Source organism: Mya arenaria, chromosome 3 (genome assembly GCF_026914265.1).
Source record: "Mya arenaria isolate MELC-2E11 chromosome 3, ASM2691426v1".
NCBI classification, from domain to species: Eukaryota; Metazoa; Mollusca; class Bivalvia; order Myida; family Myidae; genus Mya; species Mya arenaria.
Genome location: NC_069124.1, coordinates 21,665,846 through 21,737,934, shown reverse-complemented (window position 1 = coordinate 21,737,934; position 72,089 = coordinate 21,665,846). Strand labels below are relative to the sequence as shown.

At 33.5% G+C, this 72,089-nt stretch overlaps 2 protein-coding genes across 2 annotated transcripts in view; both read left to right on the top strand.

The window, feature by feature from the left end:
• LOC128225824 (multiple epidermal growth factor-like domains protein 11) overlaps positions 1 to 9,340 on the top strand; it is a 10,198-nt gene extending 858 nt beyond the window's left edge. Inside the window, exons 2-6 of the mRNA XM_052935720.1 lie at positions 1,693 to 1,968; positions 3,191 to 3,331; positions 4,141 to 4,276; positions 8,648 to 8,739; positions 9,111 to 9,340. Coding sequence (XP_052791680.1) covers positions 1,693 to 1,968; positions 3,191 to 3,331; positions 4,141 to 4,276; positions 8,648 to 8,739; positions 9,111 to 9,163 — 698 coding nt within the window. The 3' untranslated portion in view covers positions 9,164 to 9,340. The remainder of the gene's footprint in view (positions 1 to 1,692; positions 1,969 to 3,190; positions 3,332 to 4,140; positions 4,277 to 8,647; positions 8,740 to 9,110) is intronic.
• Positions 9,341 to 15,604: 6,264 nt separating this feature from the next.
• Positions 15,605 to 71,573, top strand: LOC128225822 (uncharacterized). Its single transcript, XM_052935719.1, has 36 exons — positions 15,605 to 15,639; positions 19,751 to 19,814; positions 20,064 to 20,294; positions 32,927 to 33,166; positions 45,269 to 45,496; positions 46,241 to 46,444; positions 48,477 to 48,602; positions 48,891 to 49,031; positions 50,388 to 50,522; positions 50,681 to 50,827; positions 51,307 to 51,444; positions 53,219 to 53,356; positions 54,361 to 54,585; positions 55,718 to 55,951; positions 56,409 to 56,543; positions 57,491 to 57,631; positions 57,908 to 58,048; positions 59,500 to 59,634; positions 60,092 to 60,197; positions 61,010 to 61,137; positions 61,406 to 61,533; positions 62,417 to 62,504; positions 63,370 to 63,443; positions 63,646 to 63,682; positions 63,816 to 63,913; positions 64,199 to 64,321; positions 64,891 to 65,042; positions 65,282 to 65,417; positions 65,642 to 65,791; positions 66,083 to 66,164; positions 66,324 to 66,397; positions 66,742 to 66,879; positions 67,219 to 67,344; positions 69,371 to 69,531; positions 69,932 to 70,070; positions 70,407 to 71,573. The coding sequence occupies exons 1-36, from the start codon at positions 15,625 to 15,627 to the stop codon at positions 70,476 to 70,478; spliced, it is 4,830 nt and encodes a 1,609-aa protein (XP_052791679.1). The 5' UTR covers positions 15,605 to 15,624; the 3' UTR covers positions 70,479 to 71,573.
• The last annotated feature ends 516 nt before the right edge of the window (positions 71,574 to 72,089 follow it).

Genomic DNA, 72,089 nt, shown 5'->3' with positions numbered 1-72,089 from the left:
AGAATAAATGCTGAAAGCTTTTAAATTTTGTCATCAAGTGTACATACTGTGCCTCATTAAGACACTGTGTGTATATAGCCTAATCAAAGAAATCAGTAAAATTGTTTTTATATATTAATGGTTTTCATAAGAAAATGGCGTTTGATCTATTTGCATGTAAAGTCGTCAACATAAGAATAAATGCTAAAGGCTTTTAAACCTAAGATTTATGTTCACAATAAAATGTAATACGCTAAGCTGCATGTAGTGATATTGCTCAAAATGTTTAAGGGTTTAACATTTAAGAGAGAATATCAAGGTGCGTATATAACAACGAACGAGTCTTAGATTACGTCTGATAATCAGGGGGCTCAAACGATGTTAATTAAACAGATATGTACGTGAATGTCCGACGGTATCACCAAATCGAATATTCATTTGCTATATGCTTATGAGGTAGATACATGGGCGCTAATTCTAAAAAAAGATTCGGTTTTGTTGACTGTTTGGTTTTGCGATTAAAGCATTTCTATTATGATAGTGTGCGTTAAAACGTTAAAAGAGTGAAGATCCTTTTTGCGTGCTCCATTTAGAATACACTTTCGGTTTCGTTGTTTGTTTTATCGTACTAAGGGTTATGAATGCCAAACATGTTAAGAGAAGTCATATGGATATATACACACGTCGAAGAGCTTATAGTACCTAAACATACTCAGCCTTTAAAAGCCATGAACTAATTCATACAATTTTGAGTCCCAACCGATGTAAAAAAAATGATTTCTTGTTCTCGGGTGTCAAAATCAAATGGTAACTCTAGATTGTCAAAAATGTGTACAGGAATATTTTACTGTAAATATATAAACATAATTATGTTTGTATGTACCTAAATTTAGCAAGGCTGTGTTAAATATAAATCAATGATGATTAGCTTAATTGAACATGATGTATATTTTATGTCAAATTCGTTTATCATTCCAAATACTTAAAGGTAATTCAAAAGTGCTTGTTTATAGTTTCTGCTGTATTGTTCATAATAAAACTACATAATAATCAACATTCGCTTGAATAATAAAAAAATCAAAACTGTTATGCATGTTTTAAAAAATTGTGTGGTTGATCCGTGGTAAGAAACATCAATTTACTACCAATTTAGAAACATTTATGTCCTAAACGGAATTCCGCGGTGTCAGTCGTCAGAGTTATTTCTAATGCTGCTAACGTTTTCCCGAAGAAAAGAGTTTTGGGGAAGCATGTCTTAAGCCAATGATCAGCGGGTTCTCCGGTTAGCGCAGTGGTCAGTGCACTCGCTTCTAACCTAGGCTAACCGGTTCGATTCCCGGCCTGAGCGCATGTGCGTTTGGCTTGTGGACATCACGTCGAACAAGTTGGTTTCCTCTTGGAACCCCGGTTTCCCCCACAACACAAGACCGCATTCTAGTGCATCATATCAAAGGGACATGTCCCAAATGTTCGACTGGTTGTCAGGACATATCATGCGACATGGATATATGCCGTTTTCAAAAAACAAAACATGACCGTTTCATTTCGCTCTTTTTTCTGTATGCTTTTATATTAAAAGCACGTATATAACGCATTCTAAATACATCGTCGATTTCAAATACAAACCTGCGGGTGTAACTATGTGGTAGGAATACTATATTAAAAGGTTTTTGTTTGTTTCCAACATTGTTTTCACATGATTCGTTTTTGCAGTATGTGATCCTGGCTTCCATGGACAGAACTGCAGCCGAAATTGTCATTGTTATAATGATGACGACTGTAACCCTGTGAATGGTATATGCAAAAATAAGCTATGCTCTTCTGGATGGCAAGGAGTCACGTGCGGTTCACAATGTGGAATTAGAAACTTCGGTCAAGACTGTAGTTATACATGTAACTGTGTGAATGGAACTTCATGTGATCCAATGAATGGACTGTGTTCCATTCCGGACTGTGAAAAAGGATGGCAAGGAAGGAATTGCAGTATCGGTCTGTCAAATGTTTTTACCCTTCTTACAATCAAACCTTTCCTGCAAATCCTCCAAGGTATCTGGCAAGCCCTTAGTCGAAAAGAGTAAAGTTTATTCAAGCTTTGGCATCGAAATATTCCTAATGTTATGCAGATGGTAGTGGTACTTTATTTCTTAGTTAAATGTCTTTATATGCAAACGGTGTAACGTCGTTTAAAGAGCTTAAACAAATTGCATATAATATCCCAAAATCAGTACATTTTTTTCCAAATCTTTCGCATCTGGGCTGCTTTTCCAATTTTATTTACTTAAATACCTACGCTTTCTCCGTCATTCTAGTATTTTGTTGTTTATTTATTATATGTTTCATAATACTATTATAAAAACAATAACTTTTGGTCATACAATGTTTGTTTCTCATTTTAAACATGGTTTCGCTCCAATTGGAAACATTTTACTGTGTTTCATGCAAAATCTTATTATTTTTTTAAAAATGTTCAAATAGAGAAGTTTCTTTTCTGAACACAAACTTAAAATAAAATTCGATCTTGCACTGAAAGTTATGTGTAGTTCATGCCTTTTCCGTGTTTATTATTTAGACGCTCTTGCTTGACGACAAACTAGAAACACATAGTAAAGTTGCGTGAAGTCAATTAGTAAAAGCATCAAATCGGACAAAACATAGGAATGTGTCTTGTATAATACAATCCACATACACAACGGACTTATACCCTAAGTTGGCAGTTCAGATATTTTATAATATTCTTACGAGTGATTAAAATATATCTAGTAGAGAAATAGGAATGTTAAAATTCACTCTTTCAAAAGTACAAAAAACATTTGATATGTTAAACTGCTTTGACATTTTAGCCCGCTATAATTTCAATCGTCAGTGCAATCTTGGCATGGACATAATTTCGACGACATTATTTACGAAATGATATGACGTTCGCATACAGTTTGGGAGCGTTCCTGAATTTTTTTAATTTACATGTCACTTTATTTACTTCTTCGGTATAGAGAAGACAGAAAATTGTAGACATCAGTATAAGACCGTAATGAATTTCTCCTCTTGCGGTCCAGACATGAATATTATACTCGTGTAATAAATCAAAATGTATGAAGTATCTTTGTAAGAGAGCCACTCATTTACGAAGCATATTTGTTTACTATGGTACGTTTAAATACATCTGAAAAGGTTAAATAATTAAAGAAAGAACAAATTTTATGCAATTTTGTAGGTTGTGATAAACAGACCTTCGGTTATAATTGCAAGCATGTATGCCATTGCTATGAATGTGACGATAAAGACGGGTCGTGTGGAATTTATTCTTGCAACAGCGACTGGGAAGGTGAATCATGCTCACAACGGATCCACACAAGTATGTTGATATAATAATATATATTTTGCTGAGCACATGATTTAGTACCTGCGATTTTATATTCTTATATAAGGCTTTGCTGTTAAAACGTGTTGAATTTTCATACACAATCTCATTTGATTATCCATGACGAACCTTTGCCAAAACATTTGATTAACTTCATTTTTTTTTATTTTGGAATCAGACATTAAACAATCTGGTTCAGTTTTTGTGATCGTACCGAAATAGGTTATTATAAAATTAGTTTGAAACATAACAAATAGGTAATAGATATGACAAATTTATTAAATGCCACTGGCTTTATTATTTATTTCACGTTTTTGCCGTTTTGAAAGTTTCTATTTTCAAACAATTATCTTCTGATGTTACCCGTAAAATCCTCATGAAAAAAATACCAATACATGCGACCCTCATATATCCTTGTGCGAAACATCCACGATGGAAATAACGGCCGAGGTCTGACTCGTAACATACATGTTAACACAATCACGCTGTTTAGGACATTCCTTAATTACATGGAATGTGAATATGCATACTAATAAATGCAGTTATTGTTAATCATGTTATTTGAGACAATGACTTTTCCTAAATTGTCATATTCGACATTCATGTAACATAATCGCTTAGGTGTTGCCAATTGTATTCAATGTTGCTATTCTAAATGAACTTCATCACATTAAGATATTTATATTTGATTTGTTAATGTCATTTCCTTTTCCAAACCACAGTGTCCTAGATACTGTTAAACTGTTTCTCCTCAGCATGGCTTATTGTTTTGCCTTTTCGTTATTTATTTTGTTATATCGAAGATGAAAAGCAAGTTGAAAGTCCAAACACTGGCGAAGGAAATACAGCGGTGTCGGTGTTGTCGACTCTGCTTGTTGTATCAGTTATTGGACACATAGTTGTGGTGACAATATACTGCAGAAGAAAAGCAAGGAAAAGGTTTTTACTTTTATTGGCTTTAAACAAAATGCACGACTTCAAGTGTCTTTTGCTAAATTTGTTAAAATGTTAATTAAGCATGTTTATAAATTCAATTAAAAAATATCAGTGTGTTATAATGCTTGTGATAGTTGCACGCTTACTTTAGTAACATTAAGGATAAATCTCCATCTAATGTACAGTACACGGTATCATTCTTTAAAGAATACTGGTGCATTTCACTAGATCGATAGCAATTGAAGTATAAAATAAAGTCCACACTTTTCAACACTGAAATCTATATTTAAAATAATACCGTTGATATTGCTTCGTTTGTACGTTTCCTATCCACAATGCAATTAAGCATATCGAGGGCTCAACGCAAAAGTTTTGTAACTCCATTTTTTCACAAAATGATGTTTTTTTTGCATTTTTCACATGCTTAAACAGTTTTCAATCTGTCATAAAAATATTTTTGAAAAATATTGAATTTTAAGTACTTAAAATGAAAAGTTGTCCAAAAGTCGTATCTTAACTTGACTATTTTCATTTATGCAACACTGTCGTAATTTGAGTTACATACAGTGTTGCATTGAAAACTATGCTAAGTTTGATTTAAAAAAATATGCAACACTGTAGTAACTCATTGAATTTCAACAAAATGATGCCATATTAATGATGTTATAGTGCTGTGATTTCACTTTTCTCAGAAAAGAATACAGCAACAGTAAACATATACATGTACATGTTAAAAAGTATGCAATCCAAAGAAATATGAAGATTTATTGACGCCACATCTGAAGATAACAGTTTTATAGTGTTTTTTTAAATATGAATTATTCCTTATCCTAGTTATGTATTGTAACTTGTGCTTAATGAAGTTAAATGATTACCTTAATATTTGATATTCTGAGGCGATTAAAGTTATTGCAGTAGCATTTCAAGTGAATCAGATTCTTATCCTAGGCTAAGAAAAATGACTTTTCCATAACTTACTTATCAAACATATAGGATATTTATGGTAGCATTTTGATAAATAAATGTGTCTGACTAATACTTCTATATCATAGTAGTTAAAATAGCTTGCATTTTTAATATGGAATTGGAAATGTAATATTTGTAGAAAAAAATTACCTAAGGGAAAATATTGTGATTTGGATAAGAATTTTTGCTCCCTGAACTTGATAAGTAAAATTGGTTGAGAATCAAATAATGCTAATTCAAATAAGTTCTTGTCATGTTTTTTTTATAAAGGAATGCAGTATGTGATGGGTCAGCTGTTCTGACAGGCCATGAAGATATTGAGAGCATGACATTGTATTGACCAGTTAGCCGAGTCTCTTGAGCCTGGGACAAGAAGAAATATACCGTTTGAAGTACTCAAAGTCAAAATAATATGAATACTGAAGAAAATACTGATTCAGATTGGTAGGGTTTAGTGAGATGAGGGAGGGAGAAATAACTTGCAAACCATATTTAGCTAATAAGCATGTTTGCTAAGGCATGGCTCAGGAAGTGTCAGATGTATGTCCTGAAATCAGCAGTAAAGAATGAGATTTTATAGATAATGAGGACACAGACAGCTACATTTTAGATGACTTGTTTCTAAATGAGGCAATGACAGACTTAAATAACACTTAAGAATTCTTCCAAACATTTGATTTGATTAGAGATGCTTGTGAAAATAATGTTATGATGGCGATGTTGATTGGGGCGATGTTGAGAATTGTGCTGTTGAAGGAAGTGGTATGGATAGTAATGTTATTGATGGGAATAATGTTGATTGGGGTTGATGGCAATGACGTTCATAGGGGAGGTTGTACTGGTTATGCTGCTTATGTGGTTCATGTACATACTGTTGATGGGGTTGATGTTAATGGTTATGATGATGATGTGGTTGATGGCAATTATGTTAATGGGGGTGATGTTAATGGTTATGATGCTGATGTGGTTCATGGCAATGATGTTGACGAGGAAGGTGTTTATTGTTATGATGCTGATGTGGTTGATGGAAATGATGTTGATGGGGGAGGTGGTAATGGTTATGATGCTGATGTGGTTGATAGAAATGATATTGATGGGGGTGGTGTTAATGGTTATGATGTTGATGTGGTTGATGGGGGAGGTGTTAATGGTTATGATGCTGATGTGGTTGTTTGAAATGATGTTGATGGGGGAGGTGGAAATGGTTATGATGCTGATGTGGTTGATGGCAATGATGCTGATGGAGGAGATGTTCATGGTAATGATGCTGGTGTGGTTGGTGGGAAGGATGTTGATGGTGTTGATCACAACGATGATGATGATGGGGGACGTGTTAATCGTTATGATGTTGATGTGGTTAATGGAAATGTTGTTTATGGGATAGATGTGATGGTTATGAAGCTGATGTGGTTGATGGCAATGCTGATGATGGGGTTGATGGCAACGATGATGATGATGGGGGAGGTGTTAATGGTTATGACGCTGATGTTGTTGATGCAATGATGTTGATGGGGTTGGTGTTAATGGTTATAATGTGGTTGATGGGGGAGATGCTAATGGTTATGATGCTGATGTGATTGAAGGCAATGATGTTAATGGTTATGACGCTGATGTCGTTGATGGCAATGATGTTGATGGGGTTGGTGTTAATGGTTATGATGTGGTTGATTGTGGAGATGTTAATGGTTATGATGCTGATGTGGTTGGAGGCAATGCTATTGATGGTGGAGATATGAATGGTTATGACGCTGATGTGGTTGGTGGCAATGCTGTTGATGTGGGTAATGTTAAAAATTATGATGCTGATTGAGGTGATGGCAATGATGCTGATATTAATGATTATGATGGTGTGTTTTTTAGGAAGATGATGATATACCGTTGATTTATCGTGTTGACAAAGGTGAAATTCCATTAGTTAATGAAAGTCAAATCCCAATTTAAAAACCAACAAATGTAATAATTAGATTTGTTAAGCTTGCGCATCAAGTAAATCATTCCAGATATCCACCACCCCTTTTTCCTCCGACTCCCGCATGACAGTGTCAAAGTCCAGGGTAGTCATCGCAAATAAGAAAACGTGATTGTTTTGTATTGATGCTTGAAACACATGCATTTCACATATCTATAGTCTGATAATAGTTTTTCAAAGTCATCCGGAAACATATAGTTAATTTGTTTTTCTTGTTTTACTTGGTGTAATGCTGCTTTGGCTAAAACATATTTTCTGATAATGATCTGAAGTGTTTTGAACCAGTTGAGTAGAGCTATTAGGACAAGTGAACTTGTGTATATTAATAAGAACTTCCGTTTATGGTAACAAACCAAATATTTGAAAACAATGGTCAATATTGCCATTATTAGATTCCTTTGAAGGTCATTTTTTCTGATATTTTCAAAAACAGTTTTGCTGATATTTTGTAAATGAATTTAAATTGGGCAGTCAGATGGAATTATCAAGAAATTTGCCAATTTTTGTTAGTTATATGGGAATGATTGTTATAAAGTTAAAAATATAAAATAAATGTACACTATTTTAAAATTGAATGTTAATATTGAAAGTGTGCCTTCAAGCTTTGCGAAAATGATGTTAATTATAGCTGTTTTGAATTTATGTTTAAATCATGAGTCTCTGCTTTGTTAAAGCTTTAACCGTCTCCGTGTCCTAGTGGTGAAGTCGTCCACCTATGTAGCAGGAGGTTGTGGGTTTGATCCCTGGCCACATCATATCGAAAGACGTTAAAAGTTAGTACAAGTAGCTCCCTTGCCTGGCGCTTTGCATTTAAAGGGCAATGCTTGGAAAAGTGGTGTACTAAGAACTGGTTTAACCCAGGGAAGTTGTACCCCGTGTATCGGTGCTTTACATCGAGCACGTAAAAGAACCAATGGGTCTCTTCAAAAAACAGCTGGAGTATCGTACCCGGACTTAATTGTTTCCCACCATTGTCCCTTCCGCATGCTGTCCCTTCAGCAAAAACAAAGGACCCCGTGGAAAACTGTCGTAAGTCAAGTTACGACAGTGTTGCATAAATATATACTTTTATGAAATCTGACTTTTGAGGTGGAAACCTGTAGTAAGTCAAATTTTCATCAAATTCATCTATTGTGTTCAATGTTTGAAGATAATATTTTTTTTTATTTAAAACTAACATACAGTACAGCAATTTTATGTTCAAATACTTAAAATATATCCAACACAAATCAATTAAGAAAGTTTTTTTCCTTCTCCTGGTCAATTTTGAAAAATGGAGTTACGACAGTATTGCGTTGAGCCCTCGATATATGTAATATCAGCGAAGGCATAACAAACTCACAATGCCACAATATAATAATATTTTTTCACAAGATGTGGACCTCTGTTATTCTTATTTTTAAGTAGTCAGCTTTATATACACACTATCATGATTTTAGCCATGCCAAAGAGAAAAAGACGGAGCAAAATTATTACACTGTACCAGCACCATCCATGTCTTCTGATTATGCCACACTTGACGTTACAGAAAGTAAGTCTTCAAAATAAAGTTTCAATAGAAATTGCCGTTTGAATCCGGCTAGGAATTGTTTTGTTGTTTGTACTCGGTTTCTGAAACCTATACAGACAACTGAAAGCTATATCGTTAAAATATAATATTTTATCTTAGTAGTTTTTTTTCTAGTTTATATTTTTTAGTTTACTTTTTAATCTTAATTCAGTCAGTGGTAATCATGATATACATAATACAATAATTCTAAAAAGTTTTTTTATATCACTTGGATTTACTCTTGATTAACGAAGTTAAAACTTATTCATATTAGCTCAATGATTTCTATGACACATACACTTTTGTAATACAAGTTATTCGTAGTTTTATGCATATTCTTTGTTTCATTGCAGTGAGTAATGTTCCCAGTGAAAGACGATACATAAATGTGAATGATGATTTATAAAGAAGTGACAACTTCCCCTTATAAAATGGCAGTTTAAATCATTAGCTTACTTAATGAATGTTCATCCACGACAATCTGTAACTATTCAACGTATTAATTGATAAAGAAAGTTGAGCACTCCATTTAAGCGTGGTTTAAACGTTGTACACAACAATCCCCTTCATAATATACGTTACAGTTAAGGACCATTCCGACAGCATGGTATTGGAAATATATAATGTACATACAAGTAAAACATGAATTCAGTGATTATGTGTGTTTGGAATGTTTAATATGTAAACTTAATTTTTCAAATAATATAATATGTTTTGTAAGTTGTTTTTGCTGTGTGTGTGTGTGTGTGTGTCTGTGTGTGTGTGTGTGTGTGTGCGTGTGTGTTTTTCAGCCTAAATCCAACATAACCGTGGTCAATATTAAGGCTACTAGGTTTTTTTATCGCTTCCATTGCTGTTTATTTATAATATGTATTAACAATTTTACATTCGATCAATAACGTCAACATTATCTCATGAAGTAAATTCATTAAATGGGTTGATTGTTATGGTTTTCGGTCCTGTCTATGCCTTTCAAACTTGTCTGGTTTTCCGAAAACTTCGATTATATGTATACATACAAAAGGAGTATAGAACATATGATTAAGATGTTGAACTTTAATTTTCGAAACGAAATATGTACATCCGTTCAATCAGCACGAATACCCTCAAGTGTGTTTGTATAAGCATTGTTGTGCACCTGAAATTATAACAGGGAATCTCCAAAGTTACATTCTTCTTCCGAGATAAAGTTGAAGAGCTTGTGTTTAATCTCACACAATATTACCGCAGCATCAACACATTTCCACACATTACTTTATCCCCAACCCCAAATATTTGGCCATGCTGGAAACCCTTATATTGCCCAAGGCCAAAGATAAAAGAATACCCGTATGGAACTACTTTTTTATAGTCATCACGAAATTTCTTTGTTTTTATCATGGACTCCGCACAATAATAAACAGTTATGGCCGCCATAACCTTTTTGAAACTTTGAAAAGAAAAGTACGTTTACATCGATGTCGATGAGAACAAAACAATAAGAAACATAAATCGTTTTGTGGCAATAGCTTAAAAAAAATATTTCTCGCTTCAAATGCCACCAAAAAGATTTAATTATGAAATAATGTTGTAGTCTCTTCAGAACAATTTCAAGTTCAATTTGACTATATTTACATATATTTACATATATTGAAATACCACACGCATATCTATGACAACCAAAAATCATCACATATCTTTACGCGATTTTTTCACTATGCATAAAACAGTTACAGCGAAAAAAATACATTTTTACTATATTTTGTTTAGCTGTGTTGGGATAAAACTTCATCTAATATGGCCGTTCGTTTCAGATAAGTACATCCCAACCCTCGCAAAGAAATTTCTGCGGAGACTTGGTAAACCTCGTTTTCCCTAAACACCTCCTTCCTACATTTATCCGTCATTCCCCTGCAATGGAATACGACGATCTGATTTGGTTGAACTAAAATGCAATACCACGTCGAGAAGCTTTAGTAGGCGATACCAGTGGTTGTTTTGGTTTTCAGTGTTTTGAACAAATATTCCTTGGTATTTTGTATTCATTAGGCCTGTACATGCCAATATTCAGTGCGTGAGGAGGTGGTGAAACATCCATAAAAAGTACAAAAGTACTGCTACCACTTATTACAATATTCACATTGAATACTAAATCTCTATCCCTATGGCTGCTTTCATACGCAGGATTCTGTACCATCTGTTCCGCATACATTGATTAGAAATGGGTCAATATCCGGCTTTTCTTTCGACTGCTTCATCCAGTCTGGGATCCATCTGGCTTTACATGACATCATCCTGTCTTTTTGCAAAGAACTCTGCATCCTTCAACTTAAATGTGTACTGGTAGCCTGTCATCTTTCTTTTTTATACTGGCAGGTGCGAAATATATCACAAAGAATCGATGGTATTTTGCACGGCTTTGATATATATCAAAATATTTTGAACAAGAACAGGCGTGTTTACAACTGTGTTTATGTCCTTGTTTGCCGTTGTTATCACATTGTGACTTACATTCCTCCCCAAGTACTTTACTTTCTTCTGAAACATCACACATTTCTTCGTCTTAGGCTTTATGCCATGCTATCTAAGCTGCTCCAATGTTTCAGCAAGGTTTCCAAATCATCTTCGAAACGTTTCCCTAAAACAATGATGTCATCCAGCATGGGAATGTGGCAGACGTATTCGTCAGACATAACTCCTCATTTGTTCAAAGAGGCCATACTTGGAGGAAAAAGGTGTTTTGATACAGAATAGACCCCCTTCGGTACTTTGTAAGGCTGGAATAAGACCACTTATGTATTTTGTGCATGCCATAGGTCAGTTCTATATATATTAAAGTAAGGAAAACAAGAAGCAAATGCATATAAAGTTAAAGGTTTAGTACACAATGACGATATAAATACTGTCTGTTACAGTGCAGAGGTGTGTTAGGTGGGTCTAAACGCTGCAAATAGCAGTTGGTTGTTCTGTTCTTGAATATGAACATGTCGGTGCAATAAATTAGTACGATTTAGCTAGTTTTTTTTCTATTTTTGAATATATCATTGATACTGGAGATGCAAGACCCTTAAAAGCAAAGGATGTGTAAAACTTCTTGATGTGATGATCCTGAAAAGAGATGGTTCAATCCTTTGGAACGTCGAAAATCGGACTTGAACGATGTGACATTAAAATAAACTAGAGCAGTGGATTTAATATGGGTAACCTTTTTTCGATATCATATAAAAATGAACAATATCACTATTTACACGAAACCAAGAACACTAATTATTTTCACGGATTTTATTAAATCTTTAACACTTAAAATGACTTGATAATCATCCTCATTTACAAGTATGTCTTCTGAACATTCGGTAATTCTCTCTGTACCCATATTTGAAAATAACTTATGTATATTTTATACTAAATAAGGATATACCACGATAGCTTGTTGGGTTATTTTTAGCACCAGACGTATGTATTGGTGTAATTTAGCTAGTACTCCAGCTGCCTGGAAATTCACCCGATGTAAGAATTTCTTTTAATATTATTATCAACATTTAAATGCTGCTTTTGTTATCAAACAGTTCATATGTACGAATCTTGAGATCTGATATCATGCACCTGACATGCGCATTGCCGATCTGTGATGTTCGATCATTCAAACATGATTCAGTATCGAATTCAGACACTTATATTTTTGCAAAAAACACGTATAGGATATTTAACATGAAGACAATAAAAACACTAAATATTGTCGTTTTATGCAGATTATTGATTACATTTTGATGTTTCATAAATGTAGGATTCGAAATATATCTTATCAGGAATAAACCAAATTAATATCCCCCAAAGTGATAAGATTGATTTAGAGGATCCTTGTGTTTATCAATGACATTACAAGCACTTAAAAGTACTCACATCGAGAGCTCATAAATTTATAAACAATTTAAAAGAATTGCTTCTTCTGTCGTATTTTCGTCGGTCTTTATTAAACTTTGAAGGTATAAAACAAGGAAGATCGTTCGCTCTTAAACTTATGCATTTTGACGCTTGTGTTTAATATCAAATATTGATGTTTTACTGATTATAGTATTTGGATCATGAATGCAAATTATGAATTATGGTATAGAACTTTTAATTTATCCTCTTTCAATAACTTTCAGAATGACCTATGATTTGTCTTAAAATTCAATTGCCTTATATCCATTATCCTATTGACTTATCAATAAAGTTTTGTTGTTGTATGGCCTTTAAAATAGTTTAAGTTTAGTTTCAAATTATCTCAATATGGGAGTGGTGAGCATTTCAGTTTCTAAGTGAGTCTTTTTGCATCTTGTATAAATCAACAAGTTACTTACTATTACTTCTAAATTGTTTCACTATACTGTAAACATGTAAATGAAATTTTAGATATGCTGGTAAGAAGTGGTATGTTTCTCGAATTCTCACAACAACATAATGTCGTATTACCGTACATTATAGACTGTTAGGGACATTTTAGTGTAAGTATCTTGTGTAAGTATTTTAAGCAATAGTTGTTAGAAATTTACATGAGCTTAGTACAGTGCTCAGACATGTCGTCGACAAATGTTATGTTGTGAAATGCGTTTCATTGGTCAATTAGAAAACACGGGCAGACCAAATTAACGTATCACTAAATCGAATAATCATTTAGAGTCACCAACTATAAGCAAGCGTAGGATTTCGTCGGAAAACGCCGTTGGACAGGATGCAGCACCACAACATTTTGCAAATGAGAAGAAGACCATCAGTGCGCTAGATTATAAATATATTCCATGTCCGAGAGTGTAAGATAGGTTCATCCTGAACCGAGCGAGGTTTACCGAGTTTCCACAAAACACCCTGCGCGAGGATTGGGATGAACCTATCTTACACGAGAGGCTATGGTAGATGTTTTTTCTCCCACGTCAGTTAAACAAAATGAAGTAAGACTGTATATTTTTTGCTGGAACTCATTTGTGCGTAGTGAAAACAAATGCGTATGGATATGGGATGATTCGTGGTTGTCATGGATATGCGCGCAGTGTTTCAGATAATGTTAATAGTGAAATCGGTCTTTAAAAAGTTCTGAGGAGAGTGAAGCATTATTTCTTGAAAGGTGCGTGAAAGCCTTTTTATGGAAACATTTGAAGCGAGAAATAATAAGCATTCTAAATATTACAACAAGGCGAGGTTTCTATGATGCTACAGACAACAGTCTTTAACAAGGGAGGTAATTACAATGTGATGACCATTAAAAAGGAGTTCCATACGGGCGTTTTATCTTCGCCTGTTGGCAAGATAAGAATTTCTAGCATGGTTAAATTAGTGGATCTACTTATTTGAGGTGGGAGAATTATTTATCTCCCAATCTCAATTAATAATACATTCAAAAGTGAACGCAGTCGGGAGTCTCGTTATCGTATAATGCCAAACTTATGATGGCTCCATACTGCGTACTACACTTGTTTAACCCGAGAATACAGAAATGCTCCTGCATGATTTTTGCCTAAAATACCTAAGGAAAACAAACAATGAACTGGATTAAAGCTGTACACGAGATCTTGTTGTATCTTACAGTTTTCACACATTTCGTGATTGTGCGATTTAATGTTTTCATGTGCTTAATCAGATTTTGGGTGCAACACTTATCTTCTACATGGACACACGAATAACAATCATTTTAAACATATTTTCGTGGGTTATGTTTAAACTCAAAAATTATATAAGGGTTTTAAAAATATGATAAAATAGAACAACCTTGTTAATGTTTTAGAAATCCTTTTATCATTAAAATGTTCTAAATATTTGGCATTTTTCATATACTATATCATAACATCAGTAAATGTTAAATGCTAAACCTTTTATAAGTAAAATGACCGTGTTATTCTTTTCCTTAGTTGTTATCTTATCGCGCTTATTTTCTTTATTTGGAAACAAAACACTCACTGATCTATTAGTATTAAAGTGATCTGTTTGTTGATGGTACATACGGGCAAAGAAGCAATGGTGTCCGTCATGTTTGTCAAGGAAAAAACGTAACTTTACCAAATTCACTTAATATAATGAAAGGTGCGATACTTAGAGATATGTTTGATACTGCTTTAATTATATTGCCTCACGATTCAAATCATAGTGAGGATTGTTTTATAAAATGTTCTCTATTTTATTATCATTTTTCATCGTCTGTCATGTCAAAATAAAATTATCATGGTAAGCTGAAATGATAAATATCTCTGATTACTAGATAAGTCTTTAAATGCTTATTGTAATATTTAGTAAGATAAGCATGGCATGAATACAATAGGTGTTCTTTTTGCTCTAAATAACTACACGTGACTGTTAGGAATGATGACACTACATTGTATCCAAGTTTAAATTGCTTAACAATGAAACTTAATAGTAAAGCACTGGATTGTGTTGCCATTTGTTTAACCTTGAGATTAAATACAATCAAAACTCTTTCAATTGCAACTGAGAACTGTTTTTGCAATTAAAATGTATTTTTTAACATAAGTGTATGATATATTTTGTAAGAAATATTCATTATTATATTTATTTGACGGCGCTTTAGCTTGCCACTGATTTGCATTGAATTTATTTTCTCGCAATTATTTTCTTGCAAAATCCGTAAAAAGAATGATTTACTTGCCTTAGCCTTATTTACAAATTCTGTAAGTTAAAATGACAACGGAAAAATGTGATGTTTTATCATATAGGGGCACTCTGTATTTATCATTGAACAACCAGGTAGATTTGACCTAGTCAAACTCAAGTGTTATCAACTATTTATCCTTGTTTTGAGATATCACTTAAGTATGGTCTACTGATAAAAACACAAGTGTACTTCCTTGTTAAGCCTGTGTCTCATGGAAAAGAATACAAACATTTTGAAAGTGATTGGATATGGCAAAACGTCTGGTAAGAACTACTAAATGTAACTTACACTGAATATTTTTACTCTTTATTTCCATTCCATTTTGGGTAATGTCTAATTTAATACTTTCATTCCGCTTTGAAAAATCCGTCAAGGGCTGTATATTTCAATTCGGATCTCGCATATAATGACAATATTAGAATTTAATGAAATTTAACGTCGAATATCTACTTTAATTGCGTTTTGATGCATTTGTTGATATTATTACATAACATCATATGTGAGTAAACGGATTATAATAGATACTTATTATTTTCAAGTTAAAGGTATATAACACCCTTAAATTAAAGCGTAACATATGAGAAATGTGCATGCTCTGAAATATTGACGATACTCAAATACAGTGTGTGTATACCAAGTGCTAAATCATGTTATAAATGCTACGTTGTAATGCAACCTTTGCTTGAAATACTACTTAAAAGTGACTTAAGGATAAGTTTCCTTTTACAACACCATAAATGAAACTAAGGACAGTCTATGCTTTTTTAGGATTTTTTTTATAAATTACATTTGTTAGTGACATATAAGGATAATTGAAGTTTGCTAGTGATGTTCTTCACTGGTCTGATTTTCTACACGGCTAGGAGCATTCGTCGTTCGAAAACTAATCGCTATCCGATCAAGTGAAACATTGGTACAACCTGTTCAAACCAGCAAATGAAAAGCCACCTCACCATTAGGTTAGGAAAACATTTTAACAATTTATTTGTTTTCGGAATATAAACTTAATCAGTCAAATTGTGTTTGAAATAAACGTGTGCTGTTTATTCCAGTACTGGAACAGTAATTATTTACATCCAACATCAAAATAATATATGTTACGTTATAATTTTGATTTACTTGTGAACAAATACTCTGCAAGCACTGCCGTCAAACATACAATGTACGTTAATATGTTTCATGCAACCACATACTAGGAGATGAATACATGTGTACTTCATCTGTTTTTGCTTTCATTTCCTGAGAGTTATAATGTGTTCTTATAACTCCTTCAATTGGCTTAATAGTAATGACTTTATATCAGGATTGTTCGGCGTTATATAAGTTGCCCAATGCTGTAATTTGAAATGTTAGATTTTGTAAATACAAATGTTTATTTCAAGTAGGTATGGCTTGGCGTTTAATTCCCTCTACGGTTTATGTATATACAAGACATAATCAAATGCCCTTGCAGTACGGTACGAAAGCTGTACATGTGTGTGGCGGGGGTCTCATTTCCATCAGCCATAAACAATCAATACGGAGATGCCAGGCCCCAATTTCTCGAAAATTCTTAAGTACGTTAAATGTGCTGAGCGCGTTAGTAACGTGCTCAGCTTGATCACGTTAATTATTTGCATTTCACGAAAAAATAACTTGCTCAATAACTTAATTAATTTGGATGTTGAGCACGTTATTTGAGTCAACTAGGTAGTTGATTTAAGTCAGTTATTTCTCTCTCAAATATGGCCGCCATACAGCGTCGTCTGCAGATACTACGCCAGAGAACTCGTGATCTTCTGTTTCCGAGGGTCTTTCAAGGCCGTTCAAACCCTCTGGAGACTCTATCTTCTCCTGAAATATTCCAGAGGTATCGTTTCCGTCCTCATTCTATTCTTCTTCTCGTCAACATCCTTTTTCCTTACTTGGAACGAGCCACTGGACGCTCCTGTCCACTACCCCCTCTTCTTTCCGTACTTGTTTCTCTCCATTTTCTGGCAACTGGAGCCCACTATATCGTTGTTGGTGACGTCCATGGCATTTCCGCTTCGTCTGTCTGCCGCGCCATCAAAACCACTGTCGCTATACTTTCTTGAGTTGCAAGAAAGAAGATCCAGTTCCGTCGGGATTTAGATGCTGTAAAGGCAGAGTTCTTCTCCATTGCCGGTAAGTAACGCCCTATCCATACACAATTGAGATATTCCCCAATGTTCCGGTGACAAAATAATGTTCATTAACATGCACATGTTAATGTTTCTTTGAAACTGTTTACTGTTCTGATGAATAACATTCAAAACAAACACCTTTAACCTTCGACCCCTGTCGCTTTTGACGTAGCCAATCGCGACTGCATGAGATCGATGATTGAACGCCGATAAAATTTAACATGCCTGGTAAACGCAAGTTATTGCACTTATATGTAAAGCAATGTCCAAATACTGACATATATAACGTAGTTATCAAACAAATAATCGTTTTCTAGTGCCACTTCACTCAACGTATGGTATCATTCTAACGTAGTTTGACGCTGTATCATACTGAGATAAGTATTGGCATTTGTATATCCTATTCATAAAAAAACTGTAATTAATACTGCCATGGATCCGCATGCATGAAAATAAAATCATACGCATGCGCATAACTGAATGTTATGACAATGTAAACTGAAATAAGGAAGTAAACTAATTGTTTTTAATTATTGATGGATAGTGAAATACAAATGTTTGATATTGAAAGCAATGGAAACACTCATTAATATCGTGTTACACGGGAATTTATATATGTATCATAACCCATACAACGTGAAATAAGGAACAAGCAAACGGTAGGTAAACAATGTCGGTTTTAATACATGTACTGTGATCGGAGTAGCTGATGAATTTGAATACAATGAAGTTGTCATTTCTGAATATGGTTTAAGTACAATATCTTTCAACAAAGTTTACATAAACGTTTGATTAGAATCAAAATGTGAAGGAAATATTTTAGTCAAAATATCATATTTATATACTGTACGTAGATGTGCATTGATTACATTTGTAGATATTAATTATATTGTGGATGAAATTGTCGATATAATCGCATATACCCCGCCACCATTCCCACCCAACTCTTAGTTATTTACTCATTCCACTCCATAGCTGTAAATGGATTAATTTAAATAATAAATTTATTTGTTCATTTCTTACAAAAAGTACGTTCTTAAGCATATACGTCCTAAAAGGTTCTGTCTTTGATCAAAATCTATATGTCTGTGACCCGTTGTGATTTGACCGATTGGGATTTGGACGTGTTTTTTTTTATTATAGTGAATCGTTTTCGCGTTTGTGCAGTGAAAATCACAACGTCAACGAAGGTCTTATGGAAAACATCTTAAACTTAATAGTATAAATTGAATAACTAATATATACTAAGACAACTGTTTTTACAGGTTTGTGTAACAATTATTGCTATTCTTCTTTTCTGTGTCGGGAGAGGTCATGGGTAAATGTAACCGTTGTGGGTTTTTTTATTCACAATCGTACGATATAGCGGACACGCTTTCCTATAAACGTCCAAATCCCGAACGCCCAAATCCAACGGGGCTTATTTCACTCATCTATAATAAAGTAAGAAGCAAACCCGCTTTTATCATAAACAAGCAGTATAACTACTGCAAAGGAATTTACACTATGATGTTCAAACAATCTATTTATGAAATAAGATTTATCAAAATAGGAGTCATAATAAAATGACACTTGATTTATTCGCCTTTGCAATGCACATAATAATTGTTTCGTTCAGAACATGCTGCAACATACTAAACATATAAACTCCTTGGTGTGTCTTTCGACACACCCCTTGGCTTTAAAATCAGGTTCATACTTGGAAAACATTGAACATTTTAACATGGACCGATACATATTTGTTTCTAACCAAATGTATACAATCAAACCTTTTGATTTGAACATATTTTATTTAACATGTAAATACAGTTTAAACATGTACGTATAATATATTGAACTAGATTGAAACGAAAGCATGGTTTATAAAGTGTCTCTCTCTTTTCTTTATAAGGGAAGACAAAGGGCTTACTGTGAATTATTTCAGATTTCAAATTGCCGAAAATGCATGTGTACATAAATTATTACTGCTGTCAAATGGGTTATACATGCATATAATTCCATAAAAGTGAAGTAGCAGATTGGCGTGATATTTAATATCAATTTCGCCACTCATCATATCACAACTCCAGTTTTGTCGAAATGAAGTCGTTAACATAAACCTACAAGTGAGGCACTTATGTGCTTAAAAGATAAAACAAAGCACATAAAGTGATTTCAATGCATATCATATACATATATAAGCAAATATATTTTTGGACAAACTTTATAAATTGCAGATATATCGTTTCAGTGGGTTTCCGTTCCTTTACTATGCGTGTTGCTGTTGCTATCACCAGCTGATTCCTTTGATAAGGGTAAGGGCATCCTCTAAAAGATGATAATACGTATGTGCGATTGTCATCTTTCATTTTTATGCAATTTCTTCTTATAGCGGATATATCAATTTACAGTCTTTATATGATATATGAATACATTATCAAGAGTCCAAAATATGATTGAAAAGGCAATAACATTAAGCATAAGGAACAAACAAAATAAATTTAGATATCCTGATACCATTATAATATAATATACTAACATCTGATAGGAAACATTATTTTCAGAAATCAATGTCGCTTTGCACAAACCAGTCAAGCAGTACACTAAGGATCCTGGCGAAGGCGGAATTTGGCCCGCGAGTAATGCAGTCAACGGTGACAAAACATGTAATCTTGTGGACAGCGCTCATTTCACCGTATCCGGGTATGGCAACCCTCCTTGGTGGCAGGTTGATCTTGGAGCTGTTTACAACATAACTAGGATTATAGTTTACGGACGAAAGGACAATGTGACAAGTAATATAAACAATACTTTCATAGTATAGACTATTTTATCTTTTAGACATATAAAGGAAAATAGGATTCCCGTCTTAAACTGTTATTCATACCCAGTGACTTTATAATGTAAGAATTGCAGTTACCTAACTTAAATAATAAATGAGCAAATAGTTTGATGTATTTAGATTAGTAGCCGAGTGAGTTAAATTATACTATGGAGACTAAAGAGAAAAACCAAGACCCAACGAAATAACAAACAACCTATTTACAGACACTAAGCCAACGCCTTTTCACTTATCGAAATACACATAATGTTAAAAATAATGTATACTTGGTCTCATAATGATTGTTTCATAGTACAAACTAGGTGGTCAAACATAATTGAAACAAGGTCAATAAAAAGTAATAAGAATAAAGTAAGAATAAAAAAAGACTGAATGCACAAGTCAAAAGTTAACCGTTTAACGGAATATGTTAATATATCTATCACAATTTTTTCTTTGTTATTAGAAAACAAGTTAGTTGAAAACACATTTGATACAGACTTAGAATAAAAAATGATATATTGGTGTCAAGTTATTGTACCAAGCAAGCTTATGAAGGCAGACAGATATATTTCAAGATAATAAGTATAAGTCAATAACATTGAAAATACATAAAGTGCAAAAGAGTTTTATCCTACAATTAATATTAATTAAAGTATCTCCCCTTTCCCATAAAATTGTCATCATGTGTGCTTACACACACCCACTTGAGTGCACATGATCTTTTATCCTAGCTTTTTAATACGCCTAAATTCATAGATGTACATACTTCGGAGCTTGACTGAAAAATTCTTTGAAGTATATACTACAAATTTCATATCCATATATATACATTTTTTTCGTCCGGAAAAAACTCTTCCAGGTTATGACTTAAAAACCCGAACACAGATAGAACTGATTAAGGAGAGAAGTGTGTATACACATGTGTTTACCTATATTTTAGAATGTAAACAAAATTGCCCTTTCTCTATTAGTATTGTTATATTTTGTCAGGAGCGTTTCCTTATGCCTTCGATTGGTTTTGTATAAAACACTTCTTTTGTACTTCCTCCGGCAGGACATATGGCTGTATGTAACTGATATATTATGATTTAAATATTGAAATAAGACATTTAGGGATAAACTTAACATGTTACACAAAGTATCAAGTTAAATGCGTTAAACCACTCGAATTAAATATACGACGACCTTACACATGTTAATAAAAAGACACCAAAAGCCTTTTTTTGGCGTATGATCACTGTCAATGTAACATGAGCGAATCGTTAAGTTATCTTTAAAACCGAGGAAGCACATGTTTTAAATTGCACTGTTAGTGTTTTCATGCCTTATATTTACAATACGACAATAAAACGTCGTTTTACCCGTCGTGATTCATCTTAACGATATGTACGATACTTGTTTGCAAGTTGTATTATATGGATGAATTTCCAATCACCTTCGCTTTTTTGTCCACAAAAATACGGAAGGAAAAATAATGTTCCACTGATAAATATAACTAGTGCGATGACCATGGTATTATACACCTGTGACAGTTTAAATAATGATTACAGTATAAGAATATATGCAATTTTTCATAAGCAAAAAACAATCAATGGACACCTATGGTTTAATCTGTAAATACAATTTTAAACACAAGGAAAGTTTAAATGAGCACAAGCCATTTACTTTGTTTGCCTTTAAATAATTAATTGTACTCAAAAAGTGTAAACGTCACTACGTGGTATTTGTTCTAAATTTGTTAAATATGGTCTGTGGAAAGAGGGCCTTTAGAGATATTATCTACTATCTATATGTTTGTGTTTAACAAACAATAACATGCATTATAGAGCATACTTTGTCTCATGATGATAAAACAAGCTTGTTATGAAAGGCCTTTTCATAGGTAGCAATATCAACGTGACGTAGTATATTACACTTCCCTATTCTGCACAATGCTAATACAACTCCTCACTCCAATGGATATAACTCCTGCAAACATTTATACTAACTGCCGAAAATGGTACCAAAATAATCATGAATTAATTATCTATCAACTGTAGTACGGGTTTTATCTAATAATCTTTAACAAAATAAAACGAGCAAAAATGTTTCACAAGCATTTTTGTAATATGTCGTTTTTCTGCCGGTTTTGGGACGTTTTGACTGACATTTTATACTTCCGATTTCGGATATTTGAATAATTGTTTTGATTGTCAATGACTTTACAAGGATACATTGACGTCTCCTGCATCGGTGAGTATAACTTTTATGAATTATTATGTAGTTTTTCTGTTTTTATTTTGACAAAAACTAAAACAGGGGATAAACCATGCTGAATTACAGGTCCAAATTGAAAGAGAACATCAATGCATCATCGAATTTCTGAAAATTAATTCATTTATCTACACAGTGATACTATCCATTTGATTCAATAATCTGTCGCATTTTTCCGCAAGGGCTATTTATAAACACATCGTTTCTGGGAGTGGCCAAAAACAAAAACAATTTGATGACTCATTAAGCATGCGACCTTAAAAGACGAGAGTATCCGAATTAACCAGGAAGTATTTTTTTGTTTACTTAAAATGCTAACCTCTGTAAATAGTGATTTATTTGAGTAAAAATTGAGGTAGGTTTATGCAGATTATTGTTTTATTGTATTAAGGGTGCCAATTCTTTTGAAAATTGGTCAAATGTTTAATAATTAAAATAAATAAGACTTTTGCAATTGTTTTTATTTTGGATATTGTGATCGGATTTAATGAAATCAACAGACCGGGTTCTTTAGGGATCTGGTCACTTTCGGTTTTAAAACAAGTAAATAAACCAATGGAGAATTGGCGGTTATTTTTTATTAAAGTGGGCAAAGTTAATTATTATTATTATTAATTATAACCTGTCAAGCTGAAGCTTGTTATCGTTTATGCTAACTAGTGTCTTAGCTAAAGCGGAATGGAAGGGCGGCCCGCCCTGCCCTTTTTTGACCCCGCCACGTTGCCCCTTTTTACACGCCCTGTCATATTTTTTCCCGACCCCTTGCGCCCTTCTGGCCATTCAGATCGTTAATTATCACATTGTTACGCCCTTAAAGAATGTCATTGTTCAATGTCGCCGATTCCTAATCTGTCACAGATCAGTGCGTGCTAAGACACACGACCGTCAGCACCGCGGGTCGGATGTCCGACCGGTTAGCTCAATCGGTAGAGCGTTGGACTGTAATTCGGACAACCCTGGTTCGATTCCCGGGCGGACCAGGTTACTTCTGTTGTGATTAGTTATGAAATCCTTTCTAGAACTATTCGCACTGTACCACTGCCCCTGGCATGTGAAGCAGACGATCATTGAAAAACAAACGGTGGCGCTAAGAAAATCAAATACTCAAAACTTCATGACCAATATTTGATAGTTTTTGTGTTGAATGTTCTAGATGAAAATTTGTTTTGTAATCTTAAAACTTTTTAATTTGCTTTATATAGCGTTTACTTAGGCCAGAGTTTTTTTTATTTTTCGTTTTACGGGATTTTTTTCAAAAATAAGCACCAGGAGGAGGGAATGAAAATAAGAAAAAGATGTCGAAAAATGAACGTCGAGAAAAAAGAATAAAAATAAGATGGATTTTCCATATTCTTTTCTTTTTTTGATTTTTTTTATACAATGCATCTTTTGAAGTTGTGCACACTTGTTTTGTACTCCATACTGCCTGTTGTATAATAGTGTTGCGCAACAGCTGTAAGAGGGCATCATTTTAAAAATTACAACTTCTTCAAATATATTTGTAGCGTCCACACTTTCAGAAAGTCCAAAATTTCTCAATTTAAATACTATCTAAGTTATGTATTTCTTCACAAGAATAAATGCCAAAATGTTCCAAGTTCGCAGAAAATAAAATGACAGCCGCAGCATAAATGTTATTCATTTTAAATCTTTGTAAAATTATCAAATATTTCGCCAAAAATCCAAAGTTATTAAAATAATTATAGAAAACTAAAAATGCGGCTTTTCTCAATGAAAACCAAAACAAGAATGCCATTTCCCAGCAATTTCCATGGATTTAGCCATAAACTGGCTGAAAATTGGCCGGGTCGTTTTCTGGCTGACACCAGTGTCTAAACAGAGGGTGAGAGCGGCCCATATTTGGCCAAGAAACGGCCAGAAAACAGCCAACTTTCGACCTGACATTTGACCGGTGGCCGAGAAATGGCCAACCCCGCTGTAGCAAAAACAGCGGCAGCCATATTGGATAAATATGGAAAAAAAACGTTTAGTGAAAAATATCCAGACTTCCTAACGCAGATTTAACATATAAACAATTCTCACTCAGGACCTAAGTATTTGCAAAAAAACTGGTAATCGATTAAATGATGCAACAATAGTCTGTATTATAAAGGCAAAACAAGTTGTCATTTTCACATGATGATAATTAAATCAATTCTGTATATATATGTGCATGATTTTAATATGTGTTTCGACACTTTTGTAGTGTTTTTAATAGTCACTGAAACTTGCACTGGCAAAACCAAAGACATCTGGCTCATTGTTTGTGTCTCAAATATTGATTAAAACCATTTTGGGTTTTTATAATGAGATAAACAACACATCTGAGGAAATTTAATGTCTGATATACAAGAAACAAACAAGGTATGTAACTCAAACTTACCAGATTCCACGATCGAGTCCAGTTTTTTTTAAGTTTCTTAATCAACATACAAACAATCCATTTTAAAATAGGTGACATGAAAAGAGGAGTCAATGCCCTTTAAAATGGTATGCAATATGTTGGTATAACTTGATTGTCTTTTAGACCAACAAGCCAAATCCAAAGTCATTTTCTTGTCTTTTTCTGTAGTCAGAAACTGTACAGCAAATTCCAATTTTCAGAGTGTTCCCGTGTTAACAGGTCTACACACAGAAATATTTAAGTGCTTCGATGTAAAGAAAATAAAGATCCGTTCCGATGTCACAAAAAACGCCACGATCTTATTAACAACAGTACCAGTCTCCAAACTAGTTCCACTTTAAAATTTCGTAAATGGCAGCCATATTCCTTACAAGCGCTTAGATGATGATATTAAGCAAGTTTCAAGTTTTATTTTCATCATGGCATATAATATGCATGTGATATCACAAAACAATGAAACATATTTCAGTTAACTTTATAAGCAATAATCGCCGGCTTCCGCCATCTTGGAAACTGTGCGCGATATTTTTTTTGTTGTTGTGAAATTAGCGTTAGGTTAAATAACACTAAATTTTATTTTCTATCGGAGATCGAAGAAACGGGCGGCGTAAAAAATAAAAATAAAGTTAGGATTTTGAATCTTTTTCTTTTTTGGGTTTTGCAATATTTAGGTACGGCGCTCCCGTAAAACGAAAAATAAAAAACTCTGGCCTTACAGTACTTTCCTCATTGGTACGATGTTTAAAAGTAGAAGATTCGGCGAGTCACCGCCATTTTGTTATAACATTTTTTGGAGTTTATTTCTTGATTTTCTAGTTCTATTATTAAGTGAGTTTTTAATGAAGAATAGATATTTTAAATGTCATTTTGTTTTACAATGTCAGCGTATTGAAATTTATTTAACCAAAGACAAGCGAACAACAGCAACGCTGAATGTGACATTCGTACCCTATCCTGATCGTACCAAAACAAGATTCGCATGTTTCTGCCAATGGCATTGCCCGTCAAATTCATATTTAATAACTTTAAAAGGAGCTCGACAACCGCAAATCAATTAATAAAATTACACTGCCAACATTCCATTAAGTGTTTTGTTGGTTAATAAGAAAAATGCAGACATTTCACAATTGAAACTAAGAAAGTAAGCACTTTTTAATCTTCTAAACAGTTAATTGGATGCATACCAATTTTAATTGTTTATAAATCATACAATATCACTAAGTTATACTTAAATAATAAAGGGAAAGTTTCAAATTTCAACATATCAATGTTTTAAGGTGTAAATTTCAGGAAACATTTTTATGTTTTGTATAGTTACTTGGATTATAAAATCACTCTCTGTAAAAATTATTCAACTTTTCAAACATTATTAGTCTTCAAATCTATTGGAATTCCTGTAATGATAGAATTTCAATTGCTGCCATTAATTTTCAACTCAATGTTGTGATTTTTCATTCGAAATGATTTTAAACTTCACATTCCATAAATGGAATTGACTAAATATTGTGAGTATTTTTACACATTAGTAAGTCTGCCAATTCATGGATGGACAGGTTTGTCATTAATTGGTCTTTTTCCCTTTTTTATTTGATCTTTTCATCCTTTCAGTGTGATATAAAGCCATAGACTACATTCATGCCACTCAAATTTATCCACTCAGAATGATGGGAAGGATTGCAGAACTGAGGTAACTTAGAAATATGATGCATATTTACCAGAGAATATCTCATGAACATGCCATTTGCTTAATTTTCTTTGGAATTATACCTTATTGTAAGTTATTGAGAACTCTTTATATACTGTGACCTTTTGTATGATGACACATTATATTATTTGAAAAATAAATGTTTTTGACATTTTCTGAGCTGTGAAGTTGAATTGATTCTTAAATTGATTCTGATAAATACCAAACTGTGTATAGACATCAAACCTCATTACATGTATATACATACTTGTCCTTCTCTGAATAATACAGAAAGAGTTATTTGCTATGTACAAAAAGGGGACAAAAATGTTGAACAGTATGAAGTTTTAAATTAGAAAATCCTTACTTCTCTCTGTATGTATGTCAACTTTATTAGGACAATATTTGGTAATGTAATATATTCCCTTAATAAATTGTGATAAAAACTTTTTACACTGTATGCATACATTTGTATATGTATGTTGCCCTATAAACTGAATGCATGTAGTTTCTTTTGTGTACGTGTGTATAGAAATCAACACATTCATTTGTTATATTTTCAGGCTCATGATGGCTTCTGAGAAAAAATCAGCTTGGTGTAACTTGACAGTATTTTTCAGTATTTGACAGTGGTTCTACCATGCAACAGTCATACCATGAAGTGTCTCACAGATTCTCCCTCAGTTCCTGTAATATCCAAGATTACATTGTAGTGCAACGAGGATTAATGTTCTTGCAATAAGAAGTATCTGCACTTCCAAATACACCGGTACAACATGGACAGTTCCTTCATTTTTTGAGTGATTATAGAGTGAAAATGTTTCCATATCAAATGTTGTCTTTTTATGTGTAAAACTTCACATATTATGAATGGTTACAAATACATGCATGGACATTTTTATTCCAAATCTATGCACATTTTGATTCCAATAAAAAACCACAAAGGTATTTTAAATTTGGTTTGAAACAGAAATATTGTCCTTTTGTTTGTTTCTAAACAGTAAGTGTGTCACGTAACAGAATAGAATGTGACGTAATACGTTATATTTAAGATATAATTAAGATTTAATTAAATGGATATGTGTCTACATACTGTATGTTTAGTAATGTAGGGCATATTTGATTGACATTTGAATATGAAAATGGTTGACAGCCGACCTGGTACAAATGTACAAAATGGTCATGTTAAGTACAAAAACGTGTATTCCTGTGGTTGTAAAGTTGTCATATGTAGTCAACAAATTAGTATAAAAGAGATGACTTGGGATGTGAAAACAGAGTTGGCTTAGGAGAGTTTGTTAGGCACGGAAGGAGACCGGCCTTGGGTTCCTTAATGGACGGCAGTTAGGATGCGGGATTACCTTAAATGCCATGCTGTATTATATACTGATTATTATACTTAGAAAGAACGTGGAACAATAAAGACTTAGAACACTTGAACAGTTGTTGGTTGGTTACTGAACGAACTATCACGAAAGTTAAGTGAGCGGTAGCGTTACGTGACAAGTGGTATTATTCGTGTTTATAGTTTCCATGTCAATTTAAAAGAAGGCAGTTCTTTTAAAGTTGCACTCTTACGCCCACATAAGATTTACCACAATTAACACTATTGTTTAATTTTTTCAAAACGGATGAATAAATGTAGAAAACAATGGTTCTAATGAAGGATACCTATTTTAACTTGAAGAAAACGTGCATAAAACACAGTATTTCTGTCATTTGAGATCATAGTAGATCACAGTAAATCTTTAAGCATTCACCAATCATTTAATATTTTTGAGTTTTCAGGTATTAAATACACAGTTACAATCATGTTATCAGTACTAAATACTTTCCATAAATGAATTATTAAGTAAGTAGTTAAAGGGTTAACAGTATATGTTTGTTATACATGTGTATGCATTGATATTGAATAAGTGTGTCACTTTAAACAGTTGCCATGGTAACTAGATTTTTCTTAGGAAACTGTTAATGTTGTCTAAAACCCTTAGTATTTTCAATGTGATACTTTTTCAGCTTGACGGCTTTAGTCAATGAAATATTTCTGCTATATTTTATTCATTTGGTCATACTTTGTATACAATTATATTTATAATTTAACCTTGAAAATTGCTGACAATCTTTAATACTTATATTAAAATATTCAGAATTGCTAGATGGGTTTAAGTTCACCTTTTTTACCATTGTCAGGCAAATCAATGCAAGATATACATAACTCTCCTTTTAGACAAAAAGGGATTTTCTTAGCATTTTTTTGTATTTTTATTCAATGGTTACCATGGCAACTAACTTTTTGTTTGCATTTAATCTTCCTTTTTATAATGCAGTCAAGAAGTGAAAGAAAGAATGTACCCGGTATATGTTCTTTGACTTAAACCTTATTGCTAGCTCATTCTTCAAAATATATAGCATTTTTAAAATTTCTAAAAAATAGACGTTTTTTTCATCATTTTTATAACGTGAAATAATTTGCTTAAAACATTGTTTAAGCTCTGATAGTTAGGAATGTGTATTAAATTTATAGAAAATAAAAATGTGTTGTTTTACATTATTTATTTCATTTGAATTCCGAAGTTTTGAATTCGACCTATTTTGGCAGAAAAATTGATAAAAATGAAAAATTAAAAGGGCCATAATTCTGTCAAAAATTGATGGATTTTCAAAAAAAATGTGCATATTTGAGTTTGTAATGACCTAACTTTTAAAACAATATATCACTTTACTATACTGCAAGAAATAATTTTTTTACGTTATTATTGCTATCATAGGTGTATGTTTAAGAGTTGTCACAGTTATCAAACTGTTTCAACCTGAAAAAAAAATGTACAACCATTCAGTTATTCGAACAAATTCAAAGCAGTTTCAATGTACCCATGTTCAATTCATTATGTTTAACCATAATGGGATCATATTTACAACGACAGGCAAAATGTATTCAATATAAAGTGAGTATTTGTTAAACACATCTGCAATGAATATGTTTTCTAAAATTAATAAAAAGATTAATTCAGCAAACGTCGGATTGCACAGATATTTTGCCCGCCAAAACAACATACGTTTAAGGTAACATACCACTACATACGTTTACTACGATATAGAACAGAACCGAACATAAATTTGTTTCAGTTCAAACATTCAATATAATTACATAAAATGACATAGATCAAAATGATCCTTGATCATTGGCAAGAAAGAAATACATGTTCTTATATGCATCGCGTTCGGCGAGTCGGTACATGAAACGAAAGAAGATTAATAAAGCACACAGTATGGTAGATTGTAATGAATACATTAATTTGATTCTCAAGAAAAAAATGTAAATAAGACCTTGACAATAATTAATACGATTGCAGAGGACTTTCACACAAAAGAATAGTTCAATAAATATGCTTAAGCTATAGAGTAAACTGTTTTCTTATTATTAAAGCTCTATATACAAATACAGGGAGGTTTTTAACTATATTTGCATTCATTGCCATAAACAGTTCAATGGTTTTAAACATGCTTGGGTTTCTACAATAATATCTGGGCAGGTAACTTTGCCTCATTACGGAATAACATTTGAAATGGAAGTGAAACTCATCTACTGAAATGTTACATGATGGACAAGTCCTACTAACAATATCAGTCTACGTGGTGATAATCTCATTTTGCTTAGGGCATTCCTATACTTTTCATTATTGTAACACGTCCTTATTGTCTATTCCTCATACTAGGAATATATTCATAAGGCGTTATTTAAAGGTTCGTTCAATTCTTTTATTAAACAGCTATAAGCTATTTAACACCAAAACTCGTGCACTGAAAGAACTAGTTAAAATATATTTAACATATCAATATTAATCAATAGTCAACCGCAATAATTCCAAAAGGTACAATACAAAGCGATTGTCCGTTAATAATACATAATCAATCACATATAACATAAAACAATAAAACATAATACAACGAAGTATATTACGTGACAAACAGTAAATATTACATGACAATTATACATTAATGTCTTACCTATCTGTGGTACTGAGCACATATATTCAATTCTCTCTCACAGGTGCGTAGTGGTTACTTGTTATTTTGCTAAATTTAAAATGTTAGTAACACCTTCTCGTTCAACTCCAAAATGTAATTGAATTACAACTAGTCACATAAGGTAGACTCAATAAAAGCGGCAAATGGAAAACGAATATCTAAAACAATACCAAGCGCTGTAGTTCAATCTTGAGGTCATACATGTAAATATATTGGAAAATGAAAGTAAACAAATTGAATCACAACAATAAGTGTGATGTAGTAAGTTAAAGTAGTGTGAAAAAGATCAACGGCGGAACAAGAAATTGTAGTTGCGCAATAAAGAAATAAGTAATAAAGACACCGATATCGATAGGAGCAGGAATAACGGTGAAAGACGTATGAACTTTGCAAAGTGAGCTTTAAATACAACAACAGATGCACTAGTTTTGTCGACGGGATATTTATATTGATCACGGGTGGGATACAAATTAAGATTAATTGAGTCTAAATTGGGTCTGAAATTTCTACCATAGGAACAATACATACAACACCTACTTGATACGTATGGAATAATTTAGTTGACCTGTACTCTAAATTTAGTTCATTACTAGGCTAAAGCACAAGCCATAAAAATGTCGCAGCACGATGGAATCCAAACATCAAAACAAAGAAGAGGCATATAAATTGCATTCAAAATGATTTTTAAGTAAGTGCTGCAGTTTTTGATCAGTTGTTTCACTGCTTTCTGATCACATGCGAGGCGTGCGTTTAAGTACCATAAATAAGATTTATATACAGTGTGAGTGTGGTTTCGAAAAGCATCGTTTAAGAAGGATTACCTCTTGGGTCACCATATTGAACATTAACAGGTTGCTTATTAACATGCAGACAGCAAACCAAATATCCAACCTGCCATTGAAGTTGAACTTTTGAACAGTTCCAATGCAACGCTTCCCTTTCTTTAGAAGCCTTTGATTAATTATCACCATATTTGGCAGAATGTGTATCACCAAAATATCTTGATCAAGTTCGCAAAACCAGCCATGTAGTCACTTCGACGTTATGACCCTTCAATTGTCAAAAACTGTCCTAAAACAAGGTTTGGTATATTTTATGACAGTTGGCGCTTTTGTTATGTAAATACATATGTATACATATATACTACTAAATCAAATTCCTTTAAATATTGTTTTCAGTAATGGCATATTTTTTCTGTTTGAGTATGATTTGTATGTCTTTAGAATGTTCAAGTACGAATGTTGCCAACATAATTATAAAATAATTATTTAATCATACCATCTTAGAACGTATCCTAATACATCTATTTATTAATGATGTTATTCTGACTGTGTGTCTTTTTTATAAACAACACTTTTATAGGGAGTAAAATCAACACAGATGTTTCAGATTGATTTTACAGGTTAGTGTTATCATTGAATTCTTTATAGGCCAGTTTTACAAATACACCTGATTTAAAGTGATTCTTTTCTTAGAACCTTCCTTCTGTGAAAATTCACTTACTTTGAAACGATAATCTTTTTCAATCACTCAATTCAAAAGACTTACATCTGTGTCTGAAAACTGACCTCCATAGTGTAAAGACCCGCTTCAAAAAACAAAGAGACTCATTTCTAGTGTAAAAGACTCGCCTTTGCTCACTTTCAGTATTAGCCTTCTTTTTATGCATAAAACCTACATTTGCGAAAAACACATCCCACTTAAATATTACTTATATTCACATAAAATGCTTTAATCACAAATATTATATAAAACAAATAAATGAAAAAGAACGCTTAGTTTTAGCGTTTTTTTTTCTTAAAAGGCTACTTTTCGCTTTGGAAGGGTTAACAGCATTAATTATGATGCGAGTACAATTTTATGAATATACTGATGATATGTTTATCAGCGACACTATTTATTTAATTTACTGGGAATCTTTAATGTCATGTTCGGTGTTTGCAAGAATTGTATCTTCCTTTCTGTTATAGTTCGATATTTTACAGGTTTGAATGATTTCTTCTATAATACAAAAGAGCGCGTATTGTAGCTGGGTTTTGTTTTTTGTCAATGCTAAACAAATAAGTGAAGTTTTTCTCAACTATACCAAATCAAATAATAATCGGAATATAAAATGATGACATCGTGTTAATAATGTTGTATTTAGTTTAATCGTTGTGTTTTGTCAAAGCATGTTTTTGCTTATATGGCTAATAATTGCAATTTAAAATGAATTATAACCTTACCCTTTCAGATCAGTTGGAGGGATTTAAAGTACATTTATCAACATCTGTAATCACAAATAACGAGGGAGATATACTACCGCTTACAAAAACACAATATCCTACCAAAGGAGTATTTAATTTATCATTGACAACGTCAACTGGTGCCCGCTTCTGTCGTCTTACCCTTCCAAAAGCAAATACAATCAAACTCCCGACTTATCCAATTGTGTTATGTGAAGTTGAAATATTTCATCGAGTACAACTAAATGGTACGTTTTACGTTTTTATGGCTTTATTAACAATATAATATGTTTGGTTTTATTTATTGTTCGTTCAAGTGTTTAAACTATGTTTACATTATTCATTTTATTAACTCAACTCAACTCAACTATACTTTATTGTAAATAAAGGCCTCCGGCCCAGAATACAACATAACATTGTAAATAGTATATAATTGAAACAGTGCTCCCTTGCTATCACGATTATCTATCGGTTTTCAATAGCAATCATTATTTTTGAAAAATAGTATGCTACTTGCTTTAAAGTGTATGCATCTTGGGAATTCATTAGTTAATAAATGTTGACTGACATGTCTGACCATTGAACCAATTAAAAAGGTAATTTGTTCTTATTTCCCCGTATTGAGGACACTCAAAAAAGGCATGATACTCATTTTCAATGATCTGTACGTTCAGACGTGTGAGACAATAAAAACAGATGCGATCATTACGCTGAACATTAGAATGTCTGCCTAATTCTATATTTAGTTTATGATTAGAGCATCTATATCGCGTTAGTGATCGCCTTATCTGAAATGGTATGTCAATGAATAAGTACTTTTCAGGATTCAATAGCGATTTAAAGCATTTATAAGTATCGCAGCGCGAAGAGCTATCGATATCGTTATGCCAACTTTGCGCCATACAGTCTGTAACGCGCTGTTTGAATGAATATAAAAACATGATCATGTGCTCGACATCTTGTGCAACCCAAACATACCCAAACCCAAACCTAAACAGCAAATCTTTAATACAAGTTGCCCATGTTCGTCTTCCAATGTCGTCTAAGGATTTCAACATTAAATAAAAGTTTACTGGAAATCTATGGTTTGGCATTTGCAGCAATGTACACCAATATTTGATACATTTATAATACTATATAGTGCAAAGTGGAAGACGTCCGCATTCACCCAATACCATGCTATTATTTATACTAGAATTAACACCCAAAAAGTATCTGCAAAACTCTACATGTGATCGTTTAATTATTTCACTGTGTTCATGGCCCCATATTTCAGACCCGAAGGTGAGTATTGGGGTGACCATGCTATCAAACAATTTAAAAATATCGGAATGGGTAAAATATCCAAATGGTTTTTGGTATTGTCTGATAGAGAGGCTAGCCTTACGAGCCTGTGATGCCGATTTTGTTTTAGCTGCGGTCCATGATAATTTTGGTGTAAATAATAAGCCCATGTATTTATAAATTGACACAGTATTGACTTCTTCACCGTTTAAAAACCATATCTCGTAATTGCGCAATGGCCCCCATTCCTAAAGGCAATAATTTCTGTCTTTTTTAGGTTTACTTGCATGCCGGTATCATGGCAAAAACTTGAATTTGCATTGAGTTGTAATTGAAGGTTATTTGCTGTATCCGCACAGTTCGCTATAACGTCAGCGTAACTATCTGGAATATTATTTGTAATGAAAATGCCATTCCTGCATTTTTGTCTTATATATGTTAATATAAAGAGAAAATATTATCGGAGAACTCAAATCACCTTGTCTAGTGCCTATATTATATAAAAAATCCTTGAGTAATAGTATTTCTGTCAATTTTAACATGTGCACGTAGTTTCGAGTACATGGATGTCAGTACTACCAATAATTTCTCATTCATACCTTTCCCTGCCAAACTAGAGATAAACTTAAAGTGTACTAATGAATCAAACGCCATTTTAAAATCGACGTAAAGAACATAAAAACGACCACGTGGCCTTGTAATATACTTTTGAACCATATTTTGTAGGCAAAATAAGTTATCCACGACCGAATACCCCGACCTAAATCCCGCCTGTGATTCCTCAATAATATTCTGAGTATCCGCCCAAGCATATATGCGGTCGTTTATTATACTTGAGAATACTTTATACATAACATTTATTAATGATATGCCCCTATAATTGTTTGGGTCTTGCTTGCAACCTGATTTAAAGATCGCAACAATAATACTTTCACTCCAAGAATCTGGAAATTCACCTGTGTCTAGAATGCGATTGAATAACATATTGAAAATCGGTGTTATACTAGGGATAGTGTTTTTATAGAATTCTGCCCCTATTCCATCTTTACCGTGTGATTTGCTTATTTTTAATTTCTTTAAACTTTTCTCTATCTCGTCATTTGAAATAGGACGATTTAAATGGTCGTTGACGGCAGCGGTCGCGTTTGGTATACTATCAGAAATAATATTTTCAATCGGTACCTGATTTTCCCTGTATAATAACGATTTAAAGTACTTTGTCCATTCGTTGGAGGAAATAACATTACTCTCCAATGAATGCACTTTTGAGCATTTTACTAACCGACAAAATGCCTTAGGATTATCTCTAGACAGTATAAGTGAGGCGCGTTTATTTCTCTTATAAGGCAACTTTTTTGCCGTACATATATTTTTAAACGATGTTCTACGCGCCTTATAAATAAGAAAATCTGTATTATTATTCGTCCATCGAAAACGTCTCAAAGATGAATATTTATCCCTCTTTGCCTGTGTACAACTTAAATCCCACCATGCTGGTTGGGAATTGCTAAACTTTTTTCCCGATCCACCACGCATATTCAGAGCGGACATCGTATATAAATGTACTATTTTAGCTACCGCATCATTAATATTCCCCCTTATTGAATGTATAATATCATCTTTCAAAGTATCAAAATTGTTTTGAAATATTCGCTTAAAATTATCCGACGCAGCTCCCGCCAGAAGTAGCGATCAAACATTATAGTATCATCCCCTTGTTGTGCGCCATCAATTGGCTGCTTCTCAACAAATGCTAATTTCGAGTATAATGGATAGTGGTCAGATATATCATAGGTTTCAACATTAAAATATGCGATACATTCAAATAATTTTGAAGAGACTATGTGCTACCAACAATACTATGGCCTTCGTTTGCAATACAAGTGAAATAGCCATCACAATTGCCGGGCAATCTACCATTTACCAGGTGTATATTATGTGTACAACATACAACAATTAAAGTCATACCAAAACGTTTGACCTCCGTATCTTTACTTTTACGTGGCAAGTCAAACTCATCTTGACCATAATCAACTTCCTCATTATACAAATAATTTAAGTTATCTGATATAATATAATCATTTAGATCTTTCGTTCGAGCGTTAAAATCGCCCGCGAAATACAAATAACCGTCCGGAAATCTATATTTTAATATCGTAATATTACTTTCAAATAGTAAAATGCCATAAGTCTCTCCAAGAGAATGGTAAATGGTAGATCCCTCCGGTGAGATATATGCAAAATATATGATAATGTCCTTCATGTTTTCATAAACACTAGAATTCATATAAAGTACTATACAGTCTTTAAAATCAGTGCATATCTGCTTGATAAAGCCTGACATAATTAAACTGTCACTTACAAAAACACTAACTCCCCCGCTATTTCTAATTGCATTATAATGCTTTTCTCGTACACAGTCAAAATGACAGTAAGATGAAAGAAACGAATCGTACTCCGATTTAAAATTACTCCATGTCTCTAATAACCCGATAATATCAAATTTGTTTAAATATTTCTTTGTGTGAATGTCATCGCTCAATTTAGCTAATCCGTTTACATTCCAGCTTATAATGTTAAAGAGTTTATAAATATAAGCACGTGGTTGTAGTAAATCCACTGAGCCTTGACCAAGTCCCTAGTCACTATTCACTTCGGCTGTCGTTTCGTCATCCTCGCCCCGTTCGTCCACCAGTCGCCCGCTTTCGCCTCGCGCTCGGACATCTCCGGTTTCCCGCTCGCTGGCCTCGTTGATTTCCGCTCGCCGTCCCGGCCTCCCACGCGCACGACCGATCTCGTATATCGTCTGCCTGTTATCATCATATCCATACATGTCCATGACATATCCATGACAATCAATTTGTCATACTTCATGCCTCATAGTTACCACGTGCACGTTCGTTGACCAATCGTTTTCCGAGTTCACGCCTATGTGTACTGACCCTTTCAGTAAAGTCCTCATTCACAGAATATGTAGAATTTCTCAGCTTTCTTTTTGCAGACGTAAGGATAGCCTTTTTATCCTTAAACTTGGTGAACTTTACGATTATGATACATTTGTGGCGATCTCGGGTTTTCAGTCTATGAGCACGCTCAATATCGACATGCTCTAACTCAGGCATGTTAAGGTCGTCACGAATGAATGATCGCACTTTCTCTTCGGTATCACTCCACTTTTCATCAAATGTACCTTCGATTCCACTGAATTTCAAATTGTTTCTACGAGAATGAGATTCCAGTTTATCAACTGTAGTTTTCAAAGAGCCAATCTCTCTCCGTAACACATTATTTTGGGCCTTAAGATCTTCGTTTTCCAGCTTCAATTGATTCAGAGATATATTAACATCGTCAATTTTCTGATTAATGCATGAAAAGTCATTTCTCACCTCTGCCCTCATTTCCTGCAAGTACGAAATCACATCAGCACTCCCTGAATCGGACCTACTTGTGGTGACTGACCCAAAATTAGGTGACGGCTGTGGTGGGTATACGATGACATTGTCCGCTGTCTAGTTGTGACCCCCTCCTGGCGGGCGGGCATGCCATCTCCAGACGCCCCGCTTGTACCTCCCGTGTTTTGCTTTTGTGCGTCCTTATTCCGAGACGGGTCAGGTCTAGGCGGTCCGGGGTTACTCTCAATATCTCCGCACATGATAGCCAAAATGGCCGCGCATGTGCTCATCCGGAGGAGAAAAGAAACACTCCTGGTAACAGTAAGCACCCGAAAATACTTCACACATTTCGCCTTAGGCTGAAAGCATCCAATTCTCACACGCCAAATGTTAATATCCACTCCCATTATCCTCAAATATTTAATTTCCACACCTGTGAATTTTCACCTGCCATACTATCCAATGGAAGCAACTCTTACTATTCTATATATTAAATCTATGATTTTAAAACTGGCTTTCTAATCAACACATTTTAAGGAGCAATGAAAGAGTGATACATGTATAAAGTATATGCAATGTAAAATATCAAAAAGACATGTATTTAACCAAGCACAGCACTGATTCTCTGATTCTCTGAAACGTAATCTATAATGATGTATCATAACACTAATATTCAATCTAAAGAAATGCAAAGTTTATTTAGTTAACCATGGTGTACATATCAGAGATAAGTCAAACTTACACAATACATATTGACTATTATTCAAGAAATAAGTCACCCCCTTGGCGGTCCAACTTTCAACCTTATTTAGTAAGTGCTGAAATGGGGTAATAAAGCTAGCCAGGTACAAAAAGGTTGACCACAAACAAACACAGTCAGCTCTTTTGCACGATACACATCGATACGTGTAAACTATAAAAGTGTTGGACTATTGAAATATTCTACAATATATAAAATTTTTTTATAAAAATTGACCCAATTATAAAACAAGGCATACATGAGCATTTTATTTATCAAAAAATACTATTTTTGTAAGGACAGTTAAGGTTGAAAAATCAATTGAAACGATTACACATAAGGGTGCCATTATGTTGAGAATTGTAGTTACGGAAGTTATGTCAAATAATTTCGAGTCTCATACACGCGACACAAACTTGATACTAAAATCGACTACAAGAAGCAGACTATTATTGATAACACTGATATCTAAGATCAGTCTTAAACCTAATGTTAACGACTAGTTGCTCATCTACAAACTAAGTTATCAAATAATTGGACAAATGTATAATAAACAGTAGCAACCCAAGTGAAAAACGTTATCTGTTTGCAGCTTGAATAAAAGCTTCTACAATCCAGAAGAAATCTTTTAAACAATATGCTAAGAATATTTATGTCTAATCGTTCCTGTCGAAAAGGCATCCACTTCAGTTCAGTGGGTCCCTATGTGAGTTTTGTTGATGAAAGTCTGAATACTTTTAAATACAACATACCATAAATCAAACCTTGACAGCCAGCATATGATAGAATAATTTTGATGAGGTGTCTTAAAACAATCACATCCATGGACTCAAATGTTTAGAAATCTCAACATTCTTTTTATAATTAACTATAGAGTCGAGCATGTGATTTATCACGTGTATCTCTGTTGAATCACATTTTATTTTTTATTTTTACTGCATAACACACTGCTGAAATTGTATTGGCATACTTCTTAATCAATTAAAGAACATAAGTACATTGCAACGTTAATAGAATGAGTAGATTATCATTCTTAAAAGGATCCTGCTAATAAATATTTAAGTTTTCCACTGGATTTCCTTGAAGAATATTCAATTTCTACCATTATATCATAAATGGCTGCAATTCAAATTCACGTTTTCTTATGACCCTCATCATTTATGCTAACAGTAAAACAAGAGGTGTTTGCTTCATTAACAAATGCGATTATATACCCCTGCTCTATTGCAATGATTGAGAGGAGATCCCTGAATACCCCTATATAACCCCTATTTAACTTGCCATAACCAAGTTGACCAAACAGACGCCTTCTAGCCATCCACACACAACACTCGTTCTCGATCAGACTCAAATACAACAGGATTCCAATTCAGACAAACTACTCACAGAATCACTATCTTAAGGAAATCATCTATTTACTTGCGGTTTACAAACTGACCTTTTTTCATTTTAGATTTCAAATGAATATTAATCCTTAAAATATCCCGACTGACAAAGCTAAATAAAATGTGTTCTCAAAATTAAAAACAGCACTAACATTTCTGTCTTATTCTTATTTACAGATAATGTTACCAAATTGCATTCCCTATCACAAACAATAATTTATTGTATATTTCACAAGATACAATAAGCGTCTAGACTTTATATAATAAGCGTCTAGATAATGACAACATTATTCACTTAATAAATTATTCAGGTTCTCTTAACCTTTGTATTTACCCATTTCATTCCGGATGCACCTTTTGGTGTAGTTACCCTTTTCATGCGAGATACACCAAAAGGTGTAGTTTTTGACGTACTGAACTTTCACTTTATCTACTTTCCTTTATGACTGTATTGTTTCCGGTTTATACGTTTTCCGGTATGACCGGATGTTATGAGCAGATAGATGCGCAGAAATTTTTTAATGCAGAAGTGGTTTTTAAACTCGAAAATCGAGTTAAATTGAAGCATTTTTTTGCTATTTTGATGCTATTTTGTTGAAATGGATGGGACTTGAGTGACGATAATGATATTGGGATGGTTATAATGACGAAGTGTATGTGAATTTGTTTGATACAAACAGAGGACATATTTAAACATCGATAAAAATCACAAATTATGACATTTGGTTTATTTGGTGAAGTTTTTTTTGACGATCTTGAGGAGTTCTAGACGGATGACAAAGAAGTTCACCCCATGGTTTCCAAGTTGGAATAAAAATAATGGTGTTCCTAAAGAACAATATAACCCGAGGACGCCAGACTATTATGCACTACTGTCTTTGATCAATACAACTGTTATGGGGGCAATACTTTTTGGACCTACTGGTTGAGGATACAAACTGTTGTGCCAACCAACATCGCAATGAACATCCACCGGCCCGATTTGCTCCGAAGTGGACTTATGATTATATAAACCGTCTTAACCTTGTATAGATTAAAAAAAATCATAATTCTTTCTGCATTCTTAAAATAGATTAATTTAGAAACTTTCATACATGGATTATGTGACATTGGAAAAACATTAGTTTGTGTGATTTTTTTTTCTTTTAAATTGTTCATTTTTATTTTTTGTTATTTTGTTTTCATCGTCACGTGTTTACCTTGCAAAATTTTTTTTATTTACAGTCACTTGCTGATGAAAATTACATAAACATGTGCAGATTTGTATTTCCGTTCAACATATGTAATCATCATAGGGTCTTATACCAATATTAAAGAAGTTATTAGTGTTTATACAACACAAGGGTCATATAAAGTCAGATGGCTTATCAGTTATCGTAAAATGCCCAGCTATTCAAGGTATCATATCTAACTGGGTCTCCGAATGAAATGGGTTAAAAAGTCGATATTTTCCGCACAAAAACGTTAAATATTTTACGGCGCGTTCATTTACCATAACTGGGGCATTTCAACTAGCTCTTCTGTGTATGCAATAATTGTTTATTCTTGCCAAAAACACGTTGCAAAGAAACGATTCGACGAATAACTGATGCAGCGCCCGGGTCTGAGTATTACGTGCGTGAAGCCGGGACATAAAGAGATTGATTGTCCGGTCAATGCAAGCCAACTAAACAATTAGATGAACAGTTTGTTTAATTGTGTTTTTTTCTGATTCTGACATTACTGGTGAATATTAAAGTGATGTTGTGCATTAACCTACAGTAGGGAAGGTACACTTAAGCAAGTTATTTGAGCTTGATGATTCGAATGATGCTATCGGTACGTCTTAAACTAATTCGGCGTTTTTAATTTCATATTTTAGAGGGGTTTGCAAACAGGTATTTGTTTTCGTAAACGACTATCCAAGAGTGAACAGAGCTCAGGAAAAAAAGACAGCTAGGGGTAATTCAGGTAATCAATCTCTATATGTCCCGGCTTCCCGCATATAAAACACGTACGCTGCTTACTCGACTGCGTAGTGAAAGGCTCGTGCTAAGCCAGCGGTTACTGATCCGACCGACTGTACGGTCAATTTATCCGCGGCCTCTTCCTATCTTACTTTGCCTATGTCATTTTATCTTTGTCTTCGGCGACTAGGTTCGCTTAATACTCCGAAACGAAAGGCCAACCGCGCTTAAACGTTTCTAAGTACAAGCTTCAGCAAGTTTTGGCTGTAAACACAACATTCCCACCATACTTAATATAAATGCACAGAAACATGCATGCATGACAAGGTGTTACGGTACGATTCACTGATGGATAACATTCACCAATCGGGCAATGATAATCCGTGGTATCTAAAATCTACATTGGTGAAAACAATGTTTAATATCGAGGCAAACATAAGAAATAAAAATGACCCTTGCATGTTTTATCTACAGAAAACATACAAAGTATCCTCCTGTAATTCATACACAAGACATTACCTCTCTGAAATTAAATTATAGAAAAATGAATGCAATAATCAACATAATGTCAACTCAGAATAAAAAGTGCATATCCAAAAATGTTTTGACAATACTATCAAAAATATTGAAGAACTGCCACAATCGTAATGCATAAAGAATAAACTGAGTTTGAATAAGTAAAAGTTAATAATTGATTTTAACACATCCTCTGTACATGCAATATGTAATGGGATACAATTACTGATATCCTACTGTTTTCTCCCACCTCAGATAAGTAGATCCATTAATTTAACCATGCTATAAATTCTTATCTTGCCCACGGTCGATGATAAAATGCCGGATGGAACTTCTTTTAATGGTCACCGCAGTTTAATTACCTCCCTTGTTGAAGACTGTCGTCTGTAGAGCATCATGGAAACCTTGTCTTGTGGCAATATTTAGAACGCTAGTTAATTATTTCTCGCTTCAAATGTCACCAGGAAACAGTTTTCACGCACCTTTCAAGAAATAATGCTTCACTCTTCTTAGAACTATTTCAAGACCGATCAGACCATTTACATACTCTGAATCACTGCCCGAATATCCATGATAACCACGAATTAATTATTTTCACTAAGCACAAAAGAGTTCTAGCAAAAAAATTTTTTTTTACTTAATTTTGTTTAAGTGAGATGGGAGAAAAAGCATCTACCATAGCCGCTCGTGTAAGATAGGTTCATCCCGACCCTCGCGCAGGGTATTTTGCGGAAACTCGGTAAACCTCGTTTTCGCAAAACACCCTACGCTCGGGTCGGAATGAAACTACCTTACACTCCCGGCCATGGAAGATACTTATAGTCTTACTACACCTGAATAATACGATACAGACTTTTAGTCTCGACCACAACTGTGACGGGAGTTCTTCTGTATCTTTCCGTTGATGTCTTTTATGTGGATATCTATGGTAAAGTCATGGTACTTGTACTGTTTCCACACCAGTTTCTTCAATTTGGTCCTGTTTATTGTAGCATGATAATATGGCTTCATTCTGATTGTGCTTAATATTGCTATGTTTATTTCTCTTACTCCCGTTTTACCAAACTCTCTATGATTAGGGGGAATGGTACAATAATACGCCAGACTAGCTCAGGACCTCATAAATGACTCAATGTTCATGATTTACATCTGCATTATGACATGACCTCTGTTGTAATACTTCTTTCACCTGTCTTATTTGGTTTTATTTCATGATCGCGCATTAGCCTCATTCGCTTACGGGACTTTGCACATAGCTATTCATATGTTTGCTTTTTTTCCCTACATTATATTGGTGTACTCTCCTCGTCTGAACATCTTCATCCGTTACTACAAATACAGGGAGTTTGTTCGGTTGACCCTAAGCCTTGTATGCACTTTCCTCAAACATAAGCCGGGTTGTGCCATCTTGAAAAAACTACTATTTTCACAAATACCTAATCGTATCGTTAATGACAAATGCCTTTGCCTTTTGCCGAATTGCTGTTTTTTGCTTATCTGTATAGACTTGCTGGCAAGATGTTTTGACGCCTGTTATATTATCTTTAATTCCTTTAAATAGTATCTAATGACCTTTTTATCATCTATGTCTGTCTTTAACAGAACATTTATAGGCATGTCGGTCAATTAAAAGGTATTAATCCCTTAGGTTTGTGTTTTGTATAAAAAAAATGCGACCCTATGTATGTGGTATACCCTTCAAACAACAAAGTGCATTTAAATTTCAGACCCAAAATAAGGCCCTTGGTCAACAAAGATTTTGTCGGAAATACATACTGGTAAAAGAAGCGGTTTAAAAAAACTTCTGCTGTACTTTTAGCAGCTTGGTTATTGCTGGAACAACTATGACAAACTTTGTAATGTGGCTATGTCAGATGGTTTTCTTTGAATGATTGTTTGGAGCGAGCACTGATTCATTCGTTTACACCGATCGTTGAGTAATTGAAATAAATCTCATCATCATCTTGTTAACATTCACTAAATTTTCTTGAAACAGATAAAAATGTTTCAATATTGTCAACTGAACTCTAAAACATACGGAATCTCTATTCAACGGTTACTTTCTTTCCATGTATTTTGCTTCTCCCGGAGAGAACGTCGTATGCCCATAAGTATACTTTCTCTGCCGTATGCGCTTTCCTGAAACACTCGATTTATCTAGTACCTTATAGTGCGGAAGGAAGGTTAAATTGCCCGCTCTCGGCATCGCACAGATTGAAAAAGCGAAAGCACTCCGTTATTGTTAATCACTTGAACTGAGAATTTGAATGTCAGCTAAAAAGCTTTTATATATTGGTGGCGTACAACTCTAGTACTGCTTCGAGCTTTTGTGAAGTTGGATATTTGTACAGAACTCATTGTCAAATCCCACACCGTGTACATAACTCAATGTCGAATCCCACACAGTCAGCCACTGCATAGCAATTCATAATAGAAAGCAAATATTACAGTTCATATTCAAGTTGAAGCTAAAACATTTGAATTCTCGAAGTGGAATATTGAACAAGTTGGATGTATCAGAAGTTAAAATTGTACACGGGAAAAAAAATAGGACTAAGGTCATTGTAAAGAAGAATCAATTGAAGATAAATTCAAATGCTCTTTCAAGCGTAATTATTGATTTCACGTTAATTAGAATGCCCACAGGAACAGTTGATTTACAAAACATTAGTATCCTCCAATTTGTCAAATAAATTGTTTAGATACCGTTCGGAAACGTATCATTTATATATTACCTTCAAACATAATAATATCAAATAGAGTACAAACAGCAGTAGCTGATAGAGTGATAGAGTAAGAGTGCGCAAGGTCCCGGAAAATACTTTATTTGCCCAAATGTTCCAACTTGTTATTGTTATTAAGTCCTAATTTCGGCGTATTGTTTTTACAAATCTAAACAATGTGTGTGCATATATAAATGTCGGAATACAACACTATATTATAATGCACACGTCAAGTTCAAAATCTTAAACAAACTCATTTTTGGTTTGTTTAAAAGCATCATGCCAAACTACTAATTACTATACTAATAATGCATAAAGATTACGTCTCACAAGATCATAACACAGTTGAAAATCTCCTTTTTCAGACATAATACGTCGTATTCCTGGAGGCAATAATTTGGCAGAAATGGGTGAAGCTTTTAAAGAAGATCCTTACGTATATGGCGCTGAAAAGGCAATAACCAATTTCCCTGGCGAAACCAATCCACCAGTATGTCATTGCTGCAGTATTACAAAAGATCTGTGGTGGAGGATGGACTTTGGAAAAAAATATCTGATTCAGGCCATTCAAATTACAGGGCGGTCTGACCTCGGTAAGTGATATTTAATTGATATATAGATTTATTATACCTCACTTTTGTCTACAATGGTAAAATCACATTACCCGAAAAATAGATATTTTGACTATCAGAAACATTTTCAACCTTTTTGACACGTGACCAAGCGAAAATTCACTGTCAGGTCATGTGACCGCAGTGATATTTGAATGTCATATAAGGGCAAATAACTGCTTCAATAGTTTAGCTAAATCATGACGTGACCGCCTCCCTTATACAAATATAGTAGTGACGTCACTATTCAATGTGTACTCAAAAAAAAATCTGATGACAGGAAATTAACGGTGGAAATTTTGTTCTAGATATAATTATTTTATGATGTTATATTTTGTTTTCCTTGTTAAACTTGTTTAATTAAATTAATTAAAATATTTTATAGTTTTTTTCATGTTGTTTATTTTGTTCGGTATAATAAAATAAATATCATATGGCAGCATGTAGGACATGCTATCGCCTCGGGTGACATTCTGCTTTCGAGTTGACAATATCAATGTCACACATGCTGCCATATGATATTTATGTAATATGTCTCAACACTTTCACAATAAACGGGCTTTCTTAATGCAACTATAAAATATGTATATGAAACAATGTTTATGTTCCACCACATCACGAACGTTTGAAAATGTATGTTTGTGATTTATCCTTCTAATCACATTGGTTGCTTTATGCATAAGTATAATCAGTTATTCATAATTTGTTAATGCCACTCTTTTTCAGGAAACATTTGGCAAGGAACATCATTTAATGTATCTACTGGAAATAGTAGTAATTCACTCAGATCGAAATTCTTTGGGAATCCAAACCAAGGAAGTTATGAATATTTTATTTTGGTTTACCCCCCTGAGAGTGTGCAGGTTTTGGAAATAAAGAAAACGAACGGAACTTACATGACCATATGTGATGTCAAGGTGTTTGATAAAGGTAACATTGTCTTTTCAAAAAATAAAACAATTTGCATTTTGTTGCGGTTGCCAGTGTCAAAACAACAAAAATCATACTTTAAAATCCCTATCTAAATTTCAGACAGTTAGTTTTGCGGCAAAATAGTTCCAAGCTTCTAAAAAATAAAGTATATGTACGAAGTTATCAATGCAGTGAAATAAATCACCTACATATGATGTATTGGCAAATATCGAGCTTAAAATTATGAAATTGAGATTTTCAGACAGAATAGTACGGGTATTGAAAGCCCTATCAAGGTAATATCGAAAATAGCTATTTTGGTCGCATTAAATTGTACGTGAGAGCTTTTTATGTGTATATAGTCACCTGTTTAAATTGTACAAGTACAATGGCGTGAACAATAACACGAACGATTGTTTTATACTTTTACCATCAGTTCACATGCACGTCATGTTTCGCAACCGCGCATCGGCTTACAATGCTACATTTATAGTGAAAACTGCATTGGCAATTATACAAACAGTTTTCGTTAACTCGTATTAAATATTTGAAACAAAGATAAATATCAAATTGATATTTTCACTGTTGTTGTTTCACTGATAAAACTCTATAAGTCATCAAAAGGCACGACAGGAAGGTGAAAGTAATATATCTGCTTCATAATATATTTTTATTATATTCATCGCAAAAAAGGATAGAAAACAAAAGTAATAAAAGAAAGTGCTTTCAGTTCATAAGTTGCATGAAATTATAATATATACATACACACCTAGATACATTATGCCTGCCAAATATGAAAACAATCTTACACAGAAAGAGGGGACAAATCAAATATATGTCAATACTGCCTTGTTCTCACAATTGTAGTTATTTTGGATGAATAAACTTTTAACATTAGAAAATAAAAGTTCATTGTTGTGAAATGTTGGAAAAGCCTTAGTTTAACTCCATTTCATTATGTTTTCATTAGACGGACCGACCCTATTAACAGCCACTTCTTATCTTATTTTCCTTCTGACCTACTTTATATACTTTACAAACCTGTAAGCTTAATTCACATGTTATGTTTAATCCATTGACTCATTTTGCGGTTTTGGCGCTCTTGAAATTCGATATTGATTTGCATTTGATACGTTTGTATATATCAAATACAACCACCGCAATGTACCATTCTATTCTTTCAAAAATATTGACATAATGTACTCAACGTTAACGCTTGTTTGGACTTTTTATACTGTAAATTCATAAATAGAGGAGTGAGTATTTTGACATGGCCTGTATATTTAACATTGCTTGCATGTGAGATTGTAAGAAGCTACCTATGCCATATAGAAATCGATTTGGGCGGAAATTAATCCATGAATCAATCAATTAACATGTTCAATGATATATTATGCTTGTCAGAAAAATGTTTCATTATAATAATTGTTACGTTTTGCGTTGAACTTGCAACTCAGTTATTTCAAACCTTTCAACATTTTTTTCTTTCATTTAATTGCGTTTCCATAATGTTTTCTTCCCAATCGCAACTTCGGCACGTTCATTGCTTTGATTTATATTGGGTCGTTGCTTACTATGTTTTTGTCTGTGTTTGCTTAATTCTACAAACTCTTTGTTGCTAAATGTTGGCATATGTATGTGCAATTGATTACTCGTAAACTAGATAAAGCCCACAACGAATGCCTATTGAAAGGATAGAAGCTATTGTTGCGCTGACCGTTCGAAGGCGTCAACCCCTAAACTATCATATACACATCTGTCTTAATCCATATAAATGTACACCTTAATTGGCTAAAAAACATCCTTCTTGTCTAAATGCACACTATATAGATCTTACTCAGTATAGTGCAGTTATCACTACAATAGGAAAATCCATGTTTTGTTCTTTGCCAACAGCGACTTATTTTACTACACACCTCAATAATGTTCAAAAGTGTGAACAGTCAATAGAAATAACTCAAGCTGTATGATATTATTTATTGCAAATGCGTACCTCATTACATCGTATCGAAATTGCAATATCTGTGATATTTCCTTTGTTTGTCATAAGTTTGCAGGCGGGGTTACTTTGGCTATGGATGTCTTCATGAAAACCATTGTAATGGTGACTACGATATGGTAACAGGACACTGTCCAGAATGTCAAATAGGATGGCAAGGGGTTTCCTGTCAGCAGCGTAAGATATATTTCAATAATTCAAATAAATGTTTCATGTAAGTCTGCCTGTTTGGTACATGATAAAAGCACGTATGTAATATGCAAACACTATCAAAGACTTATAAAAATCATTGTTTTAAAAGGAAAAACAGGGATGAAATTGTGATATCTTAAATTGTTCCGACTTTTTCTGGTGTACATTATATCGTTTACCCTTTTAACAGAAATACAAATAACGTAAGTTTCTTTTCGAAAATTTGATGCTGTTCCTGTCTATTCTAAAATGTTTTTGTTTGATCTCTATCAGCATGTGTCGATGGTCACTTTGGCTCAGGATGCGGAGAGTCTTGTGGAAACTGTTTCGATGACGAGCATCATTGTAACCACATTGATGGACGTTGCATAAACGGCTGTGCCAATGGATTTAAGGGCTCTCTTTGCAAACAAAGTTGGTGTTTGTTGTTTGTTAAATGTGGTGATATTATATGTTATATTATGTTAATATATTGCTGCTAAATGATTACGTATAGATTACCTTTAGACAAACATCAAGGCATAACAAATTATCAATTAATATTGTGGCTTTAACGATGTTTTTTACAGTTAATGTAGTAAATTGATTATGAGTTATGTTCTTTAAAAGTCATATTTTGAATTGAAGTTAAAAGAACAAATTGGCTCAGTACCGAATTAATGATTTCCAAAATAATAACGATTGACTTCTGGCATTATTACAACATACAAGTATATGATTATTTACATCTTCGTTCTGTATGTTAAATTTTATGAACGCATTTTATATCGTCTTTTCCCGAAGTACAGGGTCAAGCATTTGGCAAAGCCTTGGCGTCGTTGTTTTTGGCGTCATCGTCGGCCTCAGAACAGTTGTCTTAACTAAAAGCACACGCTCAAGATATTTCCAGAATCAATAAGCAATTTTCAGTAACCTTGCCTTTAACAATGATTTAGTTATACTCCTTTTTCGACTTAAACACAAGAATGTTATTTTTTGCTTTGCTGCGCTTACTAATACAAATATCAGTAAACGAAAAAAAACTACAAGGTTTATGATCCAGATTTCTATACGAAGGTCACTTTAGGATATGATTCATAGTGTAAGAGGTTTATATGGAAGATCAATCTACTTGATCGGGCGTCACTCTGTAATTCAGAGAAGTACATATATCCTTTAACGAGAGATTACGTAATTTCCGCCCGCATTATCCTTTATAAAATAATATTTCTCCGGAAAATATTAGACAAAGCAGAACATTTGTAATTACACACAGTATACAAGAAAGGAACAGCTATAATGAGATACCGAAAACAAACACCGAAGTTAGATAACATAGAGTTGAACTACAAACTCTCTAAGTATCCAAATTATAGTCCTTGTTTTGCCTCCAGTCTAATGTTTGAATATAGATGATGTATGACTTATTTATGTCCAAGAGGGATTTTCGAGTAAATTTAAAATAGAATCAATTGTTGATCCGTTCTGTAATTCCACAGTATTGTTGCAAATGGTTAACTTCTCAAATTATCGAGTTAAAATAATTATTGCTTTTTCTTCGCCCCAAACTGGTCTTACCTGAATATGACATGACCAAATTACAGCCGGACTCTCTGTATGAGTCGTTTTTTCCTTTTTGTTTTGCTTTATTTGTAACAGCGCCTTTTTCTTTATAATAGTAGATGACTTTATAGTGAAGAACTTTTGATTACTAATAATTAATTATTTAAGTACTTAAGAACCAATTATTAATGTTTAGCATTACTAGTAATGTTGTACTTTATATTACAGATTGTTCGATTGGCGAATATGGACGAGGGTGTAAATCGCACTGTAATAATTGCAATAATAAGATTTGCAATGCTACAAACGGAATTTGTCTATATGGATGTATGCCAGGGTATAGCGGAAACATGTGTAACACACGTACGGCTCAGTTTAAGCATATATCTATATCCACTTTATGGATGATCGTATTTATGCTTGAATAACAATATGTCATGAAATATAGAAATTAAATTACACTTTAAATTTATTGAAGTGCCTTGTGATTACAATTTTGGAAATGAAAGCTATCTTTCCAGCATGTCCATCCGGACAATTCGGAGACAAATGCAACAATAATTGCAGCAGCCATTGTATAAACAACTCTATCTGTGACCATATTAGCGGCCACTGTTCAAACGGATGCAATGCTGGTTATAACTTTTCTGATAGGTTTTGTAACACAGGTATGGGATACCCTTAAAGTCACAATTGATATGTTTGTGTAACATGTTCACTAATTCAAATACTTAAACAGAGATCATTTTTTGAAACTAAACAAACCTCGTATTGTATTTTTTGTGACATATACTTGTTTGCTTAGGATCTTATATAAAATGAATTATGTCTACAAAGTAAAAGATGCAAAAAGATGCAATACAGAAAACGATAAATATAATATTGTATATACGGAATCGTCGAAAAGCACCCTCTTGTATTAAAAATCATTTTTTTGGAAATGTACAAGAGGGCCCAGCCCGAGTTGTGTGCTCCCATGAAATATTCCCCACTTAACGGGAACAGTTGGAAAATCACATATAAAGTGTATCTATCAACTTGGATTGTAATTAGCGTGATTTAAAAATGTTTCATTGCATGGCATACTGTATAATTTGACTTAACTGTCAACCTCAGTGTTTGGCAATTATTACATCTTTATTAATAGAATGTCTGGACGGAATGTATGGTCTCAGTTGTTCCAGTCCATGTGGTAACTGTCGGAATAGTCACACCTGCAACAAGGTGACGGGACACTGCTCCAGTGGATGTGACAGAGGATACAACGGGTCGACCTGTTCCAGGAGTACGTACCCTATTTACTTAAATATTAAATATAAATATAACCAATCTATGAAATGCGCGTTTATTCTGAAACTTTATTGAAATGGATTAAAACAACTACATTCAAGAGCCGCGTTTGTATGCCCAATATTTTCCCGAAATGATTTGCCTCAGTTGGTATGTTAAGAGTTTAGATTAACATTAATAAAAATCATATACGTTGACATAAACTGCCTTTATTTTGTATTGATAATTAGATTCATCAAAATCATAAAACAAACATACATATATACCCTGGTTTAATCTGCCTGTCATAATTATTCGATATAAATACAGGAAATAAATATGAAATAAGTATGACCTTTGTAGTTGCAAATATGTTTGAGTTGTATAACGTGTTTCAATTCCTCTTTGTTAATTTGCCAGGAAATCTAATTTTAAAATATAAACAGATTACGTCATTAAAATTTATATCATATGAAAGCGTTTCTTTCAAGTTGTTTCATTTCTGTCCAGCTAGTTACCATCATTCGGACTAAACCTGAAATACTTCTAATCTGACGCAATTACAACAAACCATATTATCCACCTATTTCCATGAACAACATCTCAATGCAAAAAGGAAAGAAACACACACACCTAGGCATTACCTTATCTATCAAGACATTCTTCTGCTAATTGGTAATAAACAGGCTCCTTAAGATGCTAATTAGACAAAATTCAAACATAAATACATACATATGAATATTTATTAACCAAGTGCAAAACGCTCTAAAGGTTAAATCCAAACTGACTTGCAACATCAAAGCGCCTCCGTTTACTACGAGAGACTGCAAACTCCCTTGCACACTCATTCTCACTATCTCGCTCTATCGATGTCCCTCGCAATTTAACACTGATACCATATTTTGTATATAAACAAACACTATGTATTAAAACATTTTTTTACTTTCCACAGTAACCCCATCACCAACGCCCTATCTAACTAAGAAAGTAATATTTGTCTTGATATATAATCTATAAAAAAGTTTTTTGTGGTCAACGTCATTCGATTTAATGTTGACGAGCTCACAAAGTTCACGTTCGATACAATACATGGTAACAGGAAAAACGAGAATAAAGTTAAACGATATTGATTGCACTGTCGTATGAAAGTTTTGTTCCACCATGACAGAAACTTCTGTTATCATATACAATGCATCGTTTCTATGAAGTAACAAATTTGGATACTTACTCAAAGACAGTTGATCAACAAAGAGAATATGCTCTTGTTGATGCAATTATTATTATTATTAATGCAACTTCCATTCGTTCATTACAAGATGGTAGAGAGAATAACTGATTTCTAGAATTTCTTTAACCATTCCAGAAGGTAATAATGAACTATTGGTGTAAATATAAGTATTAAATTCGTTATTAACCCGGGTTGTATTGGCAAAGGTTTAGAACCCGATACTGGCATCACGCAACCGTTGACCTTTCACATTCACATTCAATAATACGGTAATTGCTACCTGAGCTATGTTTAGGACAGTATCACACTGAAAAACTTAACTGCAATATAGTTTTTGAAGATGCGTATTAATATTGACGACTACATGCATCATTTTCAATATAATACATCATTTAAGTTGTTTTTCAGACGTTTTTGATCAAACGAGTTTTTTTCGTATTATTGTCCAGTTCGCATGCACTGAAACAACTAAAAAGGTTCAGATTTGTCCCTATTAAAATGTTTCCCGTGAGCATTTGCCTTTCAATTTATACGGTAAAACAAAGACATTTTGTGATTTAAGGTTGTATCAACGGCCAGTTTGGATATAATTGTGAATCACAGTGTCACTGCATGACTTCGGCTGACACTTGTGATATATTCTATGGAAACTGTTCCAATGGTTGTGGGTTTGGCTGGGGTGGCAACAACTGCAGTGAAGGTAATGTATTTTGCTATTGGATATCTTAAATTTGAATGAAAGCATTTAGCCAATCTGCTTTATTTTATTTCAATTTTTAAACCCCCCGTAAATTTACAGTTTACTGACCGTTCCAAAGCGGTACATCACAATCCTTGATAAACACACCTATCTTTATTTTATTATATACATGCACTGTGTTGTTTGTGGATGTTTTGTGGTGTTGTTCTAATAAGCATGTTTCTTGTTTTTGACTTTTATTTTTGTGTTCTATGTCTTTGACGTTTACCCCGTGCCACTAAACGGGGTTAATGTTTAAAGCTTTTTTTTGTAGCCTTATATATAAATATATATAATTTTGGTAATATTTCTGAGTATTTGTATCAAAACAGCATATTCTTCATCCGCGCAAAATAATATTTTTATAAAGTATCTTTTAATTATTATTTACAATTCATTTTCGAAATCTTTGATATGTTGAAATAAAGTTGGAAAAGGACAACAAGGCTATCATACCAGTGAAGAAAGAAACACTACTCTATGCACCAATTTCAAGGTCTTCATTTCAAGAGCATTTTACCGATTTGTTATGTTGTCAACATGTTATCCTTAAGACAATTTGCATATTCAGATTATTGAAAAGCAAGATAGGCATAAGTGGATAGATATTGGCCCAACAATTGTTTAATAAACTAACTAACTTTGACGCAACAACATTTCTTGTTTTCTTTACAATTGACTGCACTAGACTTTCGAGATACTGGGGAGCAGGTGCTTGTGATATCCTAAATTAACTTCTTGTTATGCCAGCTTTTTGAGTATATTAGGGTCTTAAAATATTAATGAAATATTATTGACTTATATACGCAAAATATAAACTTAACGATTATCACTACATTGTTTTTCTTTCAAGAAGTTTACGTATTGTCGAGTTAAATTGGTAGCTTTAAATTACGTTAGCTTATCAGTGAACATAACATAAGCTTTTCTGTAAAACGATCAAAGTGTATTCACAAATATTTCAGACTTGAATATAATTAAACCTGGACTGACAGCGGTGACGGCGTCACAATCAAGTACGTACCAAACGTGTTTTGCAAACAAATCCATTGATGGAACTACCTTTCCCCAATCCACGGATTTATGTTCTGCATGCAGTGTTACGAACGGCTCGGAAGAGCCGTGGCTTCAACTAGACCTTGGACAAGAAATGTTGGTCGACTCCGTCAGAGTTTTTGGACGTAATTGGAGTAAGTATAAATCTAAGAAACAAATCTAAAAAGCTTCAAAGCAATTCTATTTTGAAATGTATACGAACTAAAATAGCAATTTAAGGCCCCATTCTCTCATTCTCTTTACTTGCCAGTTCATTTTATTTTATTTTTATTTTTGAATAAAAAAATACGTATTGAATTAGTTATTGTTACGATTCCTAATACTATTATACCTGATAGCAGAGCGTGTCGACAAAAATCCTATTTGATTGTGAAATGGGTGTATTTAGTTATGTTGTAACACTCTTGTAAAAGCTATATTACTAGAATAGTTGTATCATCATGCCTATAAATGTATGTTATAATTTTCGAAAAAAATGGTCTGATTACTTCCAACCTGTTGGCTTTTAGCCTTTACAAAACGTAAGGTTGCACCTGAAAATTGTCCCTCTAGTTTTCCTGTTTACATATTCTGTATTGCAGGCAAACAATTATTATCATGAAAATAATATAAAGTCAACAACTTCAAAATTCAAACAAGCAAGAAGAATGGGTAACGAGTTTTACCAACATCAGCTACGGTCCTCACCTGAACGTTAGGTTAACTACCACGCAAATATGTTATATAAACAAAACTAATATGTATACTATATAATGTTAACTGCATTGTTTAAAAGGATGGAAAAGGAGAATAAACATTAGTAAAAACGGTGTGAAAGTGAAATTCATAACTTACTATTTAAAAGATAGACACGTTATCGTCCCCTGATAGGTTGTCAAAACCGAATGTCAGTGTTTTTCTTATAAGTGGCTGATATTGTCGTGTGTTTCCATAATTTTGTCTTGAATTGAAAACGTCCACAACACACATTGTTTTCTTCCCCTCAACATCATCCGCATACTAAATAAAAACTAATTAAAGTAGAGCTTATAGTGAACCGGGTTATCCTACAATGACAAAACATCGCTTTACGATTTCACTATCATATAAAAGTGTAAAAGCCTACTTATATATCATTGGCACAAAACTAAACGGTGAAAACATAAAAGCTATATTAAGTGTGATATGTTTGTGTTGTTTGTACATTAAACGTCCCCGTTTACTTAAATCTTGGTTTTTGATTGTTCTTCTTGTTTTATTTGTTTGATAAAAATCTTATCTCGACAGTAACGGACGACGGACAGAGTAGCTTTCTTACCATCTACGCCAACAATGAATCATACCAGCACGAGAACAGTTGGAATAATTGGAGTCGTCTTGGGATTATCAATCAATCTAATTCATATAATGGAATAATTCTTAATATGGAAGCACCGAGGTTATTCAGATATATCGCTGTGAGGAAAAGGACACATGCGAGTGCTGTTATGGCGGTTTGTGAAGTAAAGCTGTACGCAAAAGGTAAAAACATAGTTGAAAAACAATGATGTAAAGAAACAACTATTCGATTTTTAAACATATGCCAGTTTGAGTAGATCATGTAAATGTTTGTTAAATACTCCAATACATTTATTTTTCATTGACAACATAATTAACAGTTACTGTAGATTTGTAAATGTTGTTGGCGGCATGATTGTGATGAGGATTATTGTGGCTTATTATCAATTGTCGAAACATGCTTAATTTTGAAATAGGCTAGACAGTATACCGAATAGAAAGAAAAGACGTATTTTAGAACCTTTCAGAACATTATATATCGTGATCTTACTGGATAAAATAGTGAACTATAAATACCTTTTTTACGGAAAAGCCTAAACGTCATCGATTCATGTTGTTTGAATGTTATATAGTGCTATGCACGTCTGGCAGATGAGCTGTTATGTTAACTGTAATCGATACACCCTGTCTTTAATTCCAGTTTGTGACGATGGTCACTTTGGTGATAAGTGTTCTAATGAGTGTCATTGCAAGGACAGCATGTGTAACGTTATCACTGGCACATGTTCAAGTCTTGGTTGCCTTGCTGGCTGGAAGGGGATTGCTTGTAATATAGGTATGCTTTATTTTGAATTGTTTTAAAATATGATATAATTGACACAAGTGTACTTACCAAGTCAAACTGATCGAACAAAACAGTTCAACTTCTTATATATTCCGTCATGTCGTTTCCTCTCTGTCAGGTCAATTTCACTTTTAAATATTCAAATACGTCTCAAGTTAGTAGCACATACTTTGATTTAAAACAAGGACAACGTTCAAAAGTAGATTAGTGACATACAGTGGCAACTTTTCAACATTATGATTATATAATCATTATGAATTCAATTCTCATTAGGATGTTTCTATTTGAGTAACATGCATTCGTACAGGTATTTATAAATGTATGTTCACATCAGCTAGACTCAAATAGTTATAGGTATAAGTAAGCATACAGGCTCGAAACCGAGCAACACTCGGCAGAGTCCTATTCAATCTAGATATGCACATCCGACTACTTTTTTATTGTTTTTACATGCAATCAAAAATTGAAGTAGGTTAAAAGGAACCAGTAATTTTCTTTTCACAAATCATCTTTCACGCATGAATGCCGGACATGAATATTTCAACAGAGATATAAACAGTTCCAAATCAATTCTGGTACACCGATCCCCCGGAAGCACAAACATTACAGTTCCTAGATATTTTTATAGAAGTAAAGAGTTGTTATTAACATTGAAAGTAACGCTTAATGTCCCTAATCAAGCACCTAATCGTTAGCGCCTGAAATGCCATGGACACAAATATACCGTAGTCAACAAAACATAATTGCGGCGTTTCATGGCATCTACACAGCCCTTGACTCCACTTGAACTGTTACATACCAAAGGTGTCTGAAAACACAGCAACAGTCGTTGATCTAAAAAGTGGTAGAGGTTAGTTGACAATATCAATAACTATACACATTTTCTTCGTAATATTCAATAGGGAAGTAAGTAACTTTATAATGGAATATTTCTTCAGCCTGTGACCCCGGAGAGTATGGTCCTGGATGTATATCATTTTGCGGTCATTGTAGCGGTGGAAACAAAACGTGCAACAAAAAGGACGGTCACTGCCCGAACGAGTGTACCGCTGGATACAAAGAAGACAAATGTAACACCGGTAAGTTTATTTATATTTCTAAAAGTAAAACATTATTTATGTTTTTGATGTTCTTTACTTTTTATATGTTTTATGTTGCTTTGTCACACTAATAATTATCATTTAGTTTAGATCATATCCTTTCAGTTCCGTTTCTGTCACTGGCTATTTTCATTCCATGTCTGTGAAGCTCAGTTCGATTTTTTACCAAATATATAAAATCTGACTTATAATATATATGTTTTAATCGAGTACTTTGGATTACTTTTACAATACAATATATCATCATTTATTCAGTCTGTGCACTCGGAAAGTATGGACGTGGATGTGCGAACAGTTGCGGTCAGTGTAGTGATGGGAACACAACGTGCAACGTACACAATGGTGACTGTCCGAGCGGGTGTGCACCTGGATACACGGGAGATCTATGTCAATCCCGTAAGTTTGAATATGTAAAATGCATGTCTGATCTCTATCGTAGTTATTAAAATTGCTTGATATGATAAGGTGTTCAACAAAAGGTGTTCAACGAATTTGACAAACGTATAACCGTGTTCTACAAAACATAATAATACATTATAGTCTCATGAAATATTCTTTTGGAAGTCATTGCGTTGCATGTTGTAGTTGCAAATTTAGTATCGAGTGTATTGATTGATGGATTGATTGATTGAATTACCGATTGATTGAATGTATTCATGCATTCATTCAATAATTCATTCATTCATCCATCCATCCATCCATCCATCCATCCATCCATCCATCCATCCATCCATCCATCCATCCATCTATTCATTCATTCATTCATTCATTCATTCATTCATTCATTCATTTAATTATTCATTCATTCATTCATTCATTCATTCATTCATTCATTCATTCATTCATTCATTCATTCATTCATTCATTCATTCATTCATTCATTCATTCATTCATTCATTCATTCATTCATTCATTCATTCATTCATTCATTCATTCATTCATTCATTCTTTCATTCATCCATTCATTTATTCATTTATTCATTAATGCATTCATTCATTCATTCATTCATTCAAACAGTAAGTCAATTAGTCAGTCAGTCAATCAGTCGGTCGGTCGGTCGGTCGGTGACGGTCGGACAGTCAGATAGTCAGTCAATGATTCAGTGATTCAGTGATTTTGCCATTCATTAAATATTGTTCTCTTATGTAAATGATCTTTACACAAATTAAAAAGTTAACAATGTTAACGGTTAATTAATTGAGAAAACGTTATTTGTTACAACAACTCTTGTTGAAATACACGTTCTATGTCAACATTCATTTTCAACCGCATACAGATATGCAATATGATGCTCATCGGAAAGTTATAATTGCCGAAAAGGAATACAAATTCTTAATAACATTGATCGCATGCATATCTGTTAGGTGAAACTATTGATTAAATTCAGTATTCAAGTTTCAATAAGGATTGCCTTATTCAAGTTCCGATAAGCATGGCCTTTAGAATAATTCATCTTGGTAATGCTCTACGGTATGGCTTGATGATTTTACCTTTATATTTCGGTCGCCTTTGACTGCATTTCATTTCCGTTTTAGATGAACCTATATGAAATCAGATTTTTTTTTAAAACAAATCAATTTGAAGCTTTTGCCAACGAAAAATGTTATGATGTAGGCATATTTCTTACACCAACAAAATGCAAACGGTTTTTAATGCGTGTTGCTCAACTGGACTGATAGCAACAAATATATTGACTCCAACCCTTGAAATATGTTTGTTGCTTTTCATAGAAACAAGTATCTCAAGCGAACGCTACTCTTAGCAGTTTTGCTTACTTACACATTAAAATTAAATTGTATTATGATACAGCTGTTTGTATATAAGCTTTAATTGCTCTTTATTTAAGAATGCACCCGTCAAAGATTTGGGAAGAACTGTTTGGAAGCGTGTCATTGTGACAAATGCCATCACATAAATGGTTCCTGCTCATACTTCTTTAAACAGTGTGATTCGGGATACCAAGGGGATTCCTGCACTGAAAGTACTTTTATTACCTTTTTTGCGTCCCTCGAACCGAAACAATTTTTGTTTTCAAGTTTTCTAATATTTTGTATAATCATCTTCAGTTTCGTCACTGGCAGTATTTGGGTACACTATACGTCATTTTGCAGGCAAAGATTCATATAAAGGCAGTTTGCCTGTTTGCTCAAATGAAATGTTATTTGATATAAACCCTACTGTAAAATATTTAAGATAAAACGTTAAAAGAAAGCCAGTTAATGTTTCTTTTCCCGATTTTGGAGACACTAAAGTAAGAATATTCCTTTTATTTGTGTTGTTACCTTTATCATTTAAAGTTCCGAATATTCAATACTATTGATGTTTTAACTTTTGACGATTGCATAAATGATACATATGTATCACATTTTTGAATACTGTTAACATTATAAATGTGTTTTTTTCCTAATTTAAATGATGAATATATGCTCAATTTTCAGAACTTACAACATCAAAAGCACCAATCGGTGGCGTTGTCGGAGGTATAATGGCAGCCTTAGTAGCTGTTGCAGTTGCTGTCGGGGTTTTCTTTTTTATCAGAAGAAAGTAATCAAAACGTTTTGTACACATTTACGTAATTACATTGTGAGTAAACAAGAAATGCAACGTAAGCACAAATGCGTGAACCGTATCAGTTCGAAAACATACCTATTTCGCAGTGAATGAAAACAATGCAAACAAGATTGAGAACACGCAAACGTAGGAGTTAGCATAATTCATCTTGTCACTCGACATGCTATATCATATTTCAGAATATTTTCTATTATGTTAATGGCTGTCACTGATTATTTACCCAAAAAGACGGTTTCACCATAGTACCGAGCACGACACGTTCGCCTTTATGCTAACGTTACAATTTGGGTTTATTCACAGTGATAACTACGACTTATTTTAACGGAATCTAAGCTTCTAAGTTTATTTCGCCATTTACGATCTTTACAATAGCTTTTTATTTCAACTTAGCTTATGCTCTTTATGTAACTGTATCGTTTTCTATACGGGTGTTGAGAAAGAGTTTACGCGGTCCGGTGGCTCGGTCGGTAGAACACTTGCGCTGTTAGCGTGGGGTCACATGTTCGAGCTCCAGTCTGGCTGCAATGTTTCTTACCCGTTTACATGAGGGTCCGTGACCGGTGTGTACTCAAAACTGATATTTAGTGAAAAACCAAACTTTGCAGAAAAGTATGTCACAGTAGCGTTACCTAAACATGTGTTCAGAAAGTGAATTAGTGGTCCGGTAGCTCAGTCGGTACAGTACTCACCAAGTAAGCGAGGGTCTGGGATTCGAGTCAGGGTCAGGGCGCTTATATTTCTTACCCGGTGACAGGTATAAATGAAGATTGTATTACATTTTCTAGAAAGCTGAATAGAGAAAAGCCTACCAAAGACCTCTCAAATAAACCCCCGGCAAGATCTGATCGGGACAAACCTGTTGCAATTGAAATGAGGAATAATGCTTCCAACAAGCCTACGTATTCGAAAAACGGTATATATTGATTATGATGATGGGCTTAAATGTTTATACTAACTTAATATCGCCGTGTCTGCAATGCTAAATGATAATAAAGGTTATTAATTGTATTTCTTTTTTAACAAATATCAGCTGAAACATAAATGTACAGAAATTGATTATTATTGATAAAGGTAATTTTCGTTTCTATTCTTGAGCATATATAACGTGTTTCCGTGTCTAGATTAATTAATATTGCCAGTTAGATATGTAATCTCATGTTTATTTGTGTTATGCTTCTCAGAAGATGCAAACGAGGGCGATTACTACAGTTTTAATGACGGCGCTCCTGGAATCAAAATTCATGAGTTGTGGAATTACATCAGAGAAAAAATGAAGAATGATCGAAAATACCTCTATGATGAGTTTGCGGTATGAAACTCAAAACATTTCATTGACAGCGTTCTAATATGCATTCACTAAATTCACTGTATTTTGATATTTAAACTACCAAAATAACAACCAAACGGAAAAAACCTATCATATGTAATGGCTTAAGATCAAATGTCAACTATCGATGACCTTTATACATACAAAAAAAAAACAAATGCAAAAGCATCAATATAGTCATTTAAATTGATTAATCTGCAGCCTATGGTATAAAACTGAATGGTACTTTTTTCGCTCTACTCCTTAAAAATTAGGAGGCTATACTTCTCGCCTTTTTCGCATCTGCGTCGGTATTCGGGTAAAAGTTTAGGGCAAGTTGACATTTTCAGTTATAATTATAATACCCTTATATTTCACTTAGTTGTTGAGGACTTTCACACAATGAGGTAATATAATTCCATATTATGTTAATTACAAATTATGCCCCCTGATCATTAACTCTGTAACTTCGGTTGAAGTTTAATATCACATTGTGTCTGATTAAAGTTTTAGTGCAAGTTGGGATTTGTGCTAATACCTTCTATACCTTTCTTTCAATTGACTTAATACTTCCCATAATCATTGATAATCATCTTACTCCTAGGTAACATAACACCTTTTTGCCTCAAATACAAATTATGACTTAAGAATTTAGTTTAAAGTTTAAGGGCGCATTGTGTCAATTGACTGAATATTTCACACAATTGGTAACGGCCATCATTATTGAATGGTAACTAGTTATCAAATATTATTTATAATCAATCGAATTGATTATATAGGCAAAGGTTTGATATAATTATTTGACGAACTTTATTTTTTTTAAATTTATGCCTATCATTTAAATACTAATTTAAATCACAATTGATTTTGTTTCCTGATGTAACAGACGTTGCAAACTGGACTTGTCCATAAACATGAGGTCGCAGCTCAGGAAAAGTACAAAGGCAAAAACAGATACAAGGAGATGTATGCATGTAAGACCTGTCCACTTTTTGTCTGTTTATAAGTGTATTTAAAATATACCTCTATAAAAATGCGTGTTATCACTGTTTACTATGTTAAATAAATATTATATTTGAGTGTATAGATAAAACTAAACTCAATTCATCATAACGTCTTTGTTTATACTATGATCAGCATTGTTTCCGGCAACATTTACGCGACGTCATTTAACCATACATATTTGCTTATCGGTGAGTCTTTAAAGCGGATGTTTACATATTTGAAATTACCTTTGTTTTAGTTATTAAAACTAATGGGATTAAGATATGTTGCTTTATGTGAGTTTTTAATATATATATATATATATATATATATATATATATATATATATATATATATATATATATATATATATATATATATATATATATATATATATTGTTTTGAAAATATCATAGTAAACATTGATTGCGTTGGTTTCAGTTGATCATGTATAAACATAGAAAAAGGATCTTTCAAATTGTTATTGTGCTTTTCATAACAAGGCTTTTTTTACGGTTCAACAGCCTAAACAAAAACTGCGACTAATCGTTAAAACAAAATATGTGAGGATTCATCATTAAAAGCATTTACATTCATTGTGTCTTGATTGACTTAATCATACAATTTATCAGTGCATGATATTTTCCCGATCGGGAAACTATGGGGTTACCCTTTAGTATCCCCTCGGGAACCAAAATTTCCATTTGTCACAAATGATTCGTATACAGACAATGAAAACCCTTGTTGTGTACAAGAAAGCGAGATCGAAAGTCCCACGGTTCAGATGATTGTTATATTACTTTCCTGATTCTACCATTTAGTTTGTAATTGCTTGTTTGTTTACTTTTTATTCAGACGACCATTCACGTGTTCCACTAGAAAAAGAAATGCCAGATGATCCAGACTATATCAATGCTTGTTTCATAAATGTAAGTAAACTGACTAAAACACTAAACTTATATGAAATATGAACATGAATTCGTAAGGAGACAATAATCATATATGTATTTTAACCATTTAAAAGGCCTTTCGGTTTCAAATGTTTCGAATTTTAGTTAAATATGTTATAAGTTATGCTATGTTAATTAATGTCATTTGATAAATGAGACCCAATGTTTCTTTTGTTTGTAGGGTTATGAGAAAGTTAACAAATTCATCGCATCGCAAGGTTAGTTATTTATAATATTCATGAAAACCCGTACTTGAGAGTTTCTCTATGGTATTTTTATTTATTAATTTTGGTATCCGATTTACAGTCAGTCGCGTAATTCAATCGCCATTCTTGTTGTTTTCTACTTTAGGTCCGACGAAGAACATGATTGATGATTTTTGGCGAATGGTCTGGCAACAGAATGCTGAAAAAATTGTGATGCTGACAAATCTTATAGAAATGGCTGCGGTATTTGTATTGGAATTACTAATCAGAAGCATTTAGCAAATGGTCATATGCTGTTTCAGTCTTTCGTGAAGTAAACTAATAATTTGTAAACAGAAACTTTGAATGAAAAACTGGTGTGCTTTATATATTATATGAAATATTATCTCCATAACATTTTCTATTAATTATTAGATGTGTACATACCTGTGCTTGTTTCTAAAATATCGAAAGTACATAATATATGTTTATTTGTTTATTTTCTCGTATGGACACGTCGATTTAGCTTTTCAACCATTTTATCTCCAGATAAAGTGTATACAATACTGGCCAGAGAAAGGTGACAGTTGTACATACGGCGGCATTTGTCTGTCATACATCGACACGAACGAATTCAAAGACTACAATATTAGAACATGGGAAGCCGTGAAGGTACACATGACTGTTTGACTTTGGATAAAACCCTTGATATGTAAGGAATATCCTACTTTCAATTCTTGACCGCGTAAACAAATAAATATTTGATACCAAAAGCTCCCTTTGTCTAGGGCTCCGCATTAAGAGCCTTGAATTCGGATACATGTTACAAGTTTGATGTTTTTGCGCGAATGAACCTGTTTTAACCCCTTGTAAAGGCATTCTTAACAAGTCGTTCCAAGGCGGTAATCCCAACATGTATTGGTATGCTTACATGATTAACTACTTATCCCTATAATTTGCATTACATTATGCAGTATCAAAACATTAATTGAAAAAAACACCAATTAGTGTGCCTTGAATTATTTTATTTTATTTTATCATTTTCTTTAATATACAAACATCAGCGTTATTCAAATATTTTGCTTAATTTAGGAAAACCCTGTTTCAGTCATGACTGAGGGGTCATGTTTTCGTGTATGTTGATTTCGTCAACAATCTTAACAGCTGCTTTGTGGAAATGGCTCAGCTTTGAATGTAAGGTGATTGTTTTTATCTCAAAGTGTCCACATTACTATTTTAAGACTGGCAGTAAACCACGCCGAATACGCCAATTCCATTTTAAAACCTGGCCTGACAAGGACGTTCCAGACAGTGCTTGGTGCCTTGTCGACTTCTGGAAAGCTATTGACACAAGAAAGTCAGCAAATAAATCACCGATTGTTGTGCACTGCAGGTATTGTCGATGAATTGTATGTATTGCTTTACATGAGTTGATATATTCTGAAAAATGTTGCCCTATTGTATATACATTGTATTATTAAAAGTGAAGCCGTATTCTGCAGGAAAATCATTTGTCTATGGTTTATACATATTCATAATCTAGTGGCAATTGTTGACAAGTAATGTAAATTGCAATTTTCTTCTCAAGGATGTTAAATAGATCGAAACCATTAGTTGTCATGTCCTTTATAGTGCTGGAGTTGGTCGAACGGGAACTTTCATTGCCCTTGACAACCTGATACATCAGGCAAAGGCAGAGAAGTGCGTCAGACCTCTTCAAATGGTACAGACACTGCGCAGGCAGAGGGTGAACATGGTGCAGACGAAAGTTAGTTACTTGTAACTTTAATACTTTCTTTTTTTGTAGCAATGGCCCAATTTAACAGCTTAAAGGCAAGCTTAAGTTGTGTAAGCAGGATATTATACTAACTATTGATTAATGATACCTTTTATGCACCATGTGATAAGACGCATGTCAAAGTAAAGTCTTAAACAGTTTGAATACATTTAGAGAATGTATCTGATAAACAACAATTCGTACGTTTTGGATAGGAACAGTACGTCTATCTTCACGAGGTTGTTGCTGAGGCTTTGCTGATCGGCACACACCATGTTTTTTCCAAGCAGTTTAATAGTTTCTATAAGCACATGGTGAATAAAGAGCTCGGATCGCCGTGGACGAGAGTTGAGGAACAGTTTGAGGTAATGCTATAAACTATTTTAATGAACATAAATGCTTATATTTTGTATCATTTTAATGGAGTCAGAACTATAACTTTTGTATCCGGAAAAGAAATGTATTAATACGTACAAAACCACAGTTCTCGGTATACTACTATTAACGTTTTGTTATCATTTAATGAAATTAAAATCTTAATTTCAAAAAAAATATATGTACACACTGTGAAGTTTACAGCCGCATAACAGATAACAAACAAAATATTATGTTTTGTTCACAATATCCCCTTTTTCTATCCATAAAACCGCTCAAAGCTGATTAAACACGGAATCACAGAGGAGTTGGTACAGGAAGAGGGTCATAGATATGGAAACATGGAATCCCTGCGACTGGAAAGTAAGGCATTTTCATATCTGTTATGATATACCAATTTATAATATAGACATGATTTTGCTTTAGTTCTAGATTTTGAGTTTTAAAGTAATGAGTGATTTGTGTACTGCAACGCCTGATAAAGCAGGACTTATTTAATAACTTTATATACTCTCGATTCAGTGGATGCGTATCGCCCTAAGCTGAAAAAGAGAGGATCCAACTTGATCCAAAAACTTGGAACACTTTTCTTACCCGTGAGTAACATAAAAATTTCGTTTGCCTTAAAATACCTTTTGAAATAGGTTTATTCGTCTTACCTGATGTAATTTATACACTCTTTAATAACATTATAGCAATATAGTACATGCATAATTGCGTGTGTTTTTTTTATATAACATCAAGTTACAGCCTTTCTCTGACAAAAGAAGTAACTTGTGGACATTTTAATATTTTTGCATTCATATTATTGATTAAACTGAAAAACTTGGTAGGAACACGTTAACTGAGCTGAGACTTTATTGCATGTGTACGAGATTTAGAGGGGTCGATGCATAGGTTCAGTTACTTCGAATATGTTAACGTGCCGTTTCCGTTATAGAACTACGCGAACAAGAACACGTTCCTGGTATGCATGTCGCCGACAGAACAAATGTGTGAAGAGTTCTGGTCCCTGATTGAAGAACAACACATCATCACTGTCGTAATGCTGACGTCACAGTCGCATGACGCGTACAACGTAGTGAAGTTTATTCCTTTACCATGTGTGGTTATTGATACGGCATTTTCAATAATGTTGATTTTCAATCCGAGTGAATGTCAAGAGACGCTAATGTTTGTTTCAAATCTGCATTTTACTACGAGTGCCTGCCAGTAACACTTTTTTATACGTTTTCGAAATGAATCTTGATGATTGATATTCATACCGTCATTTCTTCTGGTATTAATTACTTTAATAAAGGAAGTTATATAAACATATTCTAAAATCAAAATATCAACACACGCGCACCTATCATTTCAAGTGTGTTAGCACTTGTAAAGAATATAATATATTTATAATATTTCAATTTTATTTCAGACATGCCAGTACCTTGGAAGCAAGGACCAACAACAAATTGGTAACTTTATTGTCAACTGTATCCAAGAAAAGAAGAACAAAGCTTTCCAAGAAAAGTGTTTCTCATTCAAGGATGTAAACCACGAGGTAAATAATATTGCAGTCTAACAAGGTCTGCCGAACTGTAAACTATATTTTAAAAAAAATCATAAAAAATAAGCATTAGATAGCTTTAACGATTATATTTTTTATCAGTCACCTGCTATTTTGGTAGTTGATCGAATAAAATGCTGGGGCATAGCTGATTGTATATGGACGTACCGGTTGATCTGCTATCGAGCGGTGGGGCTCCGGGAGTGTTCCACAACGATTTTTTATATTATATTTTATATACGCAAAATGTCGCGTTTTATGGTATATCTGGAGCCACACTAGTCATCAGAATTATCTTTATTATTAACATATCGAATTACATTCTGGTGTCGTCTGATTATATACAGCAGCTAAATTTGCTGGATGGCATGCCGGGTATTTTAAGAACGGTACTGTCATAGTTAATTCGTTGTAGATGGACTTGGGGATGGTCCTCTGTATCTGTTTTCATTATTGTGGGATTCGAGTAAGAGCGTTTTGAGTATATGTCAGACTAAAATACCTTATTTTTAAAAAGTATTTAAGTGTCTTAATCCATAGACGGTGTCTATGTGTGTATTTATATAAAAGAAAAGCATGCAAACGGTTTATTTTTTACATTCACTGAAAGTACTGAGGTGTTTGTTTCAACCCTGTGTCATTGAAGTGTGCAGCTAATATTTTGATGCGTTGCAACACTGAAAATATTCGTTCACTTGTTGCATTTGTCGCAGGAATTCTCACGTATGTCACCACTTCAAGTTACCTGGTTACCTTTGAGGAATTATATTCTACCTTATTAAGCTGAAGTTGTCAAAAAGAGCAACTGTTGTATTGCGAGTCCGTTTAAAAGATCACGCCGTACACCGCCGGTCTCTTGCGGGATCAGAAATTTAGTAGGTACACACGATTTCAAGTTCCCTAGAAGTATCATGTTGTAATGGTTGCGCAGTTTTAATGAGGTGTGCATCGACGTGGATAATATTACGATACCCTTAATGGTCAAACATTTTTCTAACGCTGACACTTACGAAGTCAATAGCTTTAACGTAGCAAGGCTAAAACACGTCCTAATACTGGATGAGTATTCTCGCGCATTTGTTTTATTTCTGTAGAAATACTGGTTCATTAACATCCAATTACATAAGGAATGACCGTCTGGAAACAGTGACGTTCCGCTAGGCCAACAAACAAAAATGAAAAAAAGACGCTAAACTGCGGATCTCATCGTTAAGAAGGCATGTTTGGGCTGCGAATATAGAGGCTCGGAAATACCTCTGGACAGTTCGTTTTCCTGACGTAGGCTGACGGAAACTTTTAAACTGCTATTTAGCTCTTGTTATTTTTCAATTACTACAAAAAGTCATTGTTTATTCAAATATGTATTTTTTCGGATTAATGAGTTGATGAATAGTTAAATCATTCGCACGTCACGACGCATACAGCCAACCATCTATCCATCCATCAATTTATGATATTGTTGTCCCACAATTATATCTCGAGATGAACCATATCACATTTTAAAGATTCTGGCATTTGACTGAAGCAAAGGTGTTTTGACTTTGTACATGTTTATTTTAATATATCATTGTAATGCGTGTGTATGCCGCCTTCGGCTTAATTTCCTGCTGCTGCCACCTTATACACCATCGTCCCACTTTGTGGTTGGTTAAATCAATCGTAAAGTTGGCTGATCTTATGGCAAAAGTGCATACCACTTGTTGTTAAAATATATGTAAATCGATAATTTCGTCTCTCTTTCAAATGTAGGCATTTAATTTATTTTAGAAATTAATTAAGCAGATATTAATTATCCTGGACTGTTACCGTTACAGACTGTAAAATAGCCATCAAAAGGCCTAACACTTTCGTTTTTATTTCAGAATAATTTCATTGTTTTTTTTTCTTTTGAAACAAAGTGTAAGCCTAGGCGTTAAAGAGCTATACCCGTGTTGTGAACATGTTTAATTCACCATCAATTTAAACCAGTAAAGTAATGTATACTGTTATTCTCGAATCCAATATTTTTTTGTTATTTTAGAACGAGGATTACCTGACAACAATACGCCAGTTTGAGTTTTTGGCGTGGCGGGAAGGCGAGGACTCACCCACATCAGTCCAGCCCATGTTGGATATGTTGGAGGCAGTCAACAGGTGGCAGCCTCACCTTGCCGATAATAAACCCGTTCTCATACATTGCGAGTAAGATCAGAACAAATATAAATATCAAGGCATTTTTGCTGTTGATTCTGCAAACAATTGAAACGTCGCTACTTTTATAACTATATCTATAACTACATAATTTGTATCATAACAGTCCTAATAAGATGATTAAGTTATTACGGAAAGATGATTCCGGAATATAAGGAATTAATTTTAACTGGACACATTTGTAATGCTAGTTTAATTTTCTGCAATGCTAGTAATTTAGAAACTTAGATACAGCCAACATAAACTCATGCCCGTCTCTCACTTTTCGCAGAGGCAAAATGATATTTCATGACCGACCTAACCTTATCGACATTATTTTTACATAAAAATCATATTTCAATATCGTGTAGCTACTGGGCAATTTAAATCTTATTTTAATGTCAAATGTCAGATCCGGATTTCATCGCTCTGGGGTTGTAGCTGTACTTCTAAACGAAGTTCATCGGATTCAAGCAAACAAAGGTCAGATCAATATCGTGGAGAGCGTGAAGACAATGAAACAACGCAATAAAGATATTGTACAGAGTCCGGTAAGTGAGCATACGAAATTTTTCACAGAAACATGATTACATTTCTGGACAATTGTTCCTCAATGGATTATTCTCATAAATAATTAAACCGCGTGATCGACCATCCTTTATTTATCAATAAAAATGTAGTTTTCTCGACGTCACTTGGGTTTTTATGCAAACAAAAAATACAAGTTTCGACTGTTCATTCATCTGTTAAACGGAGAATTTTAATACTTTATACGTCGGTGTAGTTACTTATCTGTTTAAAAAACTATATGTACAAACTGGTATCCATGTTACATATAATATACACATAACCAAGACGAAAATAAATATCATTTCCCTGTTTTGCAGACCCAACTTCGGTACATCTACGACGTTATTCAAGAACATGTAAAACAGATAAATGTATATCAGAATATGTAAGCCAGGACTAAATGGTGAGAGTGAGTGAGAGAGATTAGGACAGTACATTGAGTTATATACTAGAAGAGACAAATATCTGTGCTTTTACTTTACTCCAGATGTAGAACTTTCATGATATTTTATTCTGAATGATGTCAAATGAAATGAGAAATATAGCCCTCTGTACTTAAATAATATTAGTGTGCTTAATAAATGTGATTAACAACATATCAACATTGTCCAATTTTACCAAAACAATATTCATGGACATTGACATTCGGTACATTAGTATTACTGTTGATATATTATCCACATTGTTTGTAATAGTATTGGTATGTGATGCTTACAAAATTGCCTTTATATTTATAGTGTTGGTGTTGGACTATTTTGTGTTCCTCTGATCATAATAAAAACACATTTCACATTTTGTTTTATGTAATGGATATCAAAGTAGTTACAGCAGAAGCTATATAAGGTGATGGCTTTCAGTCTTGATACTTAATTTAAAATTACACATGCAAAACATTTAAGACAATCTGTGTCTGACACAGATTTGTAAGTCCACCTATTTTTTTATTACTTTTTACATGTAGTTTCTGACACATTATGCAATTAAATCTTACCATATAACAGTAACCTGCAAATAAAATCGCTTTACAAGTTGCGAATAAATGTAACAAATTTGTATCTGTTCAAGAACGACATTTTGAAAGAAACCTACACTCTAAGGATATGGTAGCAGTATGTGTATTTTTTACTGATTTTGTGTTTACATAATTTGTTTTACATTTATAACAACACGTATCGATCTACGCAGATATCCAAATATTAATAACTATTAAAGAGGGTGTCTGACACGTCAAGGGTTAGATAACGGAACATTAAATTGCATGTGTATTGTGAACAAACTACTTGTAGCATTGTTAGGGCATCATCAGAGAGATATGCAAGATACATTATGTCAATGCATATTTGAAAGCATGCTTGAATATTATTGAGTAAAGAGAACGCGTAGTAACGCCTCTGAAAATTGGTTGATTTTACGAATGATTGTTTTAGTAATTATCTCTCAGTTAATGTTTGGTGTTTGTTCATGTTTATACATACAACAAAAAAATTGAGCACAACAAGAATAGAATTTGTAGGTGTATATATGTTTTTTTTTGTAACCATATTGTTATGTTATTTTCGCTAATAAACTCTGTCAGGACTTGCTTTATTCATAATTAACTTTCTACCCAAGCAGTCTGTTTTATCAGTGGTCATACACAGTAGACATATACAATGTTGTATAGAGGTGCACAGTTTTATTTCTATTATACATTATGAGTCGTATATCAACATATCATATGAAACGCGCCCTATCCGAGCACATCTCAAGCAGTTGACCTTCAGGTCATAACCGTGTTGCAGTAAATTGTTATCAGCGTTTTGAACGGGATATACAAATAAAGAGGTTTTCGTCATAAACTTATCCTACAACCTGTGTCGAAAAACAATGATCAATATAACCAATATGATCATGTTATCTGGTAAAATCTTACATATACCTCAATGAATCTCGTTTTGAGTTTTATAGGTTTAATATTGGATTAAATTGTGATTTTATATTACTTAAATTAGTAATCTTTT

Coding starts and splice junctions, on each gene's coding strand:
- LOC128225822 (XM_052935719.1), top strand. Junction 64,322..64,890: donor GAACATGGGAAGCCGTGAAG/GTACACATGACT, acceptor TACTATTTTAAG/ACTGGCAGTAAACCACGCCG. Junction 65,792..66,082: donor GAGTTGAGGAACAGTTTGAG/GTAATGCTATAA, acceptor AACCGCTCAAAG/CTGATTAAACACGGAATCAC.